At 45.9% G+C, this 72,089-nt stretch overlaps 1 protein-coding gene across 2 annotated transcripts; it reads left to right on the top strand.

Moving 5' to 3' along the window:
- Nucleotides 1–25,937: 25,937 nt before the first annotated feature.
- LOC141171854 (uncharacterized) lies at nucleotides 25,938–53,226 on the top strand. 2 transcript variants are annotated; one of them, XM_073655483.1, is made up of 8 exons: nucleotides 25,946–26,030; nucleotides 38,286–38,349; nucleotides 46,932–47,081; nucleotides 47,211–47,390; nucleotides 47,474–47,597; nucleotides 47,680–47,777; nucleotides 47,976–48,066; nucleotides 50,510–53,226. In XM_073655483.1, the coding sequence occupies exons 3-8, from the start codon at nucleotides 47,004–47,006 to the stop codon at nucleotides 51,952–51,954; spliced, it is 2,016 nt and encodes a 671-aa protein (XP_073511584.1). In that variant the 5' UTR covers nucleotides 25,946–26,030; nucleotides 38,286–38,349; nucleotides 46,932–47,003; the 3' UTR covers nucleotides 51,955–53,226. The 2 variants fall into 2 exon arrangements, with proteins under 2 accessions (XP_073511583.1, XP_073511584.1); XM_073655482.1 differs by lacking the exon at nucleotides 38,286–38,349 and having other exon boundaries at nucleotides 25,938–26,030.
- The last annotated feature ends 18,863 nt before the right edge of the window (nucleotides 53,227–72,089 follow it).

Here is a 72,089-nt window from a genome sequence, read left to right as displayed (position 1 = left end):
CTCCTTCTTCTCCTCTCGCTTCCTCAAATTCAATGTGAACAAAACTGAACTCCTCATCTTTCCTCCATCTCACATATCTTTCCCATCTGATCTATCTATCACAATAAATAACATCTTTCTTTCGCCTGTACCAGAAATCCGCTGCCTCGGTGTAACTCTCGACTCTGCTCTGTCCTTCAAACCACACATCCAAGCTCTCGCCACCTCCTCTCGCCTCCAGCTCAAAAATATTTCCAGAATCCGTCCTTTCCTCAACCCTCAATCCAAACTAAACTGCTTGTGCATGCCCTCATCATCTCCCACCTCGACTACTGCAACATCCACCTCTGTGGCCTACCTGCTAACACTCTCGCACCTCTCCAGTCTGTCCTTAACTCTGCTGCCCGACTAGTTCATCTCTCTCCTCGCTACTTCTCTGCTACCCCTCTCTGCAAATCTCTTCACTGGCTCCCAAATGCCCAGCGTATCCAGTTCAAACTACTAACACTGACGTACAAAGTCATCCATAACCTTTTTCCTCCGTACAGCTCTGAACAAATCTCCTGATATATTCCCTCACGTAATCTCCGGTCCTCTTAAGACCTCCTTCTCTCCTCCACACTTATTCATTCGTTCCTCACCCAATCGCCTCCAAGACTTCTCCCGAATATCCCCCATCCTCTGGAATTCTGTGCCTCAACACGTCCGACTATCTGTCACATTCGGATCCTTCAGACTGAACCTGAAAATCCATCTCTTCAAGAAAGCTTACAACCTGCAATGCCCACGCTGCCACATCACCACCACAAGAGCTGCTGCAACTCCCCACCTACCATCTCCTTCCCCATCCTATAGCATGTAAGCCGGCAAGGGCAGGGTCCTCTTCCCCCTGTACCAGTCTATCATTCTTAGTTTATTTACTGTAAGTGATATCTGTATTTTGTATGTAACCACTTCTTATTTACAGCATCATGGAATCAATGGCGTTATATAAATAATAATAATAATAATAATAAAAGGAACAGAACTATTAAATGTTATATTTATTTCAAAGGGAGACAGTGTTTCTGAAAAATAAACCAAAGATTTTATAAAGGGGACAAAACAATACTGCATACAGTTACATAAAATAAAGTAATAAAACAAAAGAAACTTACCACCCTGATCACAGGTATGATTCAGCCTTAGGAAAAGAAAGCGCTTAGTTTGAAGAAAGTCCAGTGGATGGGAATCATTCAGACACTAAAATGTATCTCTCTGCACGAACATAGATCATAATTCGGCTTGATCTTTTATCAACTCCTGAGTCCCATCCACACACTCCCCCATGATGACCTCACATGGGTCAGGTTGTGGGCTGGTCTCAGCCATTCATGATTTTATGAAATCCCCAACTTATTTCATAACTCCTCTCCAGATGATCGCAAAAGTTCGAGATTGACGCCATATTTTCCATCGGGATTTTATCTTTACTTGGATAGTAAACTTGGCATAGCTGTTGTCAGTTATCTGTTTACTGTGGATTTGTGGCTCGTTGGTAGGGGTTTCAGTTATGAAAAATTATGTGTTTTCTTTCCCTGTTAGCCACAGTGCTGAAAATGTATGTCTCGTTAATATCAGATTTGTACAAATTCTAGTATTCTATATTTTATTTCAGAGGCATACTGTCTGTTACTGAAGCTGTTCTGTTGAAAGGAATGTGTATGCAGGGTGACAATAGCCATTTCTAAAGAGTGTGAGTATCCCTCTCCGAAACTTAAAAAGCCTTTTTTCTGTGGACAAACGGCCCTGCCCTGTTTATGTATCAACACATGTACCTTTTTTGTTGTCCAACTCTTTGAAAAGAGTTCTCCTTTCTACTTTATGGCTGTGTGCCCACAATGCGTTTTTTAAGCGTTTCTGCAGTGGCAATTCCGCTGCGGAAACGCATAAAAAACGCTTGGTAAAAGGTCTGCAATGCTCCCCAATGATAATCCGCATGTGCTGTGCACATGCTGCGGAAATTTCCGTTGTGGATTATCATTGCGAAAAAATATGCAGCACTACCAATTATTTTGCGGAGTCGCGGCGTTTTCGCCGCCATTCACTTGCATTGGATCGCATGACATCCGCATCACTAGATAAGCACATGCGGATTTTCATGCGATTCAATGTGCGGATGGTATTCGGGTTTGGAGAAGAGGAGACTCCTCCATACCTGGGTACCATAGTACCTGTAAAAAAAATAAATAAATAAAATAAAAAATAAATATTATACTTACCTTCTGATGGCCCCCGGTCTCCATAGTGATGCGTCCTGGCTTGCCGGCAGCTCGCGATGGTAAAAGGACCTGCCATTACGTCATTTAGTCATGTGTCGGGTCATGTGATGGGTCACGTGACCACCAACGGCAGCGGTCGTGTGACCCGTCACATGACTAAATGACGTCATGGCAGGTCCTTTTAGACCATCACAAGCTGCCGGCAAGCCAGGACGCATCGCTAAGGACACCGGGGGCCATCAGAAGGTAAGTATAATATTTATTTTTTACCATTCTTTTACGGTCACACTATATAAAGCCATGCCGGCTGCATGTGTGGCGCCCCTGCGGGTTCAGTCGCCGCAGAGGTACTGCATCTCACCCAGAGGTGTGGTATCTCACTCTCAGGTAAGGTTAGAGTGCTGCCCGGGACCCTAACACCTGCACCCAACACGTCCACTTCAGTAGGGCAGGGCGAGATTGCTCCTACGGGAGAGCACAGTACGTGGTCCCTGGCTGGAGTGGAGGGGAACCTAGTGAGGGGGAACCATGTAGTGGGTGTGGGTGGAGGACATAGTTCAGGGGAGCACTTGTGAGGGAGTGATATAAAAGCGGGAACCATCTTAGAAAGACAAGCCAGTCAGAGAAGGAGAAGTGAAAGGAGCAGGGGCTCTGCAGGAGCTCTGCTCGGGAGGTTGCCTAGCCCAAGAGGCCCAGGACTGAGAGAGAGGAGAGGGAGCAGGAGAAAGGCTCCAGGAACAGAAGGGATCCCAGAGGTACGGGAAGTGCTGGAGGCCACCCGTACGCCCGAATCTGCCAGGCGGTGGAGGGATCGAGCCGCAGAGAGGACAGGCCCCTAAACTAGTGGAGAACTACAAGGCCCAGCTAGGAACTGGAGGCTGCTGTGCTTGTAAGTTGCAGCGGCCACATCTGCAATTATATCGCCGAGAAAGTGGCCACAGAGGGTCCAGGGGACTGCAGGTCGCCCGACAAGACCTGAGGCTACCGGATTGGGACACTGATTGCAAGGAAAGGAGGGCGAGAGCCAGCGCAGGAAGACGACTGAGGAAGGCACATAGAAAGGGGTCCTGTCAGGCACTCTTAAATTACCTGAGGGATTGCTGAACCCCTGCCTGGTGAACGCAGCACGACGTGGGAGGTTGTAGTCCGGAACCTGTAACCTGAGGAACTTAAGAACTGTGAGTAAAGACTGCACCCCACTGTCTCTGTGATTATTATCTGCGCCACCACCCCTGCACTACACTGTGTTCCAAATTATTATGCAAATAATATTTTCTCAGATTTTCCCAAATTATCTATATGAATTGCAGTCATTGTAATTTTCCAGTCAAATAACTATTAGAGTACAATTGAAAGGTTTTTGTACAAACTGCCTATGATAACAGTATATTTTTTAAAAAATAAAAAACTCAAACTGCACTCAAAATGCATGTTCCAAATTATTATGCACAGCAGAGCTTTCAACCTTTTCATTTTAATAAAGAACAAAAAAATGGTCATTTTTGAAATTATAAGCATTAGCAGGTTATTACAAACTGAAATCAAACAGTTTTCAACTCAAAACTTTATTCTAGGTGATGTTACATTTGCACATAGGACCGCTTGTTCGAAAGGAGCTTCTGAACTCTCTTGTCCATTGAATTTGTCAGGTTTTGGATAGTTTCTGCTTCAATTGTTTTGCATGAGGACAGAATACCCTCCCAGAGCTGTTGCTTAGATGTGAACTGCCTCCCGCCATCATAGACACTCCTTTTGATGATGCTCCAGAGGTTCTCCATGGGGTTGAGGTCAGGGGAGCATGGGTGCCACACCATAAGTTTGTCCCCTTTTATGCCCATATCAGCCAGAGATGCAGATGTGTTATGTGCAGCATGAGACGGGGCATTATCATGTATGAAATGATCATGCAACGACCGGCCCGGCACAGAGTACCCCACGGCCCAGGGGGCGCGTCACATGGATTTATATAGTGTGACCAAGTTGTCAAGCACTTTCCAAGTGATGCTAAAATCGCTTGGAAAGCGCTTGTCAACCCGCATGTGGAAATGCAAGTGAAGAACGCTTCACATCCGCAAGTCCCTGGCAGGAAAACGCATGTACAATCCGCATTCACAATCCGCACGAACAATCCGCATGCGTTTTTTCTGCCAGGGAGATGCAGAAACGCTCAGGAAAAATCCGGAGCATTTCTGCATCGTGGGCACATAGCCTAAATCTCTTTTCTTTCTCTCAAAAGGCATCTTCTTTCAGTCATCTTCTAAGGCAAAAAAAAAAAGGCATCTTCTAACACTCTCGCACCTCTCCAGTCTGTCCTTAACTCTGCTGCCCGACTAGTTCATCTCTCTCCTCGCTACTTCTCTGCTACCCCTCTCTGCAAATCTCTTCACTGGCTCCCAATTGCCCAGCGTATCCAGTTCAAACTACTAACACTGACGTACAAAGTCATCCATAACCTTTTTCCTCCGTACAGCTCTGAACAAATCTCCTGATATATTCCCTCACGTAATCTCCGGACCTCTTAAGACCTCCTTCTCTCCTCCACACTTATTCATTCGTTCCTCACCCAATCGCCTCCAAGACTTCTCCCGAATATCCCCCATCCTCTGGAATTCTGTGCCTCAACACGTCCGACTATCTGTCACATTCGGATCCTTCAGACTGAACCTGAAAACCCATCTCTTCAAGAAAGCTTACAACCTGCAATGCCCACGCTGCCACATCACCACCACAAGAGCTGCTGCAACTCCCCACCTACCGTCTCCTTCCCCATCCTATAGCATGTAAGCCCGCAAGGGCAGGGTCCTCTTCCCCCCTGTACCAGTCTATCATTTTTAGTCTATTTACTGTAAGTGATATCTGTATTTTGTATGTAACTCCTTCTTATTTACAGCATCATGGAATCAATGGAGTTATATAAATAATAATAATAATAATAATAATAATAAAAGGAACAGAACTATTAAATGTTATATTTATTTCAAAGGGAGACAGTGTTTCTGAAAAATAAACCAAAGATTTTATAAAGGGGACAAAACAATACTGCATACAGTTACATAAAATAAAGTAATAAAACAAAAGAAACTTACCACCCTGATCACAGGTATGATTCAGCCTTAGGAAAAGAAAGCGCTTAGTTTGAAGAAAGTCCAGTGGATGGGAATCATTCAGACACTGAAATGTATCTCTCTGCACGAACATAGTTCATAATTTGGCTTGATCTTTTATCAACTCCTGAGTCCCATCCACACACTCCCCCATGATGACCTCACATGGGTCAGGTTGTGGGCTGGTCTCAGCCATTCATGATTTTATGAAATCCCCAACTTATTTCATAACTCCTCTCCAGATGATCGCAAAAGTTCGAGATTGATGCCATATTTTCCATCGGGATTTTATCTTTACTTGGATAGTAAACTTGGCATAGCTGTTATCAGTTATCTGTTTACTGTGGATTTGTGGCTCGTTGGTAGGGGTTTCAGTTATGAAAAATTATGTGTTTTCTTTCCCTGTTAGCCACAGTGCTGAAAATGTATGTCTCGTTAATATCAGATTTGTACAAATTCTAGTATTCTATATTTTATTTCAGAGGCATACTGTCTGTTACTGAAGCTGTTCTGTTGAAAGGAATGTGTATGCAGGGTGACAATAGCGATTTCTAAAGAGTGTGAGGTATCCCTCTCCGAAACTTAAAAAGCCTTTTTCCTGTGGACAAACGGCCCTGCCCTGTTTATGTATCAACACATGTACCTTTTTTGTTGTCCAACTCTTTGAAAAGAGTTCTCCTTTCTACTTTATGGCTGTGTGCCCACGATGCGTTTTTTAAGCGTTTCCGCAGTGGCAATTCCGCTGCGGAAACGCATAAAAAACGCTTGGTAAAGGGTCTGCAATGCTCCCCAATGATAATCCGCATGTGCTGTGCACATGCTGCGGAAATTTCCGTTGTGGATTATCATTGCGAAAAAATATGCAGCACTACCAATTATTTTGCGGAGTCACAGCGTTTTTGCCGCCATTCACTTGCATTGGATCGCATGACATCCGCATCACTAGATAAGCACATGTGGATTTTCATGCGATTCAATGTGCGGATAGTACTCGGGTTTGGAGAAGAGGAGACTCCTCCATACCTGGGTACCATAGTACCTGTAAAAAAATAAATAAAATAAAATAAAAAATAAATATTATACTTACCTTCTGATGGCCCCCGGTCTCCATAGTGATGCGTCCTGGCTTGCCGGCAGCTCGCGATGGTAAAAGGACCTGCCATTACGTCATTTAGTCATGTAACGGGTCATGTGATGGGTCACGTGACCACCAACGGCAGCGGTCGTGTGACCCGTCACATGACTAAATGACGTCATGGCAGGTCCTTTTAGACCATCACAAGCTGCCGGCAAGCCAGGACGCATCGCTAAGGACACCGGGGGCCATCAGAAGGTAAGTATAATATTTATTTTTTACCATTCTTTTCGGGTTCAGTCGCCACAGAGGTACTGCATCTCACCCAGAGGTGTGGTATCTCACTCTCAGGTAAGGTTAGAGTGCTGCCCGGGACCCTAACACCTGCACCCAACACGTCCACTTCAGTAGGGCAGGGCGAGATTGCTCTTACGGGAGAGCACAGTACGTGGTCCCTGGCTGGAGTGGAGGGGAACCTAGTGAGGGGGAACCATGTAGTGGGTGTGGGTGGAGGACGTAGTTCAGGGGAGCACTTGTGAGGGAGTGATATAAAAGGGGGAACCATCTTAGAAAGACAAGCCAGTCAGAGAAGAAGAAGTGAAAGGAGCAGGGGCTCTGCAGGAGCTCTGCTCGGGAGGTTGCCTAGCCCGAGAGGCCCAGGACTGAGAGAGAGGAGAGGGAGCAGGAGAAAGGCTCCAGGAACAGAAGGGATCCCAGAGGTACGGGAAGTGCTGGAGGCCACCCGTACGCCCGAATCTGCCAGGCGGTGGAGGGATCGAGCCGCAGAGAGGACAGGCCCCTAAACTAGTGGAGAACTACAAGGCCCAGCTAGGAACTGGAGGCTGCTGTGCTTGTAAGTTGCAGCGGCCACATCTGCAATTATATCGCCGAGAAGGTGGCCACAGAGGGTCCAGGGGACTGCAGGTCGCCCGACAAGACCTGAGGCTACCGGATTGGGACACTGATTGCAAGGAAAGGAGGGCGAGAGCCAGCGCAGGAAGACGACTGAGGAAGGCACATAGAAAGGGGTCCTGTCAGGCACTCTTAAATTACCTGAGGGATTGCTGAACCCCTGCCTGGTGAACCCAGCACGACGTGGGAGGTTGTAGTCCGGAACCTGTAACCTGAGGAACTTAAGAACTGTGAGTAAAGACTGCACCCCACTGTCTCTGTGATTATTATCTGCGCCATCACCCCTGCACTACACTGTGTTCCAAATTATTATGCAAATAATATTTTCTCAGATTTTCCCAAATTACCTATATGAATTGCAGTCATTGTAATTTTCCAGTCAAATAACTATTAGAGTACAATTGAAAGGTTTTTGTACAAAGTGCCTATGATAACAGTATATTTTTTAAAAAATAAAAAACTCAAACTGCACTCAAAATGCATGTTCCAAATTATTATGCACAGCAGAGTTTTCAACCTTTTAATTTTAATAAAGAACAAAAAAATGGTCATTTTTGCAATTATAAGCATTAGCAGGTTATTACAAACTGAAATCAAACAGTTTTCAACTCAAAACTTTATTCTAGGTGATGTTACATTTGCACATAGGACCCCTTGTTTGAAAGGAGCTTCTGAACTCTCTGGTCCATTGAATTTGTCAGGTTTTGGATAGTTTCTGCTTCAATTGTTTTGCATGAGGACAGAATACCCTCCCAGAGCTGTTGCTTAGATGTGAACTGCCTCCCACCATCATAGACACTCCTTTTGATGATGCTCTAGAGGTTCTCAATGGGGTTGAGGTCAGGGGAGCATGGCTGCCACACCATAAGTTTGTCCCCTTTTATGCCCATATCAGCCAGAGATGCAGATGTGTTATGTGCAGCATGAGACGGGGCATTATCATGCATGAAATGATCATGCAACGACCGGGCAGGCACAGAGTACCCCACGGCCCAGGGGGCGCGTCACATGGATTTATATAGTGTGACCAAGTTGTCAAGCACTTTCCAAGTGAGGCTAAAATCGCTTGTCAACCCGCACGTGGAAATGCAAGTGAAGAACGCTTCACATCCGCAAGTCCCTGGCAGGAAAACGCATGTACAATCCGCATGCACAATCCGCACGCACACTCCGCACGTACAATCCGCATGTACAATCCGCATGCACAATCCGCATGTACAATCCGCATGCACACTCCGCACGTACAATCCGCATGTACAATCCGCATGCACAATCCGCACGCACACTCCGCACGTACAATCCGCATGCACAATCCGCACGCACACTCCGCACGTACAATCCGCATGTACAATCCGCACGTACAATCCACATGTACAATCCGCATGCGTTTTTTCTGCCAGGGAGATGCAGAAACGCTCAGGAAAAATCCAGAGCATTTCTGCATCGTGGGCACATAGCCTAAATCTCTTTTCTTTCTCACAAAAGACATCTTCTTTCAGTCATCTGGGCATCAAAAGGTCTTCATGCATTTTAACTCCTTACCGACCTTAGACGTACTCAGTAGACTCTGGGAGGCAGAGGGAGGGAGCCCCGCCTGCTCTTGGATCGGTGCCCCCACATGAAATCGCAGGAGCCTGCTTGTTGCCATGGTGACCCGATGTCGTCATGACGATATCCGGGTCAGCAGGCGCTAGCAAGTTAGGTAGATCATGCGCAGTGCATGATCTAACTTGGGTCAGTGCAGAACTGACAGTTATAAGGTATAGCAGTGCTCCTGCATTGTTATGCTTTATAGTTGGGATCAGACTGCTAAAAGTGAAAAAGTATAAAAAAAAAAATTGAAAAAATTATTTTAAAAATAATAAAATATATGTATTGTCCTTTATGTAAAAAAATAAATAAAAAATACACATTTGGTATCGCTGCATCCGAAACGTCTTGCCCCACAAAACTGTCACACTCGTTAACCCCGTCAGTGAACACTGCAAAAAAAAAAAAAAAAAACAGGGCTAAAAACTATGCTTTTTCATCAAACCGCCAAACATAAAGTGGAATAAGACGTGATCAAAATGATAATGTAAATAAAAATGGCATCGCTGAAAACTTCTTGTCCAGCAAAAAAAAAGCCGTCATACAGCTCCGTCAGCTGAAAAATGAAAAAGTTACAGCTCTCAGAATACAGCAATGCAAAAATAATTATTTTTTCTATAAAATTAGTTTTTATTGTGCAAAAGCAGCAAAACATAAAAACCGCTGTAATCGTACTAACCCGAAGAATAAAGTCGCCTTATCAATTTTACCACACGTGGAACGACATAAAAGGAAAAACAATTCCTGAATTGGGTTTTGTTCATTCTGCCTCCCAAAAATCGGAATAGAATCATAGAATCATAGAATCATAGAATGGTAGAGTTGGAAGGGACCTCCTGGGTCATCTGGTCCAACCCCCTGCTCAAAGCAGGTTTCACTAAATCATCTCAGACAGATGTCTGTCCAGCCTCTGTTTGAAGACGTCCATTGAAGGGGAACTCACCACCTCTCGTGGCAGCCTGTTCCACTCATTAATCACCCTAACTGTCAAAAAGTTTTTTCTAATATCTAATCTGTGTCTCCTCCCATTTAGTTTCATCCCATTGCTTCTAGTCTTTCCTTGTGCAAATGAGAATAAAGATGATCCTTCTACAATGTGACAGCCCTTGACATATTTGTAGACAGCTATTAAGTCTCCTCTCAGTCTTCTTTTTTGCAAGCTAAACATTCCCAAATCCTGCAACCGTTCCTCATAGGACATGGTTTGCAGACCAGTCACCATTCTGGTCGCTCTTCTCTGAACTTGCTCCAGTTTGTCTATGTCTTTTTTAAAATGTGGTGCCCAAAACTGTACACAGTATTCCAGATGAGGTCTGACCAAAGAGGAGTAAAGACCGATAATGACTTCACGTGATCTAGACTGTATGCTTCTGCTAATACATCCCAGAATTGTATTTGCCTTTTTTGCTGCTGCATCACACTGTTGACTCATGTTCAGTCTATGATCTATTAGTATACCTAAGTCTTTTTCACATGTACTGTTGCTTAGCTCTATTCCTCCCATTCTGTATATGCTTTTTTCATTTTTATTGCCCAGATGTAGTACTTTGCATTTTTCCCTGTTAAAAACCATTCTGTTGGTTGCTGCCCACTGCTCCAGTTTATTTAGGTCTTTTTGAATCCTCTCTCTCTCTTCTCTAGTATTAGCTATCCCTCCTAGCTTTGTGTCATCAGCAAATTTAATCAGTTTACCCTCAATTCCTTCATCTAAATCATTGATAAAGATGTTGAACAATACAGGTCCCAGGACGGAGCCCTGTGGTACCCCACTTGAGACATTCATCCAGCTGGATGTGAAGCCATTTACAACCACCCTTTGAGTCCGATCACTAAGCCAGTTATGAATCCACCTAACAGTTGCCTGGTCCATTGCATAGAAAGCAATGAAAAAATGTAGTGCGCCCAGAAATGGTACCAATAAAAATGTCAACTCGTCCCGCAAAAAAAAAACAGGCCTTGCATGACTGTCTGCCGAAATATGGAAAAATTACAGCTGTCAGAATCTAGAATGTCAGGGATTATTATCACCATCTGTCCCTGGAATTCTTTAAGTGGCCTTTAAGGAATGAATGATTCTATATGTAACTCTGAAACTGCAATCACTTTTAAGCCTCATCCTTGACGTACACCACATATAATGGCTTTTCTGCTCTAATCAGATCTTGATACCTGACCAGTCTGGGCAGAAGGATGTGTTAGGAGTCCTATTACCTTACTCTCTGACCCATTCCTTTGCTTGGGGGTGGGGTGCCATTGGCATTATCGGCCTTGGTCACCAAAATGCCTTGTCCTGGATGACTGCACTGGTTGCAGGACTGATTCTAACTTTCATGATAACTGAGGTGAACATTAATTTCTTCAGAGGGGAGGGAGGTGGGAAGGGTTATTGGTTTCAACATTAATGGCGTGGTAAAATATATTATGGTCAACATGATTCTCAAGGTCAGTATGATTATGGTGATGTCAAACATTTTATCGATTCTTTTCTTTCTTAATATGTCTACTTATATGAGTATGCAGGTCATAAAACATTGAATAATATGATACCTTGATATATGCAATCTGATGTAAATGATCTCTTCAGAATCTGCCTTCAGAGCTTATTTTTAATGAAAAGGGGTGTTAACTGTCACTCATTACATGTCTCATACTGGTATAATACTTAGAAAAACGAATCTTTTTCTTATTACAAACAAATCTTGTTATGCACGTAACTCACTCATACACTGGTAACGGAAATAGTACAGCCTACAACCCCGAGGAGCCACACCAACACCCTACTGGCCCCTGTACAGACCAAACAATCCCTAGCTGCAGAACTGAAAACATGACCTCCGACCTGATTCCCTAAAAGGCCGTCAAAAGGTTTCTCATACCTCCTAGGGAACCAGAGGAGAGGCCACTTTGCACAGATAACTAGGAGAGGGAAAGTGTGCAGAGGGATACGAGGATATGGGCAGAGGAAACTTACAGCACACGCAAAAAGGGAAAATAAGGAGAATAATAAATTCAACAAGAATAAGTTCCCACAAAACCTAACTGAGGAGACAGGAAAGGAGCTGGGAAGGCAGACAAACAGAAATACAAACTTTGTTTACTTAGCTAGGAAAATCTCTTCACTGAAGGGCTGAAACTCCTTAGCAGTAGTCCACTTGAAAGTATAGCCAGCAAGGAAGTGTAGTGAAGGTATAATAAATATAGCCCGACCTAGAATGTGATCCTGGAAGACCTGAAGCGACATCGTGGGTGACGCGGAAAGGTCCTGTAAAGTTGTGTAAAACACAAGCGGTTATATGAGCGGCGTGCGTTTGCGTTCCACAGAAAGTCATCAGCAGGAAGTGTACATTCCACTGCGGATCAGGTGGGATGGAAGGCTGCAGAGAATATACACTGCTCAAAAAAATAAAGGGAACACTTAAACAGCAGAATATAACTCCAAGTAGATCAAACTTCTGTGAAATCAAACTGTCCACTTAGGAAGCAACACTGATTGACAATCAATTTTACATGCTGTTGTGCAAATGGAATAGACAATAGATGGAAATTATTGGCAATTATCAAGACACCCTCAATAAAGGAGTGGTTCTGCAGGTGGGGACCACGGACCACATTTCAGTACCAATGCTTTCTGGCTGATGTTTTGGTCACTTTTGAATGTTGGTTGTGCTTTCACACTCGTGGTAGCATGAGACAGACTCTACAACCCACAGAAGTTGCTCAGATAGTGCAGCTCATCCAGGATGGCACATCAATGCGAGCTGTGGCAAGAAGGTTTGCTGTGTCTGTCAGCGTAGTGTCCAGAGGCTGGAGGCGCTACCAGGAGACAGGCCAGTACACCAGGAGACATGGAGGGGGCTGTAGGAGGGCAACAACCCAGCAGCAAGACCGCTACCTCCGCCTTTGTGCAAGGAGGAACAGGAGGAGCACTACCAGAGCCCTGCAAAATGACCTCCAGCAGGCCACAAATGTGCATGTGTCTGCACAAACGGTTAGAAACCGACTCCTTGAGGGTGGTATGAGGGCCCGACGACCACAGATGGGGGTTGTGCTCACAGTCCACCGTGCAGGACGCTTGGCATTTGCCACAGAACACCAGGATTGGCAAAGTCGCCACTGGCGCCCTATGCTCTTCACAGATGAAAGCAGGTTCACACTGAGCACATGTGACAGACGTGACAGAGCCTGGAGACGCCGTGGAGAGTGATCTGCTGCCTGCAGCATCCTTCAGCATGGCCGGTTTGGCAGTGAGTTAGTAATGGTGTGGGGTGGCATTTCTTTGGAGGGCCGCACAGCGATTGGCCCTGGGTTCCTCCTAATGCAGGACAATGCCAGACCTCATGTGGCTGGAGTGTGTCAGCAGTTCCTGCAAGATGAAGGCATTGAAGCTATGGACTGGCCCGCCCGTTCCCCAGACCTGAATCCGATTGAGCACATCTGGGACATCATGGCTCGCTCCATCCACGTGGAGGTCATACAGGCACGTGGAGGCCACATACAATACTCAGCCTCATTTTGACTTGTGTTAAGGACATTACATCAAAGTTGGATCAGCCTGTAGTGAGTTTTTCCACTTTAATTTTGGGGGTGACTCCAAATCCAGGCCTCCATTGGTTAATAGATTTCCATTGATGATTTTTGTGTGATTTTGTTGTCAGCACATTATGCTTTGTACAGAACAAAGTATTCAATGAGAATATTTCATTCATTCAGATCTAGGATGTGTTATTTCAGTGTTCCCTTTATTTTTTTGGGCAGTGTATTAAACGGAGCAAGGTATGGAGGATTTGGGAACTGGGAAGGAGAACACGAGGAGATCGAAAAGTGAGGGAGAACTTGATTTTATATATGGCTCTGGAAAGAAAAAGAAAATTTGGCCTACTCCAACAATCCTCGGAAGCCACTTCATCCATCTGTTATTCCATTATAATCACGTGTCAGTTAAATATCGCTATTTTTCCCTTTTATCATGTAAATTGACTGCAAGCAATGATTTCATACTTAACTATAAAAACACACTCCCTGTTGAGCATCACCTCTAACGTACCCCACTTTACTTTTGCTGCTATTTTTTGGTGAAACAGGTAACAATTCTAGTGGAATTTGTTGTCGGACCATCACGAGTCATCAGAGGGGGAGGTGCGTTAGGGGTCCTGTTATCTTAGTCTCTGACCTAATAATAATCTTTTTATTTATATAGCGCCAACATATTCTGCAGCGCTTTACAATACAGACATTATTGGCACTGTCCCCATTGGGGCTTACAATCTACATTCCCTATCAGTCTTTGGAGTGTGGGAGGAAACTGGAGAACCAGGAGGAAACCCACGTAAACATGGGTAGAACATACAAACTCCTTGCAGATGTTGTCTTTGGTGGGATTTGAACCCAGGACCCCAGCGCTGCAAGGCTGCGGTGCTAACCACTGAGCCACTGTGCTGACCTATTCCTTTACATGGGGGTTGAGGGTTCATGTGGGTTGGAAGGGGGGTGCATTTGGCTTCAGGGCACTAAAGTACCTTGTCCCGACCCTAGGTACATTAGGGTCATCATACTGTACATGTAGAGGGTACTGTGTGGGTATCTTAAGTGTTTTGGGGGTTTTTTAGTTGGCACAGGGCTGCCACCAAGAATTTCAAGGCTCCATACTGGTAAAATGTTGGGGCCTGCCTGAGACTCCGCCCAGGCTAGAAATGCCCCCTCACAGGGCCAGATATAGCCCCCTCACAGGGCCAGATATAGCCCCCTCACAGGGCCAGAAATACCCCCATCACAGAGCCACGAATGCCCTCACAGGGCCACAAATGCCCCCCTCACAAGGACAGAAATAGCCCCCTCACAAGGATAGAAATAGCCCCCTCACAGGGCCACAAATGCCCCCTCACAGGGCCAGATATAGCCCCCTCACAGGGCCCGATATAGCCTCCTCACAGGGCCAGATATAGCCTCCTCACAGGGCCAGATATAGCCCCATCACAGGGTCAGAAATGCCCCCTCGCAGGGTCAGAAATGCCCCCTCACAGGGCCACAAATGCCCCCCTCACAAGGACAGAAATAGCCCCCTCACAAGGACTGAAATAGCCCCTTCACAGGGCCAGAAATACCCCCTCACAGGGCCAGAAATGCCCCCCCTCACAGGGCCAGAAATTCCCCCAGCAGCATCTCCCAGTGCTCATACACTGCCCGCTGCTGCCACTGTTGCCTCCTTACTGAAACACACACACAGACACTGACACACACACAGTCAGCCTACCTCCTCCTTCCGCCACTGCTGAAGTCTGCCTGCCTGTCCCAGGTCCCAATGCACATATGGCACGCTGCTGCTCGGCTCCAAAATGAAAGTGAGCGTGTAGCATGTCACATGACCTGTGTCAGGACCATGATGCACCCAGTGGCGGTTTAAAGGTATAGCACTCTTTTCCGGCCGCCGGGCACATTAAGGTCTGAACTGTTGCCCCTGACTCCCCGAGGCACGGTGAGTAGAGGCAAAGAGAGGAGGGGCACGGGTGCCCCGACCCCCCCTTTTTGCTTCTGTTCACCAGGCCCCATACAGTAGTAAGGGCAGCAATGCCCCAATGGTGGCCCTGAGTTGGCATCATACTTTATAGGAGCAATGAAAGGGGAATCTAGGGCTTAAAGGGGTTTTTCCACAAACAAAAGTTCTTGGAATGATAATAAGTTCCACAAATGAAATGTGTAATTAAAATGTCCCTGCGCTACGATGATCTTATAAATGTGCCCCTGTGGTGTACTGTGTAATGGCAGTGTCTGACCGTGCTCGAACATGGTTTGATCATACCACATCTCCTGGGCAGGGGAGGAAGGAAAAGATTCTACAGACATTACAGCAGGGGATCACAGCTGATTCTTTCTTTGAAGTAAAACATACCACGCATTTTTAACCGCATTGTCTAATTTCTCAGAAAGTACAGTGATTGCAGGGGGAAGACTTCAACTTTACCATGAACCCAAAAGTAGATACCTCTTCGGGTAAGGGAACAGTCTCGATTAGACAGCTTCGATCTCTCAAAAGGGCCCTTCACGCTCTTCGACTGACCGATGTATGACGGATAATGAACCCTCAGGGTAAGGATTATACATATTTTTCGCATATACATAACTCATATAGTCGCATAGTCCTCTTTCTTTTGAGCCATCATGCTTTGTCTTGGCAACCCGAGACCACAATCGGAGATATTTTGTGGTCGGACTACCCTCCGTTTTTTCTGACAATATCTCTTCCATCCCTAGCCCAACACTCCTGGACTTGGAGATTAAATGATAACCTTATTAAAGATATTCTGTGTGAATCAGAGTTAAGGGAGTCTATCGAGTCTTTCATTTAGATTCACGCTTCTGATCAAACCTCAATTTCTTTACAGTGGGAGACTTTGAAATGTGTCATGAGAGGGATCCTGGTAAAGCATGGCTCAAGGCTAAAGGAAGAGAGGGCTCGGAAAATAGGAGAATCATTAAATCAAATTCACTCCCTTGAAATTTTCCATAAACAAAACCTCTCTGTCTCCACTCTTGTTGATTTGACAAAGAAAAGAGACGAATGAAAAAAAATTCTAGATAAAAAATATTTGCAATCCAGGGAAAAATCAAAACGTTTCTTCTACGATTTTTCAGATAAATGCGGGAGACCATTGGCCAGAATGCTCCACCTTACATTTATCCCAAATGTTAAAGGGAAAGAGAGCAGGGATGAACATAATCCCCCAAAAATTGTAGATCTTTTTCGGTCTTACTATGATAACTTCTATAATATTAAGAATCAATTTGCAGACATGTCCCTCTTAGACCGATCCAATAAGATTGCAGAATATGTCCAGGAAACACCTCTACCCAAGTTGAGCAATTCAATGGTGGAAGCTTTGGAAGAGGTGATATCCATAGATGAAATTGACTCTGCGATATAGGCCTCCCCATCAGGTAAATATCCGGGAGCAGATGGCTTTACGTCGGCATTTTACAAACAGTTTAGAGACAACTCTCTCCAATAATGGCTAAAACATTTAATACAATTGATGGAAACACTGGATTTGTCCCCCAATCTCTAGAGGCACACATCAGTGTACTTCCAAAACCAGGAAAAGACCCTTCAATAATTGCTAATTTTAGACCAATCTCTTTATTAAATATAGATATTAAACTATTTTCAAAAATACTGCTGACAGGTTAGCCCCTTCACTCCCCTCTAAAGTCAACAATGATCAGATAGGCTTCATCAAAGGACGAGAGGCTAGAGACAATACCTTTAAGACGCTACTCATTATCTCCAAAGCAAGAAGTGGCTCCACTCCATTAGGTCTTCGATCTATAGATGCAGAGAAAGCTTTCGTTAGAGTCCAGATTTATAGAGGAAGCCTTGAAATAGATAGGCTTTGGCTCTTGTTACCTACAGAAAATAATGGCCTTGCATAAAAATCCATCGGCACGGGTAGAGTAAACAATTCTCTTTCTGCCCCATTTGCAATTAACAATGGAACCAGACAAGGGTGCCCCCTGTCTCCATTGCTATATGTGGTGGTAAAGGAGCATCTGGCCAATGCCCTCAGAAGCAATAGTAATATTCATGGATACAAAGTGGGAGCTACATCTTATAAAGCAGCCCTGTATGCAGACGATTTGCTTCTTTACATATCCTAACCTCAAATATCATTTCCTAAAAGAATTTGATAGGTTTGGAGCAGTTAGCAATTTCAAAGTCAATTACTCTAAAACCGAGGCCTTGAATATATCTATTCCACAGACTGAAATCTCACAAGTTATGACTAAATTTCCATTTAAATGGCTGAAAAAATCATTGAAATATTTAGGGGTTCATATTCCTTCCGCCCCTAATAAATTATTTGAGCTCAATCATCAAGCTTTATTACACAGAACATATGGAGACCTATTGAAATATGGCAAACTGAAGATATCTTGGTTTGGACTCTGAACAATGGGTATGTCCCTTCAGGAAAGTGGTCAGACTCATGCTATCTCTGCTATATGAGGGATTGGGCAGAGAGGAGGGAAAGGAGAAACTGGCATTTCAGTGAGCATGGGAGAGGGATTTGGGGGTTCGTTTATCCCCTCGTGAGTGGGCAAAAGGGTTCCTCTTCACACATAAGCTTTCTAATGCAGGGACTGCACAAGAAAAGAACTATAAAACACTCAGACGATGGTATCACTTCCCATCTAAACTACATGCAATGTTCCTTACAGTTTCGGAAACATGTTGGAGATGTGAAAGTGAAATGGGTTCTATGATTCATATATGATGGGAGTGTTCTAAAATTAAACCATTTTGGGAGAAGGTATTTGACAATTACCAACGTATCACAGGAAACAGAGTATTGGGGTCTCCTCAAATAGCCCTCCTGTCAATCCCCCGGAATCAGGAATGTATTAAGTCCTATAGAAACTGCTGAGAAATAATCATCTCAAATTCTGTGTTTCCAGGATTATTCTTGTGGGAATTGGCTGCGATATCCCCTGTGCAAAATATATCTAGTATTAATGGGGAATCTCCACATACCTCCACCTGCAGAACCGCCGCCACCATATACAAGTGCTTCTCACTAAGTTAGAATATCACTAAAAAGTAATTTATTTCAGTTCTTCAATACAAAAAGTGAAACTCATATATTATATAGAGTCATTACACACAGAGTGATCTATTTCACGTGTTTATTTCTGTTAATGTTGATGATAATGGCTTACAACCAATGAAAACACAAAAGTCATTATCTCAGTAAATTAGAATAATTAACAAAAACACCTGCAAAGGCTTCCGATGCGTTTAAAAAGGTCCCTTAGTCTGTTTCAGTAGGCTCCACAATCATGGGGAAGACTGCTGACTTGACAGATGTCCAGAAGGCAGTCACTGACACACTCCACAAGGAGGGTAAGCCACAAAAGGTCATTGCTAAAGAAGCTGGCTGTTCACAGAGTGCTGTATCCAAGCATATTAACCCCTTAAGCCCCGGAGCATTTTCCGTTTTTGCATTTTCTTTTTTTGCTCCCCTTGTTCCCAGAGCCATAGCGTTTTTATTTTTTGGTCTATATGGGCATGTGAGGGCTTATTTTTTGAGGGACGAGTTGTACTTTTCAACGAAATTAGTAGTTTTACCATATTGTGTACGGGAAAACTGTAAAAAAATTCCAAGTGTGGTAAAATTGCAAAAAAAGTGCAATACCACAGTTGTTTTTTATTTATATTTTTTACCACGTTCACTGAATGCTAAAACTGACCTGCCCTTCTTATTCTACAGGTCATTATGAGTTCATAGACACCAAACATGTAGAGGTTCTTTTATATTTAAGTGGTGAAAAAAAATTCCAAAATGTGGTAAAAAAATAAATAAAATAGCGCCATTTTCTGAGACCTGTAGCGTCTTCATTTTTCGTGATCTAGGGCTGGTTGAGGGCTTATTTTTTGTGCGCCGAGCTGACGTTTTTATTGATAACATTTTGGGGTAGATCCGATGTTTTGATCGCCCGTTATTGCATTTTATTGCAATTTTGCGGTGACCAAAAAACGTAATTCTGGCGTTTAGAATTTTTTTCTCGTTACGCCGTTTACCGATCAGATTAATTCTTTTTTTATATTGATAGATTGGGCGATTCTGAACGCGGTGATACGAAATATGTCTATTTAGGTTTTTTTTTATATATATTTTATTTTGAATGGGGCGAAAGGGGGGTGATTTAAACTTTTATATATTTTTTTTTTATATATATTTTTAAATACCTTTTTTTTTTTTTTTTTTTTTTTTTTTGACTTTTTGCATGCTTCTATAGTCTCCATAGGAGACTAGAAGCAGCAACTGTCCGATCGGCTCTGCTACATACATGAGACGAGCAGATCCCCAGCATGCAGCAGAAATGGTCCTTTGCTATGAGCGCCGACCACTAGGGGGCTTATCACGCGCTACCCGGAAGCGCACATTAAATGCCGCTGTCGGAGATTGACAACGGCATTTAACATGTTAACAGCCCCGGGTGGATCGCGATTCCACCTGGGGCTGTTGCGGGCACATGTCAGCTGTAACATAGTTTTTTTTTTTTTTAGTAACATAGTTTTTAAGGTTGAAGGAAGACTAAGTCCATCTAGTTCAACCCATAGCCTAACTTGTTGATCCAGAGGAAGGCAAAAAAAACCCATGTGGCAAACACTAAGCTCCACATTGGGGAAAAAAATTCCTTCCCGACTCCATACGACAATCAGACTAGTTCCCTGGATCAACGCCCTATCAAGGAATCTAGTATTTATAACCTGTAATATTATACTTTTCAAGAAAGGCGTCCAGGCCCTTCTTAAATTTTAGTAGTGAATCACTCATTACAACATCATGCGGAATGGAGCTTCATAGTCTCACTGCTCTTACAGTAAAGAATCCGCGTCTGTGATTATGATTAAACCTTCTTTCCTCCAGACGTAGAAGATGCCCCCTTGTCCCCGTTTCAGGCCTCAGAGTATAAAGATCAGTAGAAGGGTCTTTGTACTGTCCCCTCATATACTTGTATATAGTAATAGGATCACCCCTAAGCCTTAGTTTTTCCAAACTAAAGTGTAATAACCTGTCTTGGTATTGCAGGCCCCCTCAGTCCTCTAATAACCTGTCTTGGTATTGCAGACCCCCCAGTCCTCTAATAACCTTGGTCGCTCTTCTCTTCACCCGCTCTAGTTCAGCTATGTCTTTCTTATACACCGGAGACCAGAACTGTACACAGTATTTTAAGTGTGGTCGCACTAATGACTTGTGTAGAGGTAAAATTATGTTCTCCTCATGAGCATCTACGCCTCTTTTAATGCATCCCATTATTTTATTTGCCTTTGCAGCAGCTGCCTGACACTGGCCACTAAACGTGAGCTTGTCGTCCACCAATACACCCAGGTCTTTTTCAGTTACAGTTTTGCCCAGTGTTTTACAATTAAGCATATAATTATACATTTTATTTCCTCTGCCCAAGTGCATTACCTTACATTTATCCCCATTAAAGCTCATTTGCCATTTATCAGCCCAAGCTTCTAGTTTACATAGATCCTCCTGTAATATAAAATTGTCCTCCTCTGTATTGATTACCCTGCAGAGTTTAGTGTCATCTGCAAATATTGAAATATTACTCTGTATGCCCCCTACAAGGTCATTAATAAATATGTTAAAAAGAAGGGGGCCCAATACTGACCTCTGTGGTACCCCACTGTTAACTGAGACCCAGTCTGAGTGTTTTCCATTAATAACCACCCTTTGTTTCCTATCACTGAGCCAATTCTTAACCCACATACATATATTTTCCCCTATCCCCATTGTTCTCATTTTATGTATCAACCTTTTGTGTGGAACCGTATCAAAAGCTTTTGAAAAGTCCATATACACAACATCCACTGCATTTCCTTGGTCCAGTCCCGAACTTACCTCCTCATAAAAACTGATCAGATTAGTTTGACAGGAACGGTCCCTCGTAAACCCATGTTGATATTGGGTCATGAGGTTATTCTTCTTCAGATACTCTATTATAGCATCTCTTAGGAAACCCTCCAGGATTTTACCCACAGTAGAGGTTAAGCTTACCGGCCTATAATTTCCAAGTTCAGTTTTGGTCCCCTTTTTGAATATTGGCACCACATTTGCTATACGCCAGTCCTGTGCTACAGACCCTGTTATTATGGAATCTTTAAAGATTAAAAATAATGGTCTATCTATGACATTACTTAATTCCTGCAGTACTCGCGGGTGTATCCCATCCGGGCCCGGGGATTTGTCAACTTTAGTGATTTTTAGACGCCGCCGTACTTCCTGCTGGGTTAAGCAAGTGACATTTACTGGAGAATTTTTGTTATCACTAATCATGTTTTCTGTCATGCGATTTTCTTGTGTAAATACGGTTGAAAAAAAATCATTTAGCATATTGGCTTTTTCCTCATCCTCATCCACCATTTCACCCAGACTATTTTTAAGGGGGTCAACACTATCATTTTTTAGTTTTTTACTATTTATGTAGTTAAAGAATATTTTGGGATTATTTTTACTTTCTCTGGCAATGATTCTCTCTGCCTCAATCTTTGCTGCCTTGATTTGTTTTTTACATAATTTATTTAATTTTCTATATTTATTTAATGCCTCATCACTACCTACTTGCTTTAGTTCTCTAAATGCTTTCTTTTTGTCACTTATTGTGCCCCTTACAGCTCTATTTAGCCATAGTGGTTTCCTCCTATTTCTAGCATGTTTATTCCCATAGGGTATATATTGTGCACAGGTCCTATTCAGGATGTTAATAAATGTCTCCCATTTGCTTTGTGTAGCTTTATGTCTCAGGATATCGTCCCAGTTTATTGTACTAAGATCATCTCTTAACCGTTGGAAATTTGCCTTCCTGAAGTTTAGTGTCCTTGTAACCCTTCTACTACACATCTTATTAAAGGTCACATGAAAACGTATTATTTTGTGATCACTATTACCCAAGTGACCCCCAACTCGTATATTTGATATGCGGTCTGGCCTATTGGTTAATATTAGGTCTAGCAGTGCCCCCCTTCTTGTTGGGTCCTGAACCAGTTGTGAAAGGTAATTGTCTCTCATAGTAGTTAAAAACCTATTTCCTTTGCTTGAACTACATGTTTCTGTCCCCCAATGTATTTCAGGGTAGTTGAAGTCTCCCATAATAATGACTTCTCCTTGAGTCGCTGCTTCATCTATTTGCTTTACGAGGATATTCTCCGCTACTTCCATTATTTTTGGAGACTTATAACAAACCCCTATCAGTAATTTATTATTTTTTCCCCCTCCCCTTATCTCCACCCACAGGGACTCTACATTTTCATTAGATTCACATATATCCTCCCGCAAGACAGGTTTTAAGGATGATTTTACATATAAACACCCCCCCCCACCCTCGCTTGTTTGTACGGTCATTTCTGAACAGACTATACCCCTGTAAATTAACTGCCCAGTCATGGCTCTCGTCCAGCCACGTCTCAGATATCCCTACCATGTCATAATTATTTTCCAACAAAATTAATTCTAATTCCTCCATTTTGTTGGTGAGGCTTCTGGCATTAGTGTACATGCATTTTATGTATCTCTCTGTACCTCTATTCCTTCTTACTTTATTGACTATTCTAACCCCACCCCCAATTTCTTTATTTGTGCCCAGGTCACTATCTGCACTATCTTCTCTACCTATAAAATGAATACCCTCCCCCCCAATCCCTAGTTTAAACACTCCTCCAACCTTCTAGCCATTTTCTCCCCCAGCACAGCTGCACCCTCCCCATTAAGGTGCAGCCGGTCCCTAGCGTAGAGTCTGTAGCCAACTGAGAAGTCGGCCCAGTTCTCCAGGAACCCAAATCCCTCCTTCCTACACCAGTTCTTGAGCCACTTATTTATCTCCCTAATCTCCCATTGCCTCTCTGGCGTGGCACGTGGTACCGGTAGTATTTCAGAGAATACCACCTTGGAGGTCCTTGCTTTCAGCTTGCAGCCTAATTCCCTGAAATCATCTTTAAGGACCTTCCACCTACCTCTAACTTTGTCATTTGTGCCAATGTGCACCATGACCGCTGGTTCCTCACCAGCCTCTCCCAGTAATCTGTGAACCCGATCAGCGATGTGCCGGACTCGAGCGCCAGGTAGGCAGCACACTGTTCGACGATCCCTGTCTTTGTGACAGATTGCCCTATCTGTTCCCCTAATAATTGAGTGCCCCACTACCAGCACCTGCCTGGCCTGCCCTACTCTCCTATTTCCCTCTTTACTGGAGCTGACACTCCTCCGGCTTTCAGGGGACATGCCTTGCTGCAGTAGTGCTACCCCTGTACCGTCACTCCCCTCATCTGCCAACTTTGCAAACTTATTGGGGTGTGCCAGATCAGGACTAGCCTCCCTGGCACTCTTCCCTCTACCACCCCTTCTAACTGTCACCCAACTAGCGACCTCACTGTCCTGCAGCTCCCGACTACCACCCTCCCCCACATCTACCCCAGTGAGCTACTGCTCAGTGAGCTGCAGACTCCTTTCCATGTTGTCAATGGATCTCAGTGTTGCCAGCTGCTCATTTAGATCCAGTATCTGGGCTTCCAAACGCACAACGTGCACACATCTCGCGCAGCAGTAAGCAACCCCGACCGGCTGTTCAAGGATTGCATACATGTGGCAAGATGTACACTGGATAGCATTGTCAATAATGGAGCTCATTTCCTAATGGGGATTGCAATAGACAGAATGTTAAGTAAAAAGAAAAGTAAAGAATTAATGAAATACAGTCAGCAATTCAGTCCAAAGTCCTCCCTTCCAAACTCCCTGAATACAAAGTCACTGAAAAACAAGTCACACACTTACTTTCGTTCACACTTACGCTCCGGACACACGCAGCTCGTTCACACTCACAAACTAAGAGATTTAAAGAGTTTTTTTTTTTTTTTTCTGTTTTCCAGCAATGCACCCTTCACCTCAATGCACTTCCAAAGGACTGGATGCCCAACCAGCTGCCCCTTATAAACCCTTAATTATGACCCCTTCCCCTTGTGAGTAAAGCTACACCTCAGGATTTTAGTGCAATGTAGTTAACCCTTAAATACACAGGTAGTAAACTAAGAAACTAAAACTGTAGTGAGAAAATAGGTTTTAAAAAGCCCAATAAATCTAAACAGGTAGAAAAGCACTCAGCAGGTCACAATGCAGCACTTACCGCAATTCACACAGGTATTTTCTGCAGGATTCCCAATACCTCTTCACTGAAAAACAAGTCACACACTTACTTTCGTTCGCACTTACGCTCCGGACACACGCAGCTCATTCACACTCGCAAACTAAATCAGCTGACATGTGCTCGGTTCAGTGAGCAAATGTGCGTACTAATACGGCAGGGGTTGTTAAGGGGTTAATGGAAAGTTGAGTGGAAGGAAAAAGTGTGGTAGAAAAAGGTGCGCAAGCAACCGGGATAACCGCAGCCTTGAAAGGATTGTTAAGTGTTGTTAAATTAAGACCATTCAAAAATTTTGGGGAGATTCACAAGGAGTGGACTGCTGCTGGAGTTACTGCTTCAAGATCCACCACACACAGACATATCCAGGACATGGGCTACAAGTGTCGCATTCCTTGTGTCAAGCCACTCATGACCGATAGACAACGCCAGAAGCGTCTTACCTGAGCCAAGGAGAAAAAGACCTGGACTGTGGCTCAGTGGTCCAAGGTGTTGTTTTCAGATGAAAGTAAATTTTGCATTTCATTTGGAAATCAAGGACCCAGAGTCTGGAGGAAGAGTGGAGAGGCCACAATCCAAGCTGCTGGAGGTCTAGTGTGAAGTTTCCAAAATCAGTGATGGTTTGGGGAGCCATGTCATCTTCTGGTGTAGGTCCACTGTGTTTTATCAAGACCAAAGTCAGCGCAGCCGTCTACCAGGACATTTTACAGCACTTCATGCTTCCCTCTGCCGACAAACTTTATGGAGATGGAAATGTCATTCTCCAGCAGGACTTGGCACCTGTCCACACGGCCAAAAGTACCAATACCTGGTTTACACACAACAGTATCACTGTGCTTGATTGGCAGCAAACTCGCCTGACCTTAACCCCATAGAGAATCTATTATAGAGAATCTATGGGGTATTGTCAAGAGGAAGATGAGAGACACCAGACCCAACAATGCAGACGAGCTGAAGGCTGCTATCAAAGCCACCTGGGCTTCCATAACCCCTCAGCAGTGCCACAGGCTGATCGCCTCCATGCCACATTGCCGCATTGATGCAGTAATTGATGCAAAAGGAGCCCCGACCAAGTATTGAGGGCATTTACTGAGATAATGGCTTTTGTGTTTTCATTGGTTGTAAGCCATAATCATTAACATTAACAGAAATAAACACTTGGAATAGATCCCTCTGTGTGTAATGACTCTATATAATATAGGAGTTTCACTTTTTGTATTGAAGAACTGAAATAAATTAACTTTTTGATGATATTCTAATTTAGTGAGATGCACCACATATATGGCTGTTGTGTGCGCACAGGACCTGTGATGAGGTCACAGGAGGGGAGGAGTCAGGGGTCACATGATCAGGGGCCTCAGTGGACGCAGGACTCTGCTGTGCTGGTATGTGGTGGCAGCTCTGCAGGTGGAGGTATGTGGAGACCCCCATTACTGGAGCAGGGGGCATTAACCCCTTCAGCACGGAGACTCTTTGGGGTCTTGTATTCCCCCTTTATAAGAATCATAAGGTTTCTGTTCTGTTTCCTGTAATAGATACATACGACCCAACTATGGAGACAGGAAGGGAGGAAACGTCTTGTTCTCATTAGTGATGAGGGCGCGTGGATTGTTAACCCTTCGGTGAGCGCGCTCGGGTGCTCGGCATCTATGTTGGTGCCGCCGCGGCTCATGTGTCATGGCGGTTGGGCTGCTGTGACACATGCAGGGATTGCTTAACAAACAGGCTGTTCATCAGACATGGTTCCATTAACAGACGCCTTCACCGAGGGGATTGAATAAAGGGCTCTAATGGTGTGAATAATAGGACCCACAAACCCAAACCTATTTAACAGCGAGAAGACGAATGACCAATTGACTGGGTCAGACGCCTTCTCAGCATCAATTAAGTGACATTTTATTGAATGAAATAAGTATTTGATCACCGACCAACCCGCGAGAATTCTGGCTCCCTCAGACCTGTTAGTCTTCCTTTAAGAAGCCCCCCTACTCTGCACTCATTACCTGTATTAATTGCACCTTATTATATGTATAAAAGACACCTGTCCACACACTCAATCAATCACATTCTAACCTCTCCACCATGGGCAAGTCCAAAGAGCTGTGTAAGGACACCAGGGACAAAATTGTAAACCTGCACAAGGCTGGAATGGTGTCACGGGTGTGTCAGATGTGACAGACCTCTGCCGGGGGAGCGGTCTGGAGATGAACCAGTACTGGGGGAGGTAGCAGAACCCATGCAGTTAGGGGGTGCCTTTACATCATACATTTCCCCGGAGATTCGCAAGAAAAAAAGGCATTTTTTTTTTTCTGGGAAAAAGGGACATTTTATTAGGACTTGTCCTTCAATTCCTAAACAAAAGGACAACTCACAGCAGAGAGGATTCTCTTATAACATAACCTTCACTTATACTTATAAAACTTTATATCCTATATATCCATTACTGAATCAACATAACCCCTATTAACCTAAGGACACAAAAAGACTCATTACAGATATTTACAGGATACGGTTCCCGGATGAATATATCCAGTCCTGACTGTTAAATAACATTAATCATAATCTAAAGTGCTATTGTGCAATATAGAAAGAAAATGTGTGGTTCCCACCCATTTTGCATCTAGGCACCATCCATGATTTTCTGTCTGTCTGTTGATTTTTTTCTGAGGACTGATGCTACCCTGTCGTGCCCCTGGGTTTAGCTCCCGCCCCGACACGGGCAGTACCCAAGTGTACCTTCTAACATATCCCACAAAAACCCTTCTGAAGCGTTTCTTTCTCCTTACGGAGAATTCATCAGGGGAGTATGTTTAGCATTTTGGGGAAGGCACAAATAATGCAAAGAGAGACGTTGACTCTGTGCCAATATAGTGTCAAAGTGAGTAAAACAAGAAAATTCAATGAGGCTCACAATGGTGAGTGTTCATTACAGTCGTGCAGAGTGCTACCACCACTATTTTTCCAAAAAATGTATGGGGAGATAATCCCACACACTCACTTCCTGTATGTAAACAGGTTTACTTTCCCTCCTTTCCAGGGAGTCCTATGTCACTTCCCGGGAGGGGCTTATATCTCTCTTATATTTTGGTTGCTATAATTCCAGGGTTTATCTCTATCAAACCCATTCCTTTTTCAAATACATTATCCCATAATAGTGCTCTCATCAGACTCATTCCATTTTGACCACCTTATATGTATTCCCACTCTTTCAAAACATGTCATTTCCTGCAGCGCGGAGTCTCACAATCACATGACACGGCTGGGTCTCATCCGATCACACCGCGACCACGTGACACTGCCGACCGCATCATTTCTGGACGCCCGGCAGGTCACAAACACGTGTCATAACCGATCACATAATTTCTGGCCGCCCGTAATGCCGCGATCACGCAATGCAGCCCCATTTTTACAGCCACCTACACTCAGCCATATGTTGCAACATGTGACCGTGGACTCCACAACGCTTCCGGTCACGTGGCACCCGAAACGCCTCAGTCACACGACCGACCACATATGGTCACATGTCCCCTTATATATCGTATTATTTCTGAATGATTACCACTGCCATAGTGACCATCAATCCAAATCGCACATGATGCTCCTTCCTACTTGGGGTAGGCTGGCAGCTTTAAATACAAACTTCATCAGGCGGACATAATTTAAATATATGTATTTCATTCTGAAGGCACTCTTTAAGCAACCTGTTGCCCACAATGTCATATATTATATATCTATCCATAAATTTCCCTTCTTCCTAAGGGTATATAATCCTTAAGGATATAAATATTACCTTCTTTTAAAGGCACTCAAGATTTTAAAGGCTCAAAAATCTGATTTTGACAGGCACATGTAATGGGACGCTTCACGTAAGCATGATCAAACGGGGGGAAAGGAGGGGGAGGATTTTGTAAGGTGGGGATCAGGAGATACTCCTTTCAGATAAAACAACTATAGCCAAGTTGCTCATTGAGCCACTTAGGGGTCATGGTGTTCAACCAGAAAATCCATCTTGCTTCTTTTTGCTGTAGGATTCTGTCCATGTCCCCCCCCACTATTCATTTTCATGCAACCAATTCCCGTCAATGATATTACTTTCGGATCCCCCCGTGCACTAAATTTACATGTTTAGCAATGGGCGTGTCATTATTGTTTGCAATATTACTTAGATGCTCTCCTATTCTTCTTCTCATTTCTCGTATGGTCTTCCCTATTTACTCCTTTTTGCAAATACATGTTGCTTTATATATCACAAATTTTGTTCTGCAATTAATAAAACTTCTAATATCAAAGGACAGTCCTGTAACGTTACTCATAAAGGTTTTTGTAGTCTTAACATTCGGACAGGCCACACATCCGCTGCAATTGTAGCAGCCATTCAGTCTCCCTGATAACCAAGACTTGTCCTTTTTAGATTGCACAAAATGACTTTTGACAACCCTGTCTCCAATTGTTTTGTTTCTATGAAACGTGATTTGTGGTTTTGTACCAACAACTTTTTTCAAATCCTCGTCTATGGCTAGAATTCCCGAATATTTTTCTACGGTGGCCCTTGCTTGTGGGGCACCATTATCGTATGTCGCAATCAACCTAATAAGTTCTTTTCCTTTTTCATTATTGTCTTTTGTTCTTGGAGAGAGCAGATTTTCTCTATTTTGTTTTAAAGCAAACTGGTACGCCCTTCTCAAAACCCAATCAGGGTATCCCCTTCGTTTAAACCTCTCTCTCATTTCCTTAGCCTGCTGTATAAATTCACCATCAGTCGAACAATTCCTTCTCAATCTGATGTATTGGCCTTTTGGTATTCCCTTCTTCAGAGGGGGGAGGATGGTGGCTCTCCCACCAAAGAAGGGAATTTGTAGCTGTTGGTTGTAACGGGTCCTGGTGGTGGAACCTCTGTGCCTAGGAACAAGGAGGGAGCCAGAGGGGCAGGTGCTACTCTGGGGACGACCTTGTAAAAGAGCAGGTGGCTCCCACGGGTCAGATAGCTGGGACTGACCAGTATAGCGGGTGGACACAACAGGCAGGCAGCAGTCTCTGGGTTAGCTGACGGGTGGTCACGGCAAGTGACAGCAGAGCAGGTAGAAGTCTCTTGGCTAGCAGGCAGGTGGTCACAGCATGTGACGGCAGAACAGGTAGAAGTCTCTTGGCTAGCAGGCAGGTGGTCACGGCATGTGACAGCAGAGCCTCCAGGTAGGCCAGCAGGTGGGTAGCAGACGTGCGCTGCCAGGTGAGCGGGCTAGCAGGTACGGCAGGTAGCAGGCAGGTAACTGGCAGGTGCTTCCTGGTATGCCGGTGGACTCGCCCATAGACAGACTGGCGGAAGATTGGAGACAGACTGTCGGGCTGGAGAGAAGACAAGCTGGCAGACAGGACTGGTAGTCAGGCTGGCAACGGGACCTGAGGGCTGAAGCAGAGGTGAGTATGCTTTGCAACAACTTTGCTCGGGCACCTCCATTTTGGAGGAGGTGCCTTATATATGGGAGGTGCCAGGAGCGGGAAGGTGAGAGGGACGGCGTCTCTGCCTAGCAGGGGGCAGAGACGCCGATGCTACAGTATCCCCCCCTTTAGGCCCCCCCTTTTTTAGGCCAGAGAGAAATTTCTCAAGGAGAAGCGGGGCGTTGATGTTCTCCCTGGGTTCCCAAGTTCTTTCCTCAGGACCAAACCCCTTCCAATCCACCAGAAAAAAGGTTTTCCCTCTTACCCTCTTGGTGGCCAGAATACTCTCTACCTCAAAGACGTCCTCAGCAGAAACCAGAGCAGGAGGAGTACCTGGATTGTTGGAAAAAGTGTTAAGGACAATGGGTTTGAGGAGGGATACGTGGAAGGAGTTGGGAATACTTAGGGTGGCCGGGAGCTTTAATTTATAGGCTACAGGATTAATTTGCCTGAGAACTTCAAAAGGACCGATGAATCGAGGGCCCAACTTGTAGGATGGTACTTTGAGCCGCACATGTTTGGAGGAGAGCCAAACCTTGTCTCCTGGACGGAATTGAGGCGGATCCAGACATCTCTTATCAGCATATCTCTTCATCCGCTCGGAAGACTGAAGAAGAGCGTACCTGGTACTCTCCCAAATGGTAGAAAATTCGCTGACAAGAGACTCCGCGGCAGGGTTGTCCACAGAAGCGGAGACGGGAACCGGAATCCGGGGATGTTGGCCACAGACTATAAAGAACTGGGATTTGGAAGAGGATTCACTCTCATGATTATTATAAGAGAACTCGGCCCATGGTAGGAGCTCCACCCAATCGGAATGGTGGGCATTAACGAAGTGCCGGAGGTAGCTGGTAAGGATCTGATTGATCCGCTCCACTTGACCATTGGACTGTGGGTGGTAAGCGGAGACAAAATCCAGGGTGACATCCAGCAGCTTGCATGTGGCTCTCCAGAAGCGAGAGGTGAACTGAACCCCTCGATCCGACACAATGTGGAGAGGTAGGCCATGGAGATGGAAGATGTGGGGGATAAAGTCTTTAGCCAGCTCGGGTGCAGATGGGAGACCAGGTAGGGGAATGAAGTGGGCCATTTTAGAAAAGCGGTCGGCGACCACCCAAATGACTGTACACTCTGCAGAAACAGGAAGATCGGTGATAAAGTCCATAGCAATGTGCTGCCATGGAGCAGCGGGTACGGGAAGGGGCAGGAGATGACTGGCTGGTAGATGTCTGGGAACTTTGTTGCGGGCACAAGATGAACAGGCCGTGACGAAGTCTACAACATCCTTACACAGGGTAGGCCACCAGTAATGTCGGGTAATGAGCAGGAAGGTCTTCTTTTGGCCAGCATGGCCAGCTAGTTTAGAAGAATGACCCCAGCGAAGAACCTTCTCCCGATCTGGTACTGCTACAAACGTCTTACCGGGTGGAAGACGAGTCAGATCCAAGGGGGCTACATTCATTACTTTGGAGGGGTCAATGATGTGCGTAGGCTCCTCCTCTTGATCGGAGGACAGGAAGGATCGGGACAAGGCATCAGCTTTGACATTCTTGTCTGCCGGGCGGAAATGAAGGATGAAGTCGAAGCGGGCAAAAAACAAAGACCACCGGGCCTGGCGAGGATTAAGTCTCTGGGCATTTTGGAGATAAGCCAGATTTTTGTGATCCGTGTAGATGATCACCGGGTATAGAGCCCCTTCAAGCAGATAGCGCCACTCCTCCAGTGCCAATTTAACGGCTAGCAATTCACGGTTTCCTATGGAGTAGTTGCGCTCAGACGAGAAGATTTTGGAGAAGAAGCCGCAGGTTACCATTCTCCCAGTAGAAGATTTTTGGGTGAATACCACTCCGGCTCCGGAGGAGGAGGCATCAACCTCCAGGTAGAATTGTTTATTGCAGTCCGGACGGTGCAGGACGGGGGCAGAGGCGAAGGCTTTCTTTAAGGAAAGAAAGGCCTCCTCGGCTTCGGGCGACCATACCTTGGGATTTGCCCCCTTACGGGTAAGCGCAGATATGGGAGCAGTCCGGGATGAGAAGTGTGGGATGAAGAGACGATAGTAATTGGCGAAGCCCAGGAATCGCTGGACTGGGCCACTATAGGACGGCGGAGAGCTTCTCGGGATCCATTCGCAAGCCTGTCTGGAAGATAACATAGCCCAAGAATGGAAGGGAGGTCTGGTCGAAGAGGCACTTCTCGTATTTGGCATAGAGGTGGTTCTGCCTGAGCCTAAGCAGGACCTGACGAACATCCCTCCGGTGTGTTGGGAGATCCGGAGAGAAGACCAAGATATCGTCCAGGTATACCACCAGGCAGGAGTACAGGAGGTCATGGAAGATGTCGTTAACAAGTTCTTGAAAGACAGCGGGAGCATTGCAGAGACCGAAGGGCATCACACGATACTCATAGTGACCGTCCCGGGTATTGAATGCTGTCTTCCACTCGTCTCCTTGATGGATACGGACCAGGTTATATGCTTCCCGTAGATCCAGCTTGGAGAAGATCCTGGCGCCTTTGAGGCGATCAAACAACTCGGAGATGAGCGGCAGGGGGTATTTGTTTTTTACCGTGATTTTATTGAGTCCTCTATAGTCAATACAGGGACGTAGTGAGCCGTCTTTCTTTTTGACAAAGAAGAATCCGGCTCCAGCCGGGGAGGTAGATTTTCGGATAAATCCCCTAGCCAGATTTTCTTCAATGTATTCAGACATGGCCCGGGTTTCGGCCGCAGACAACGGGTAGATACGCCCACGGGGTGGAGTGGCGCCAGGTACCAGGTCGATCGGGCAATCATATGGCCTATGGGGTGGCAATGTCTCTGCTTCCTTTTTACCGAAGACGTCCGCATAGGGCCAGTATGGAGCCGGGAGACCGGGTAGATTAGCTGGAGTAGGCAGAGGGCGAGCTGGGCGGACCGGAACCAGGCAGGTCTTATGGCAGTCTGGACCCCACCGGAGTACTTCACCGGATCGCCAGTTCAATACGGGTTCATGTGTCTGGAGCCAGGGTAGACCTAGCAACAGGGAGTGAGAGAGTCCGGACAGCACATGGAATGAGATTTTCTCAGAGTGCAGCATTCCCACCTGCAGGTTTAAGGGTTCAGTGACGAGCAGGATGGTCACTGGAAGGAGTCTTCCATCCACGGAGGCAACTGACAAAGGTTCAGCCAGAGGCTTGGTGGGAATACGGTATCTCTCTGCCAGGGACTGGGAGATGAGGTTTCCAGCAGCTCCAGAGTCCAGGTGGGCGATTTCAAAGTGCCGATTCTCTCCCCAGGAGATAGAGACAGACAAGGTTAGAGATGGAGAGGGTTTACTTTTGTCTAGGACGACCTCTCCGAGCGGTTCTAGACACTGGAGTTTCCCGGCTTCTCCGGGCAGAAACGGATCAGGTGCTCCCCTCAGCTCGGCGTGACTCTTGGCGAGATTTGACCATTTTGGTCTGGTCGATCTGCATGGGCTCGGGTGAGTGCGCCCGGGGAGTGACAGATGAAGAGACAGGTCTCTGAAAAGAAGGAGCAAGGCGGGGAACCCTCCTCTCACGGGTGGTCTCTTTGGTGCGTTCCTGGAACCGGATGTCAATCCGGGTAGCTAGTGACACCAGGTCATCCAGGGTGGTAGGAATGTCCCGACTGGCAAGTTCGTCTTTAATCCGACCGGAAATACCCTCCCAGAAGACGGAGACCAGAGCCTCGTTATCCCAGGCAAGCTCAGAAGCGAGGGTACGGAACCGGATGGCATATTGGCCCACCTTGAGACTCCCTTGGCGGAGACGTAGCAGAGAGGAGGCTGAAGAGGTCTTTCGTCCCGGTTCATCGAAGACTCTCCGGAAAGCAGTGAGGAAAGATGACAGGTCGGACACCAGGGGGTCCCCTCTCTCCCACAGGGGATTTAGCCAGGCCAGTGCTTCCCCGGTGAGATGGGACATGATGAATCCCACTTTGGCCCTGTCGGAGATGAACTGATATGCCAAGAGTTCAAAGTGCAGGGTGCACTGGTTTATGAAACCCCGGGCTAAAGCGGGGTCACCAGAAAAACGTGGAAGTGCTGAAAGTCGAGGTCCATAGCCGGGTGCCATAATGGAACCGGATTGCGGTGCCGCAGGAACAGACGCCACTGGGCCAGAGAAAGACACAGACGAGTTAGTCATAGCGGCTAGGCGAGAGTTAACGGACCGTAGAAAGTACAGAATCGAATCCTGTTGAGCTTTCTGTCGTTAGACTTCCTGGTGCAGATCGGAGATCTGGGAACCACCGGGTTCCATGGCCCGAGCAAACTGTAACGGGTCCGGTTGGTGGAACCTCTGCGCCTAGGAACAAGGAGGGAGCCAGAGGGGCAGGTGCTACTCTGGAGACGACCTTGTAAAAGAGCAGGTGGCTCCCACGGGTCAGATAGCTGGGACTGACCGGTATAGTGGGTGGACACAACAGGTAGGCGGCAGTCTCTGGGTTAGCTGACGGGTGGTCACGGCAAGTGACAGCAGAGCAGGTAGAAGTCTCTTGGCTAGCAGGCAGGTGGTCACAGCATGTGACGGCAGAACAGGTAGAAGTCTCTTGGCTAGCAGGCAGGTGGTTACAGCATGTGACGGCAGAACAGGTAGAAGTCTCTTGGCTAGCAGGCAGGTGGTCACAGCAAGTGACAGCAGAGCAGGTAGAAGTCTCTTGGCTAGCAGGCAGGTGGTCACAGCATGTGACGGCAGAACAGGTAGAAGTCTCTTGGCTAGCAGGCAGGTGGTCACAGCATGTGACGGCAGAACAGGTAGAAGTCTCTTGGCTAGCAGGCAGGTGGTCACAGCATGTGATGGCGGAGCCTCCAGGTAGGCCAGCAGGCGGGTAGCAGACGTGCGCTCCCAGGTGAGCGGGCTAGCAGGTACGGCAGGTAGCAGGCAGGTAACTGGCAGGTGCTTCCTGGTATGCCGGTGGACTCGCCCATAGACAGACTGGCGGAAGATTGGAGACAGACTGTCGGGCTGGAGAGAAGACAAGCTGGCAGACAGGACTTGTAGTCAGGCTGGCAACAGGACCTGAGGGCTGAAGCAGAGGTGAGTATGCTTTGCAACAACTTTGTTCGGGCACCTCCATTTTGGAGGAGGTGCCTTATATATGGGAGGTCCTCCGGCTATTGGCCGGGGACTCCTTAGGACGGCGCGCGCGGTCCCTTTAAGAGAGGGGGAACGCGCGTGCCCCCTAAGCACAGTGCCGGGGAAGGAGCGCGCGCCGGCAGCAGCGAGGAGGGGAGCGCTGGAGGACGCCACGCCAGGAGCGGGAAGGTGAGGGGGGACGGCGTCTCTGCCTAGCAGGGGGCAGAGACGCCGATGCTACATTGGTTTCCGAAAAATTGTGGTATGTATATCCCCCTCCTCTTGTTTTGCAATCTGGTACTCTTCTTCCACTACCTATCTCTAGTAGGCCATGGACACACACGTCCATGGATTTTATTACTGACCTCCCGGTTTCTGCAGGTAAAACAGTGGTCTTGGTGGTTGTAGATAGGTTCAGTAAAATGGTTCACTTCCTTGCATTACCTGCACTTCCAAATGCTAAGACAGTTGGTCGGGTGTTTATAAATGAGATCGTGAAGCTTCATGGGGTTCCCTCCGATGTGGTATCAGATCGGGGGACCCAGTTTGTTTCCAAGTTCTGGAAAGCATTCTGTTCTCGACTGGGGGTGCAGCTCTTTTTTTCCTCTGCCTTCCACCCTAAGACCGAGCGCGTCAATCAGAGTTTGGAGACCTACCTCAGGTGTTTCGTCTCCAAAAATCAGGAGAATTGGGCATCCTACTTACTGCTGTCAGAATTTGCAATTAATAATCATCTTCAAGTACCCACTGGCAGGTCATTGTTCTTTGGTGCATGCGGTTACCATCCACAGTTTGGTACCTTTAGTGGGGGAGGAGCTTCGGGAGTTCCTGAGGAGGAACGTTTTGCTTCGTCGCTCTCCTTTGTGTGGCGGGGGGTGCTGAGTAGTTTGAAGATCATGGGAGACCGGTATAAACTCATGGCTGACAGAAAACGCTTGCCAGGTCCGAACCTGAATGTGAATGACTTTGTGTGGTTGTCTACCAGGAATCTTAAGTTGAAAGTCCCTTCCTGGAAGCCGGGACCTACAGTGGTGGCCAAAAGTATTGGCACCCCTGCAATTCTGTCAGATAATACTCAGTTTCTTCCTGAAAATTATTGCAATCTCAAATTCTTTGGTATTATTATCTTCATTTAATTTTCTTGCAAGGAAAAAACACAAAAAGAATTGTCCTAAAGCCAAATTGGATATAATTCCACACCAAACCTAAAAAGGGGGTGGACAAAAGTATTGGCACTGTTTGAAAAATCATGTGATGCTTCTCTAATTCGTGTAATTAACAGCACCTGTAACTTATCTGTGGGACCTAACAGGTGTTGGCAATAACTAAATCACACTTGCAGCCAGTTAACATGGATTAAAGTTGACTCAACCTCTGTCCTGTGTCCTTGTGTGTACCACATTGAGCATGGAGAAAAGAAAGAAGACCAAAGAACTGTCTGAGGACTTGAGAAACCAAATTGAGTGGAAGCATGAGCAATCTCAAGACTACAAGTCCATCTCCAAAGACCTGAATGTTCCTGTGTCTTCCGTGTGCAGTGTCATCAAGAAGTTTAAAGCCCATGGCACTGTGGCTAACCTCCCTAGATATGGACGAAAAAGAAAAATTGACGAGAGATTTCAACGCAAGATTGTGCGGATGGTGGATAAAGAACCTCGACTAACATGCAAACAAGTTCAAGCTGCCCTGCAGTCCGAGGGTACAACAGTGTCAACCCGTACTATCTGTCGGCGTCTGAATGAAAAGGAACTGTATGGTAGGATACCCAGGAAGAGCCCACTTCTTACCCCGAGACATAAAAAAGCCAGGCTGGAGTTTGCCAAAACTTACCTGAGAAAGCCTAAAACGTTTTGGAAGAATGTTCTCTCGTCAGATGAGACAAAAGTCGAGTTTTTTTGGAAAAAGCATCAACATAGAGTGTACAGGAAAAAAAAAGAGGCATTCAAAGAAAAGAACACGGTCCCTACAGTCAAACGTGGCGGAGGTTCCCTGATGTTTTGGGGTTGCTTTGCTGCCTCTGGCACTGGACTGCTTGACCGTGTGCATGGCATTATGAAGTCTGAAGACTACCAACAAATTTTGCAGCATAATGTAGGGCCCAGTGTGAGAAAGCTGGGTCTCCCTCAGAGGTCATGGGTCTTTCAGCAGGACAATGACCCAAAACACACTTCCAAAAGCACTATAAAATGGTTTGAGAGAAAGCACTGGAGACTTCTAAGGTGGCCAGCAATGAGTCCAGACCTGAATCCCATAGAACACCTGTGGAGAGATCTCAAAATGGCAGTTTGGAGAAGGCACTCTTCAAATATCAGGGACCTGGAGCAGTTTGCCAAAGAAGAATGGTCTACAATTCCAGCAGAGCATTGTAAGAAACTCATTGATGGTTACCGAAAGCGGTTGTTCGCAGTTATTTTGGCTAAAGGTTGTGCAACCAAGTATTAGGCTGAGGGTGCCAATACTTTTGTCTGGCCCATTTTTGGAGTTTTGTGTGAAATGATCAATGATTTGATTTTTGCTTCATTCTCTTTTGTGTTTTTTCCTTGCAAGCAAATTAAATGAAGATAATAAAACCAAAGAATTTGTGATTGCAATAATTTTCAGGAAGAAACTGAGTATTATCTGACAGAATTGCAGGGGTGCCAATACTTTTGGCCACCACTGTAGGTTTATTGGTCCCTATAAAATAACTGCCGTCATTAACCCAGTATTGAGCTTCCTCAGTAAGACTATTGAAGATTGGTCGTGGCTGGGACTTCCAGCATGACAATGACCCTAAACACACAACCAGGGTAACTAAGGACTGGCTCCGTAAGAAGCATTTCAAGGTCCTGGTGTGGCCTAGCCAGTCTCCAGACCTGAACCCAATAGAAAATCTTTGAAGGAAGCTGAAACTCAATGTTGCCCAGCCACTGCCCCGAAACCTGAAAGATCTGGAGAAGATCTGTATGGAGGAGGGGGCCAAAATCCCTGCTGCAGTGTGTGCAAACCTGGTCAAGAACTACAGGAAACGTCTGACCTCTGTAATTGTAAACAAAGTTTTCTGTACCAAATATTAAGTTCTGTTTTTCTATTGTATCAAATACTTATTTCATGCAATAAAATGCAAATTAATTATGGACAAATCATACAATGTGATTGTCTGGATTTTTTTTCCAGATACTGCCTCTCACAGTTGAAGTGAACATGCAAGAAAAATTACAGACCTCGCCATTCTTTGTAGGTGGGAAAATTTTCAAAATCGGCAGCGTATCAAATACTTATTTTCCCTACTGTATGTGTGTGTCTGTGTATATATATATATATATATATATATGAGTACCATACCCTTTCCTTTATACCTTGATACATATCTGGTCCTATTTAATGTATCAGTGTATTTTTTATATATATTTCTATATATAAGGACAAACTAGGGCTTGTGAGAGACACTCACTGCGGAGCAGGGGCGCCATTGTCGTTCCTTAGGATGTAAACCTCCGTGGCTAGGCAGTATCCGCTTTGTTTAGGTGCGGGATAGGGTAAGGTAGTGACTATCAGTTATTCAGCAGCATCATTGTTTACATATCTTTATATACATCCACAACAAACCATTCAGCTTGTAATTTTGCTACTTATATAATATATTGTTAGTCCAGTTTTTACTGCATATATTTAATAAAGGTTTAAGATTTTATTTTAGGGGGGGGTTTCCCACTGCCCACACACAATATGGTACCATCGTCCCTACCGACTACCCCACTGCTAATGAATAAGTACTCACTTAGCCCCATTCTTGGGGCAGATTCTAATGAACCCGGGACCAATGAGATATTTACCTCTCAATAGTTGGATAGGCAGGGGCGAATCATCCATAGTGGCAACCCACGTGACCGCTATGGTGCCCTTGAATTGATGGTGATGGCATTGAATAGAATAGTGAATCAGTGAGTCGAAAGCTCCCCGATCCACCATTCAGCCTTCGCCTGTGAGTCTAAGACTCCATGCACTGCAGGCACAATGGCGTCACTACATCCCACCTGTAGTATGGAGCCTCAGTACTATAGGCTTCATATTACAGTTGGTTGAGTAGTTTGTGTTTTTTTTTTTTTAAATGTCAGGAATTGTGGGGGCATCATATTAAGTGAAGGGCTCTGGGGGCCATCATACAGTGTGGGTCTGTGGGGGCCATCATACTGTGTGGGAGCCCTCATACTGAGCTACATGGGCGCACAGGAGAACAATTTCCTAGTGATGAGTGAGATAGGAATAAGTAAGTGAGAAATACAGACCTTTGGTCTATGTGGTTGCAGACTTGAATTGATATGGTGTAGTGTGCCAGGAGGGAGTCATTAGGAGTCATAATACGTTCTGCCGTGCTTGGACGTCCATCTGTAGTGGTCTCCGCCCGGTACTAGACATCCGCCTCCCATTCAATTGAATAAGAGGCGGATGTGTAGTACACCGCGGCGGCCACTACAACTTGACGGCCAAGCACCGCAGGTAAGGGATTCCAGCCGGCGACTGCCGCTGCCGGCACCGATAACAGCTGATCGGCGGTGGTGCCGCGTGCGGGACCCCGACCTATCATACATTGATGCCCTATCCTTTTTATAGGGCATCAATGTAAAAGTAGTGGACAACCCCTTTAAGGAACGATACCTTATCTTAGACAAACAGGATTTAAGAAAACAATTTTCTATACTAGAGAGAAAGCTACAGTGTTGCCTAATGGGGACACACGTTCTCCTATGAAGAAGTGAAGATGCAGTGCCACAGCAAGGAGTGTGTGGCCCTCATCTAATGGACTTTGAGAGTACTAGTGAGGAGTCGTACCGATGCACCTCAGTCAGTGAGGTCCTCACACATCAACTGGGAGCTGAGAGTAGCTCTGAATAGCCGTAGAGACACATCTTGACCCATATGGTCCCCACAGGGGATGATGGGCCTTTCTATAGTAGTTTGCTGGACTGTTGTAGCTTGTAACAAAAGTTATGTACCACTACAAAGTGTTGTGCCTGCTATCTGATGTATATACTTCTCATCAACTTCTTGTTAAGAAAAGAGTTTATTTTCTGTCTTCGGTCTCCCACATTCATCTCCAAACCATCTAGTCCAGTTTGCCAAGTCCAATGGCAGCATGTGGTCTGCAGAGTCGGGAGATATGACTCCGCCAAATAAATAAATAATATATATATATATATATATATATATATATATATATATATATATATATATATATATACCGTATTTTTCAGACTATAAGACGCACTTTTTTCCTTCAAAGTTTTGGAGGAGAGTGGGGGTGCGTCTTATAGTCCGAATACTATATTACTGTATGGCCATGCATGGTGGTGGGTGTGGAGGAGCGGCAGCGGGGGATCAACGTGGCACAGGAGGCAGCAGCCGCCTGCTGCAGCCTACACTGTGCCCACTACTAAAGAAAATGAATATTCCCTGCTGCCCACGGGCGTGAAGAGCAATGAATATTAATTTTCCTTAATAGCCGACACACTGTAACCGCAGCGCGTCTCCTGCTGCCGCTCTGCAGTCTATGTGTCCGCTATTAAAGCTCATGAATATTCCCTACAACCCACTGCCATGGGTTGTAGTGAATATTCATGGTCATTAATAGCGGGCTGATTGACTGCAGATCGGCAGCAAGAGCCACACTGCGGTACAGTTCGCCGGCTATTGAAGAGACTGAATGGTCACTGCTCCCCACGCACAGACTCCCGGCATGGGGAGCAGTGACTATTCCAGCACAGCGTCTCACACTGTGTGAGGGCGCATGGCAGGGATGCCATGCGCGGCTCACACAGTGAGAGTCTTGGCAGCAGAGCGGGACAGCGCTGGAGGAGAGAGGAAGTGAGTATCACTGTTTATTTTTTTTTTGTGGGCAGCGTGATGGGGGCTCAGAGGGTGCCATACATACCAGGATGGGGTCTCGAGGGGTGCCATGCATACCAGGATGGGTTCTCAAGGGGTGCCATACATACCAGGATAGGGTCTCAAGGGATGCCATGCATACCAGAATGGGGAATCAAGGGGTGCCATACATACCAGGATGGGTGATCAAGGGGTGCCATACATACCAGGATGGGGGATCATGGGGTGCCATGCATACCAGGATGGGGGATCAAGGGGTACTATGAATTCCAGGATGGGGGATAAAGGGGTACCATGCATACCAGGATGGGGGATCAAGGGATGCCATGAATACTAGGATGTGGGATCAAGGGGTACCATGCATACCAGGATGGGGGATCATGGGGTGCCATGCATACCAGGATGGGGGATCAAGGGGTGCCATGAATACCAGGATGGGGGATAAAGGGGTACCATGCATACCAGGATGGGGGATCAAGGGATGCCATGAATACTAGGATGTGGGATCAAGGGGTACCATGCATACCAGGATGGGGGATCAAGGGGTGCCATGAATACTAGGAGGGGGATCAAGGGGTGCCATGCATACCAGGATGGTAGATCAAAGGGGTGCCATGAATACCAGGATGGTAGATCAAAGGGGTGCCATGAATACCAGGATGGGGGATCAAGGGGTGCCATGAATACCAGGATGGTAGATCAAAGGGGTGCCATAAATACCAGGATGGGGGATCAAGGGGTACCATGCATTCCAGGATGGGGATGAAGGCCACGTATGCCAGGATGGGATGGGGGCCACGTATACCAGGAAAGAGTGGCCATACATACCAGGATGGAGGATATTAACTAGTGTTGAGCGAGTATGTTCTATTAACCCTTTCGCCGAGTATGCTCGGGCCGAGCTCCGAGTATTTATAGCTGCTCGGTGATATGGTTGAATCGCTCCCGTGTCCATGATTTGCTACTGTTTGACAGTTTTATTACATGTGTGGAATGTCTATTTCTTACACATTCCTCACATGTAATAAAACTGTCAAACAGTTGCAAATCATGCACACGGGAGCGATTCAACCATATCACCGAGCAGCTATAAATACTCAGAGCTCGGCCCGAGCATACTCGGACAGAACATACTCGCTCAACACTAATATTAACCCCTTTAAAGCCCATGACGTACTAATATGCGTCTGTGCCATGGGACTTAAGAGCCTGACCCGTATTAGTACGTCATCACGATCTCGCGCGCACACAGGCTGTACGGGCGCGATCGCCGCCGGGTGTCAGCTGATTGTCACAGCTGACACCCGGTACTATGTGAAAGGAGCGGTCCCGCACCGCTCCCGGCACATTAACCCCCGCAATGCTGCGATCGAAGTCGATCGTAACATTGCGGTGGCTAAGGGGAGGTGATCGCAATACTCACCTCCTCTTCCGGCCTCCAGCGCTGTCTGCCGCGGCTTCCCAGGTGTTGCCATGACGACCTGATGTCGTCATGACAACATCCGGGTCACCAGACAGCAGGAAGATTGTTTGGTCATGCGCAGTGCATGACCGAACAATCTTCTCACTGTGCAGCGCTGACTGCCTGCATGGCACAGGGATGGTGCTCCATCCCTATGCTATGCAGGCGATCAGAATAAAAAAAGTGAAAGTCCCACAGTGGGACAAAGTAAAAAAGTGTAAAAACTCGCAGAAAGTGAAAAAAAAAAAAAAAATTGTAAAAATATAAAAAAAAATAAATAAAAAAAATAATCCACCAAAAATAAAAATATAATGTACCCATCAATAAATATTATTATGAAAAAAAATAAAATAAAAGTACACATATTTGGTATCGCCACGTCCGGAACGACCTGACCTATAGAACTGCCCCACTAGTTAACCCTTTCAGTGAACACGGTAAAAAAAAAAAAAACGAAGCAAAAAACAATGCTTTATAATCATACCGCCAAACAAAAAATGGAATAACACGCGATCAAAAAGATGAATATAAATAAAAATGGTACCGCTGAAAATGTCATCTTGACCCGCAAAAACAAGCCACCATACAGCTCCATCATCCGAAAAATCAAAAAGTTATAGCTCTCAGAATAAAGCGATGCAAAAAAATAATTTTTTCTATAAAATAGCTTTTATTGTGTAAAAGCGCCAAAACATAGAAAAACGATATAAATGTGGTACACCTGTAAACATACTGACCCGAAGAATAAAGCTCCCTTATCAATTTTACCACACGCGGAGTAGAACAAAAAAAAAAAAAAACAATTCCTGAATTGTTGTTTTTTGTTTATTCTGCCTCCCAAAAGCTGGAATAGAAAGCGATCAAAATATTTCACGTGCCTGAAAATGGCACCAATAAAAACGTCAACTTGTCCCGCAAAAAACAAGCCATCACATGACTCTGTAGGCCAAAATATGGAAAAATTATAGCTCTCAAAATATGGCGATGCAAAAACTGGATTTTACAAAATATGTGTCTTTTAGTGTGTGACAGCTGTCAATCATAAAAACCCGATATCATTCTGGTATCTCTGTAGTCGCACCGACCCAAAGAATAAGGTCGTCTAATCACTTATACCGCACTAGGAACGGCGTAAAAAATAAACGCTAGGGTTGGGGTTAGGGTTGTGCTAATGTTAGGGTTGGGGGTAGGGTTGTTTTTTTTTTCAAAAGTAAAAAAAAAAAGAAAAAGATGACGATATGGCAACTAGTGTTGAACGCAAGTGCTCGCTACTTGAGTTTGCATCGGGTGCTCGAGTATGCACTGAGTATCGCGGGTGCTTGAGTCTCCGCTCCATATGCTTCGCGGCCAAAAAAAACTCACGAGGATTGCCTGCCATGCACGAGTGATCCCTGCATGTTTTTTTGGGGGTGTCTAATAACCGTGAAACATGCGGGCAGGGACTCGAGCATTTCACTTGAGCACCCGAGATACATGGTGCATACCTGAGTACCCAATGCAAACTCAAGTAGCGAGCACTAGCGCTCAAGACTAGTGACAACTTATTCAATATGATGACCTAATGTCATCAAATTCTGTGTCATACCTCTGGGTTCAAAATGTTCACTATACCCCTTGATAAAATCCTTGAGGGGTGTAGTTTCCAAAATGGGGTCACTTGTGGGGGGTTTCAACTATTTGGCACATCAGGGGCTCTTCAAACGCGACATGGTGTCCGCTCTCGATTCCAGACAATTTTGCGTTCAAAAAGTCACACAGTGCTCCTTCCCTTCTGAATTCTGCTGTGCGCCCAAACACTGTATTTTCCCCACATATGGGGTATTGGAGTACTCAGGAAAAATTGCACAAAAGTTTTTGGGGTCCATTTTCTCCTCTTACCCTTGTGAAAATAAAAAAATTGGGGCTAAAACATCATTGTTGTGGAAAAAGTTAGATTTTTTTATTTTCACGGCTCCATGTTATAAACTTCTGTAAAGGGTTCAAGGTGCTCACCACACATCTAGATAAGTTCCCTGAGGGGTCTAGTTTCAAAAATGGTGTCACTTGTGGGGGTTTCCACTGTTTAGGCACATCAGAGGCACATACATTAATTATTCAAGCAAATTTTACAATCAAAAAGTCAAATGGCGCTCCTTCCCTTCCGAACCCTGCCGCGCGCCCAAGCAGTGGTTTTCCCCCACATATGGGGTATCTGCTAACTCAGGAGAAATTGCACAACAAACTGCATAGTGCAATTTCTCCTGTTACCCTTATGAAAATGCAAAATTGGGGGCTGAAAAACATTTTTGTGGGAAAAATGTGAAAATTTTATTTTTGCGGCTCAATGTTATAAACTTCTGTGAAGCACCTGGGGGTTCAAGGTGCTCACCACACATCTAGATAAGTTCCCTGAGGGGTCTAGTTTCTAAAATGGTGTCACTTGTGGGGGGTTTCCACTGTTTAGGCACATCAGGGGTCCCCAAATGCAATATGGCGTCTGCTAATTATTCAAGCAAATTTTACATTTAAAAAGTCAAATGGCGCTCCTTCCCTTCCGAACCCTGCTATGCGCCCAAACAGTGGTTTTCCCCCACATATGGGGTATCTGCTTACTCAGGAGAAATTGCACAACAAATTTTGGGGTCCATTTTTTCCTGTTACCCCTGCAAAAATAAAAAAAATTGGGTCTAAAGTAACATTTTTGTGAAAAAAGTTAAATGTTAATTTTTTTCTTCCACATTCCAAAAATTCCTGTGAAGCACCTGAAGGGTTAATAAAGTTCTTGAATGTGGTTTTGAGCACCTTGAGGGGTGCAGTTTTTAGAATGGTGTCACTTTTGGGTATTTTCTGTCATAAAGACCCCTCAAAGTGACTTCAAATGTGATGTGATCCCTAAAACAATGGTTTTGTAAATTTTGTTGGAAAAATGAGAAATCGCTGGTCAACTTTTAACCCTTATAGCTCCCTAACAAAAAAAAAAATTTGATTCCAAAATTGTGCTGATGTAAAGTAGACATGTGGGAAATGTTATTTATTAACTATTTTGTGTGACATATCTCTCTGATTTAAGGGCATAAAAATTCAAATTTTGAAAATTGCAAAATTTTCAACATTTTCGCCAAATTTCTGTTTTTTTCACAAATAAACGCAAGTGATATAGAAGAAATTTTACCACTATCATGAAGTACAATATGTCATGAAAAAACAGTCTCAGAATCAGGGGGATCCGTTGAAGTGTTCCAGAGTAATCACCTCATAAACTGACAGTGGTCAGAATTGTAAAAATTGGCCTGGTCATTAACGTGCAAACCACCTTGGGTTTTAAAGGGGTTAACGGAATTGTGGGACAGTACCCCAATACCAGTTTCAGCAGCAGACCCCCTCCCCCATAACAGGGCATCATGACCACATTTTTTGCTTAAATTTTTTTTCCTATTTTCCTCCTCTATTATTTCATGAAATAGTTTAAAAAAAATTGACGTGGGGCTTCGCACTATATTTGTGTCCAGCCAGGTACAGCAGGCAGGAACGGGCTGCCCCCAACCACCAGCTGCCTATTTGTACCTGGTTGAACACAACAATATAGGGAAGCCCTTTTTTTCTTTATTATTTCATGAATTTCATGAAATAATTTTTAAAAAAAAATACGTGGGGCTTCGCCCTATTTTTGTGTCCAGCCAGGTACAACTTGGCAGCTGGGGGCTGGAATCCGCAGCGCAGGGAGGCCCAAGCTGATCGGCATCACCTGATACCTCAGCTGTTCATTTGAAATAACCGGCGGGAGAGCGCAGCACAGAACGGGAAAGCCGGCGGTGAAGTCTTTTCACTGCCGGCTTCCCCGCCCGGGTCCTTCTCTCCCTGCTCCTTGGTGCTGCGCTCCCCGCCCGGTCCTAACTTACGATCGGGATGGGAGGTGGCGAGGGGAGCGGAGGATCGGGGTGGTAGGCTGCGGGGAAGCAGTATGGGGCTGTGTGATTGTTTAAAAGCCGGCGGCTTTTTACCGCCCGCCGGCTTTTAAACAATCAGGAGAATTCTGGGATGGCATTCTGATGACAGGCTGGATCGCAGCTGAGCGCTGCCATCCAGCTTGTCATCCTTCAGAGACACTGCAGAGCGCAGGCATTATGGGAACTTCCGATTCCGGTATTCAATATTGTAAAAATATCGGAACTCAGTATCGGAACTCCGATACCGCGAATGTCGGCCGATACCCGATATTACAGTATCGGAATGCTCAACACTAGTCACGTGTAATGAATATCTCCTGCCGTATTGCTAATGCTGATTCCAGTGTTGGTAAAGGAGACGAGAATTAGCGTCATGGAAGATGAGTCTATGAGAAACGTATTCAGCTGCAGACTCCGAGGAAGAAAGAAGAAAACTAAACACTGTAAAATAATAAATCTCCTCATATGTTTCCCCTTATTATCTCTAGTAATTCTATTATTACACAGGATTTTTATGATGTTACACCTGCTCATCTTCTTCTCATTCAGATCCCTACAATATCAGATCATCTCAGTGAAGATCTTCTATATAAGAGAATTTTCCTTATTGATCCATAAAAGATGGATCTGGACAGAGACAAGATGGCGGAGAGGTTATTACACCTCACCCTAGAGATCCTCTTCCGGCTTACTGGAGAGGTGAGAGATTCTGATGACGTCACATTACATCATTCTTATCTATGGGAATAACAGATGGACAGAACTGGAGAGGTGAGGACTCTGGAAATGTCTGTAGTGAGATTTATTAATGTGTCTCTCCATAACCAGGATTACACAGTAGTGAAGAAGACCTCTAGTGAGCGCTGTCAGGACCCTGTGTCTGAGGGATGGGGAAGACCCCTGAGCCCAATCACAGGACCTCCACCTCACCCCCTGATACATGAGGACATCAATGACCAGAAGATCCTAGAACTCACCTACAAGATGATTGAGCTGCTGACTGGAGAGGTGACTCTGCTGCGAATGCTGGGACATTATACAGTAACGCTATGGAGGGATCGGGGGGATGACTGTATCATTGTATGTGTCAGGTGCCTATAAGGTGTCAGGATGTCACCGTCTATTTCTCCATGGAGGAGTGGGAGTATTTAGAAGGACACAAAGATCTGTACAAGGACATCATGATGGAGGTTCCCCAGCATCTCACATCACCAGGTAATAGACAGGACTAAATACACACGGCCTATAATTATCTGTATGTAAAGAATGAATTCAGCCCTGTATGTGTTTCCTCCAGATCTATCCAGTAAGAGGACAACACCAGAGAGATGTCCCCGTCCTCTTCTTCCACAGGACTGTAAACAAGAAGATCCCAATGTTCCTCAGGATCATCAGGTAGATGGAGAGAAGGTGTCATGAGATCTCCCCTATGATGTGTAGACGGCTGTGAAGGTCTTGTGCTCAGTCTTGTTTTATCCACCAGTATTATATGTTTTATACTTGTGTAATGAGAACGGTGGAGATGGCAGGATTAGAGCTGATCATAGATGTGACTTCTCCATCTGTCTGTGACTTTTATAATATTTGTTTCAGGGTGAAGATCTGACCAATATTAATACTACAGAGACATATGTGAGGGGTGATGAGTGGTGTAAGGAGGAGATTCCTACATATGACTACCCAGGTGAGTAGTGACCACTAAATGCAGAGAAGTCACAGATTATTCTCAGTCACCGGTTGTGGCTGCTTTATCGGTGGTGTAGTCCGGCCGTATCACAATCGTGTGATCACCATTTTGCCTCTAGATCACAAAACTCTTCTCCACCCAAAACTGTGCAAATGAATTTGGGCATTGAAAACCCTTTTCTATAGAACTTACAACCTGGGGATCCACCTACCCCCTGGGATTAGTAGACGCTGACCGTTACCTGCCCAGATCTAGAAATTACAAAGCTAAATGACAGCGTACGTAGAAAGTGCTGAAAAGTTATAAAATTACTTGAAGAAAAACATTCTGATGGGCCTGTAAGAGAAAGCGGAGGGTAATGATGCTGTTGGTTTCCCAGGACCCTGATATCTTATTGGATGAATCTACCTTCTCTCCTATCTGTGCTGCTGAATGTGCTCGTATGGTCCCTACAAGACCAGGTCCAGTCTTTGTGGCCAAACTTCACTTTTATGATCGACAATATTAAATGTGCAGTGAGGGCCAAGTGTGAATTTCTGTACAATAACAACGGAGTTTCCCTTTATTCTGACTTTTCAAACTATCTTCAAACAGGATAGTGATAAACTACATAAATAACATTACACCTGTGCCATGATATGTCTCTAAGCTGTGCGTGGCTGATGGCTGTAATATACATCTATTCCCGCCTGCAGGAGATGTGGTGGCATGGCTCGAGCCCTGGTTTCATGGATTCACTCCACGTCATGCATTCCATTATTTTTTTGATACTAAGGAGTTCAGATTACTGCACAATCTCTCCTGAAATGGGGGCACTAATACTTTCTCTACTCTTCTGGTCAGGACTCATCATATCTCCAATGGTCCACCATAAATGAGTGCGACTCCGGTTTAGTGTTGGATTTCTCCATTCATACATACGTTGGTGTTGGGGATGTAACATATATTTTTATTGTTATATTTTTTTTACATGTTCATTCTGTATGATAGTTTATTTGGGGTTGGATCGGCCTGCCTCACCTATGTGAGTCTTTAACTACCTAGTAGTTACAGTTACAGACTGAAGGTTTTTTTTACTGAAGAAGACTGTTCAGCTTGATCATTTCTGTCGGTGTTATTATCTGTAGTCACAGTTTTGCTCATCACCCTTTAATCCTTCCTTATGGATCTGGACTTACACAGATACTCCTTGGCTTGGGCCATAGTGTTACTTGCTGTTCTGCGGAGTGAGATGGGAAGAACAATAGTCCGGTAGCCAGAACCAGGAGGGCAGAGAAAGTACAAAATCAGAATACGCAAAAATAGTCAGTAAACGGGCCGCGGTCACAACAGGAATCAAATACACAAGCCGGGAGCTGAGCACAGAGGACTGAACCAGAGGAGAACAAGGCTGGATCTGGCAGCTTCCGGCAATATGCTTCCAGCTTTAGTAGGGTGCGGTGCTTTCCAAATGGCTGAAGCAGGGAGCAGATTACTCCAGCTGGACAGCACACACACCCATACCGCCAGACTGGATGGTACTACTGGTTCCATGCAAACTAATCTAAGTGGCTGGACAGAGTCTGTGCCGCCCAGAACTTTTGGTCCCGACGTCTTCTCAATCACCAGCGCCGCCTGCAGAATAAATAGGACAGCACCTGGTGACAGAAGCAGACGTCGCCGGAGCAGGTCCCAGAGGATATGGGACACACCACACCATACAAAATGTCAGAAAATCAGAGCAGTAGAAATTCCCATATATTTACTCCATTTTGAAAATTATGACCCTCAATGAATTAATCTTTAGAAGTTGTCACTACTTTGACTCCACAGGCACTTTCCGAAAATTAGCACACAGTAGATGTTTCAAACTGAAAATTACAAATATGCCATTTTATTCCCCAACACATAGTGTCCAGATTGTGCTCCGGGAGACACACACTGTAAATTAAGTGGGTTCTTTTCACTATAGTAATGCCAAATACATGGATGATAAATGTGTTTTGGGCACCCTGCAAGGCTCAGAAGAGAGGAGGAGATCTGACTTTGGGAGAGCGGATATTGCTGGATTGGTTTATAGAAGCCATGTTGCTTTTCAAGAGCCTTTGAGCCACTAATAATGTGAAAATCTCTGTTTTTCCATTGACAAATGATGGACCTGAGTGGGGACTTGTTTTTTGTGAGATGAGTAGAAGTTTTTATTGGTATTATTTTTGCCTATATAACATTGTTTGGCTTTTTATTCCATATTTGGGAGACTGAATGAACAAACAGTTGAACATCACGCTCTACTGGTTCATCCTATGAGGTTTTCTATTAGACTGTGAAATGTAATTTTCTTGGTGAATAATTCAATATTTTTTACATGAGTTGCTATTTTACAGTTTAAGTAGAAATGTTAAAAAATATATAATTCAAGGATATTTTATTCAAAAATAATAATTGGTTTTATTCTTGGCAGATGACTGTACCAGGAGATCAGAGGGACAGCTGACATCTTCAATTTTTAAATCAGATGATCTTGAGATCCCACAGGACACAATTGAAGTGATTGCCATTACTCCAGATCTACCATCATCCCTTCACAGCAAAGATCTGTCATCTGATCTTGTGAAACAGGTCCTGTCTTCTGATTCATTACCGACTACTAAGGAAAATCAAAGTCACAAAATAAGCATTAAAAAACGAACTACTCCTAATTCAAAGAAGCCATTTTCATGTTCAGAATATAGAAATAGTTTTCTTAAACATCAAAACATTCACACAGCGGAGAAAAGATTTTTTTGTTTCAAGTGTGGGAAATGTTTTAATCAGAAATCAAATCTTGTTAATCACCAGAGAAGTCACACAAAGAAGAAGCCATTTTCTTGTTCAGAATGTGGAAAATGTTTTACAGAGAAATCAAGGTTTATCAGACATCAGAAAACCCACATAGGGCAGAATCCTTTTTCATGCTCAGAATGTGGGAAATGTTTTAACCAGAAAGTGCATCTTGATAACCACCAGAAAACCCACACAGGAGAGAAGCCATTTTCTTGTTCAGAATGTGGAAAATGTTTTACATTGAAATCAAGTTTTATCAGACATCAGAGAACTCACACAGGGGAGAAGCCTTTTTCCTGTTCAGAATGTGGGAAATGTTTTAACCGTAAAGCGATTCTTGATAACCACCAGAGAACTCACACAGGGGAGAGGCCTTTTTCCTGTTCAGAATGTGGGAAATGTTTTAACCAGAAATCAGATTTGCTTAAGCACCAGAGAACTCACACAGGGGAGAGGCCTTTTTCCTGTTCAGAATGTGGAAAATGTTTTAAACAGAAATTTGATTTGGTCAATCACCAGAGAACTCACACAGGGGAGAGGCCTTTTTCCTGTTCAGAATGTGGAAAATGTTTTAACTATAAATCAAATTTGCTTAAGCACCAGAGAACTCATACAGGGGAGAAGCCTTTTTCCTGTTCAGAATGTGGAAAATGTTTTAAACAGAAATTTGATTTGGTCAATCACCAGAGAACTCACACAGGGGAGAAGCCTTTTTCCTGTTCAGAATGTGGAAAATGTTTTAACCAGAAATCAGGTTTGGTTAAGCACCAGAGAACTCACACAGGGGAGAAACCTTTTTCCTGCTCAGAATGTGGGAAATGTTTTAACCGTAAAGAGATTCTTGATAACCACCAGAGAACTCACACAGGGGAGAAACCTTTTTCCTGTTATGAATGTGGGAAATGTTTTAACCGTAAAGAGAATCTTCATAGCCACCAGAGAACTCACACAGGGGAGAAGCCTTTTTCCTGTTCAGAATGTGGAAAATGTTTTAAACAGAAATCAGATTTGGGTAAGCACCAGAGAACTCACACAGGGGAGAAACCTTTTTCCTGTTCAGAATGTGGAAAATGTTTTAACTAGAAATCAAATCTGGTTAAGCACCAGAGAACTCACACAGGGTAGAAACCTTTTTCCTGTTCAGAATGTGGGAAATGTTTTAACCAGAAATCAGATGTTGTTATACACCAGAGAACCCACACAGGGGAGAAGCCTTTTTCCTGTTCAGAATGTGGAAAATGTTTTGTGAAGAAATCCTCACTTCTTAGTCACCAAAGTACTCACACAGGCGAGAAGCCATTTTCATGTTCTTAATGTGGGAAATGTTTTACACAGAAATCAACTCTTAATAAACTTCAGAGAAGCCACACAGGGGAGAAGCCTATTTAAATTCTAATCGAAAATTGTATCTTCTTAAAGGGGTTTTCCACTTCTCTTGGTACAACGACTTCTCATTCCTCATGTTTGGCCTTGTTAAAATAAAAACACTCATACGCACCTCCCGTTGTGGCGCCGTTCCATTGGTGTCACAACTCGCGTTTCTGGGGCTCACATAAGGTTATTACATCACACAGTCCTGCTCCCAATCAACGCCGCCTTCGGACGTATTGAAAATCAACAGGAAAGACATGGCCTGGACATAGCAATGAGAGCACTCTCTTCAGACCGTGTTCCTGGGGGAATTATGAGCAATTTCCGGCCTTAAACATAACGTCCGATATGGGAAAGAAAGACCAGATCGGAGGTTAATCTGAGGTCCCCCACCTCCGTCAGCATATCTGGTATGCAGTGTTTCTTATTGAAAGTCTTATTATCCTGCTCTGGAGCCATTACTGCCTCATCTCAGTTTGGAAAAATAATCAGTATTAACCCTCATGATGCCAGACAGCTCAAGCCTGTAAGTCCTGCACCAACTTCTCTCTTAATGTAGGCCTCACAAGAAAACATCTCCACAAATCTCCCTGTATTCTCACCAAAGCCCACATACTGAGCAGTGCTTGCTGCACAGGAAAATATACTCCCCCAGCCACAGGGATTTTAATATGGGGAAAGCCATAATTGATTTGTATTTCATATTGCGTCTATCCCTACTAAACAAGAGATAGAGCAATATATATGACGCGCCCCCTGGGCCATGTTTGGGGAATACCCGGAGCCGGATCTGTTGGGGGTGGTAGTCCTCGTGGCGGTGACCCGGTCCGTGCCCAGGGTGTCAAACTAAGTGGCGATGTTTTTAGTGGCAGATGTGATATTGTTCGACTACGCCACCCGTTGAATGCGGTTACGAAACCGCCGCTGCAGGGCAGACCGCTGAGGCCGGTGGTACAGTTGTGCAGCGTGGGTAGTATAACCCCCAACGGGAGGGGTATGGCCTCAGGGCAGCGGACGTGGATGATGGGGATGGTAGAATTGCACGCAGGCACCAGGAACCACTCAGAGACGGTGCGGTGTAGTTCAGGGTCTTTACTGGTGACAAAGATAGACCCTCCCGGGAGTACTGGCTAGCGGTCGGGGTCTGGTCAGTCCGTGAGCAGACAGGATCTCCCCTGGCCAGGCGGAGTTGTAGGCCTCCCCAACTAACTGTACTCTTCTTGGCTACCTTGCTAGAAGCGGGTAAAAGTAGCCCACGTCCCTGAGTGTACCGTGTGGTGCTCACCCGTATGGCCGGTGACTAGGGGCCTTCTGGTAGCCTCCGCTCCACGACGGCGGTGCTGGTCCCTTGCGTGTGACCGTGCCTTCGGGTTTCTTGGCCGGAGGACCTGAAATCCCCTGCCGGTCGGTTTCTGCTGCTGGGTATGGAACAATCCCCACAGCCTCGGACTCCGTGTCCGGTGAGATCTCTTCAGTCCGGACGAGCTCTACAGCTTCCAGTCCCGGACTCCTTTTATCACTGCTCCCACAGAGCTCCTGTTCTTATTTTCCCTGTAACTGATCCACACCAGACCAGACTGTGTCTCTGTCTCTGTCTGTGTTCTCTTTTTCTAACCCCACCTCAGCCCCAGTTTATATAGGGGAAGTTCTTCCCCTCCCAGGACTGGGCAGGAGGTGTGGCATGCTTAGGATTCCTGACCAGGAGACCTCCCACCTGCTCACAGACGTAATATTGCTATTACTGTGGTAACCAGACCCCTGGGGTTCCACATTCCCCCCTAGTAAAATTTAGTACTCCGGGACTAAACATATTTTTTGAAAACATAACAGGGTATAAACAGGAACAATACAATAAGGAAAAACATGTTAAAGTGGTCACGGCGTGTCCGCAACCGGGTGCAATTTTTGAAACAAAAAGGGTGTCCATTTCACCAAAGAACAGGGAGCCGTAACCAGGTAGGGGTCTGTCCTGCCCCGAGTCTTTAACAGTCTTTAGTCCGTTCCTGGGTTACGCTCCAAACATATATACAACAGAGTTCTGGTTAATCCACAAAAACACCTATAACATAACTGGAAAAACATAATTATTTACAAGCAACAGTAAACAGGTAAATATCAATAAAACAGTCTGAACACTTTAGATCCTCCAACGTACGGGCAACTGGCCTCTAGTGGCTCTAGTGGACCTATGGAGCTCACTAACTGGTCCTGCACTACAGGGTGTAGGAGCTGTTAAAGGTAAGCTGGGCAGCTGTCTACGGACTCTTTGGCTCACTAGGGGCACGGCAGGCTCACTATAAGCAGAGGGTCGATTCCCTGGTCTGCTTGTGTGGGATCTTCTGCCTCCTGGACCGGTTGCTCTTCCAGCTCTACCTGTTTTTCCGTAGGCACTTGGGATGCTGGCTGGAGGAAGGTGAGGACGGGTACTACAACAGCGCCATTTACTTGTGTCCAAGATCGAGGGAAGTCTCCGAGTACAGTACTGACCATCTCTTCCCTTTCCTCTGCGGGTCGAGGGTTTTCTTGATCTTCAGGGTTTCGCAGCTGCTCAGGACACTTCTTCAGGTGATCTCGGGAGACAATGGCTGTGGTTTCTCCTCCATCCTTACTGATTGTGCAGACTTTCGGGTTTTCATGACTTGATGGCAGTACGGTGTACGGGTCCTTCTCCCACTGGTCGTCCAACTTGTGGAGCCGCCTTTTCCTCTTCAAGACCCGCTCTCCAGGTACCAGGGGAACAGCGGGAGCATGCTGGTTATAAGTCTTCTCCTGTCTTTCTCTTGCTTGACGGAGACTTCGCTCAACGCTCTCCTGTACTTTCCGGTACTGCTGCTGCCTCTCTGTGTCCCAGTCTGCTTCTGGTGAAGTGTCCTCGGGTGTCAGGACTCCCATATCCAGATCAACAGGCAGCTTACCAGGTCTTGCTCTCATTAGGTAAGCCGGGGTACAGTTGGTAGAACCTACAGGGATGTGGTTGTATAGGTCCACCAGATCAGGCAGTTTCTCAGGCCACAGACTGTGTTCTTCCAGGGGCAATGTTTTCAGAAGGTCTATCACCACCTGGTTCATCTTCTCGCAGAGTCCATTGGTTTGCGGATGATAGGGTGTTGTTCTTATCCTCCGGCAGCCATACAGGGTGCAGAACTCCCGGAAGACTTCCGCTTCAAAGGCAGGTCCTTGGTCCGTCAGCACCTGCTCTGGGTATCCGTGTGGACGGCAGAAGTGCTGCTGGAAGGCTCTAGCTGCTGTTTGAGCCGTTAAGTCCTTGACGGGGACTACAACCAAGAACCGGGAGTAGTGATCCACGATGGTTAACGCATAGACGTAGCCACTTCTGCTGGGGGTCAGTTTTACATGGTCCAAGGCTACCAGTTCCAACGGCTGCCTGGTGACGATGGACTGCAGGGGAGTCTTCTGGCTGGCACGGTCCTTCCTTCTTAGGTTGCATGGGCCACAGTCTCTGCACCACCTCTCGATGGTTCCTCTCATGCCTACCCAGTGGAACCGCCCGTGCAGCAGGAACTCCAGCTTCTTCCATCCGAAGTGCCCAGCTCCGTCATGGTATGCCTCCAGTACCATTGCCGCGTCTCTTCTTGGCACCACTACTTGCCAGACCAGTTCATGCATCCGGGAGTTAACCATTCTGCGGCACAACTTCCCCTTGTAAAGGAACAGTCGACTCTTCTCAGCCCACAGTTGCTTGGTCTCCTCCGGAGCGTCTGGGTCAAGGCGGGCATCTGGCTGAGTCAGCATCTCCTTCACCAGTCGGACGGCGGGGTCACTGTCTTGCGTTTCTGCCCAGTTGTAATGAGGTAAGGGGTTGAACGTAGTGGATTGCTTACCCCTTACACGGTGGGAATACTGGGTAGTCCCATGACGGTGGAATGCGGGGAGTTCAACCTCTTCCAGTTCCTCTGGATCTTCCCCTACGTCCGGTAGGTTTGGCATTCTGGACAAGGCATCCGCGTTGGTATTGGAGCGTCCTGCCCGGTATTTAATCGTGAACTCATAGTTGGACAGGCGGGCCATCCATCTCTGCTCCAGGGCACCGAGTCTTGCAGTGTCCAGGTGTGTCAACGGGTTGTTATCCGTGTACACGGTGAACCGGGAAGAGGCGAGGTAGTGCTTAAAGCGTTCGGTGACTGCCCACACCACTGCCAGGAACTCTAGCTTGAATGAGCTGTAATTCTCAGGGTTTCTTTCGGTGGGTCGCAGTTTTCGGCTGGCGTAAGCAATTACCCGTTCTCTCCCCTGCTGGATCTGGGACAGTACGGCTCCTAGCCCGATGTTACTTGCGTCGGTGTAGAGGATAAAGGGCTGGCTGTAATCCGGGTACGCCAGGATTTCATCCCCCGTGAGGGCCATCTTCAGCTGGCGGAAGGACTCTTCTTCCAGCTTCTCCCATCTGAAGGGCGGCTTCTGGTTCTTGGCCTTCCTGGACTGGCCTATCAGGAGGTCCTGCATAGGAGCTGCCTTTTTGGTGAAGCCGGGAATGAATCTTCGGTAGTAGCCTACCAACCCGAGGAACTGCCGCACTTCCTTTACGCTGGAGGGTCTTGGCCATTCCTTAATCGCGGTGATCTTATCAGGGTCGGGAGCCACTCCGTCAGCACTCACCACGTGTCCCAGGTACTGCACTTTTGGTTTTAGCAGGTGACACTTCGACGGTTTCACCTTCAGACCGTAGTTTGCCAGGGCTTCAAACACCTCCGCCAGGTGTTTCAGGTGGTCCTCGTAGGTTTTGGAATAAACTATAACATCGTCCAGGTACAGCAGGACCGTCTCAAAGTTCCGGTGTCCCAGACAGCATTCCATCAATCGTTGGAAGGTTCCTGGTGCGTTGCAGAGTCCGAACGGCATGCAGGTAAACTCGCTAAGTCCCATCGGGGTGGTGAATGCGGTCTTCTCCCGATCCGCCTCTGCTACAGGAACCTGCCAGTACCCGCTAGTGAGATCCAAAGTGGAGAAGAAGTTAGCAGATTTTAAAGCAGCCAAAGACTCCTCTATCCTTGGTAAGGGGTACGCATCTTTGTGTGTGATACGGTTGATTTTCCGGTAATCTACACACATTCTCATAGTGTTGTCTTTCTTTTTAACCAAGACTAGTGGAGCTGCCCAGGGGCTACAGCTATCCCTGATTACCCCAGCCTCCTTCATGTCTCTAAGCATCCCCTTGGCGTGTTGGTAGTGTGCAGGGGGTACGGGTCGGTATCTCTCCTTTATGGGAGGATGGTCTCCCGTGGGGATGTGGTGTTCTACCCCCTTTACTCGCCCGAAGTCCAGCGGGTGTTTACTAAACACTCTCTCGTACTCTCGAACCACCCGATAGACTCCCTGTTTCTGGTGTGAGGGAGTGGAGTCAGTACCCAAATGCAGTTGCTGACACCAGTCCTCCATTTGTTGCTTAGAGCCGTTACCTTCCTCTGGATGAGATGGAGGCAAGGGTTCCACGGACTGTACAGAATTTTGGTTGATGGTATACAATTTGGCTAGCGTAGCATACCGGGGCAGGTACACTTCCCTCTTCCCGATATTTATTATGCGAACGGGCACCCTCCCATGGCGTACATCAACCACCCCCCGTGCTGTCAAAATGGTGGGCCTACTGTCTGAGTAGACGGGTTCTACCATTGCTTTGTAGTCTCTACCTCTGAGACCAATAGCTGCCCGGCACCAAATCATCATCTCACTTTTCGGGGGCATGGCAATAGGGAAAGGGTCACACATTCTCACGCTACCAATCTCACCACCGGAGAGTTCCACCTGTTGCCGTCGCATCAGTGCCCGGATCTCTTTTTGGAGCACTCGCTGCTGGCCGGAGCTGGCGTTCTTGGCAACCTGCTGTAAAATAAGAATCACCTCTGCAAGACAATTTTCAATCACATTAGTTCCTAGAGTTATCTTTGGGTGACTCTCGCGCTTGTCAATGTCCACAATGATCAGTCCCTGTGCTGCCAGTTCGACTTTACCGATTTTAATGGTCATCTCTTTAAATCCAATCTGTGGCACGGGCTGACCATTGCTGGCGATGATACTCAAGTCGTCGTTTGGGTAGCGGGTTATATCCGAGTCATTCCAGTACTGCTTGAAGAGCACGTACGGGATGGTGGTGACCTGTGACCCGGTGTCAAGTAGGGCACTCATAGGAATGCCATCCAGTACTACAGGCAAGACTGGACGTCCTCCCACGTATTTGTCACGCCAGTTCGATGGGCCTGGTGATCTTATTCCTAGGGGTTGGCCCTCTACCCCAGGTTGTGCCAGTTTAAAGGACAGTACCTTGCCATATGTCCGGGTTGATTGCAGCGGCGGCAGATGGGTTGTCCGTCCTCGTTGTATCGGTCACTGGGTCTTCCTCTGGCCGGTGGGGTCCTCCTTGGTCGGCGCCACGGGATATCCTCCGGTCCGGATGCCAGCTGGATCTTCCCTGGAGTAGAAACCTGTAAAGACTGCACAGTTCGGGTTAGCGCGGCAACGCTTTTAGTTAGCTCTTGGACCTGATGGTGCAGGTCTGTAGCCGGGTCATTGTTTAAAGCCTGCGCATCAGCTCCCACAGGCCCTGCCGACAAGGGCGCCGTCTCCTGGTGGTAAGTGGTAGCAGGGCGTTTGTGGGTCACAGCGCCACCTGGTGCCTGTTCTCGGAGCACCCGGATGGCTCTGTCCTTGAACTGTGCAAAGTCCAGATGAGGGTCCTGTAAGGCCATTGCCCGCAACTGGGTTCGGTGGGCATTGCAATGTAGACCCTCTATAAATTGTTCAGTCAACAGCTTGTCTTCGTTTCCCACGCCGTCAGGGTCGGCCTGCTTAACGGCTCTCAGGGCCTCTTGTAGGTTTAGTGCATAGTCCCTTATATTCTCATGTGCTCGCTGCTTGCACCCGTAGAATCTAAGCTTGATCTCGGCTGAGGTACGGGTATCAAAGGTGTCCTTCAGCCGGGCTAGTATCTCTGCGACAGTCCTCCTCCTCCCAAGTGGCCAGGACTTTACCTCCCTTTGGGCTGCCCCTGTTAATTGAGCCACCAGGATGCTCACTTTTTGCTCTTCTGTGAGGGGGTACACCTGGAAGAGGCTATCCAGCCTTTCTCTGAAGTCATTTAGGGTATGTGACTCCCCTGAGTACTGGGGTAGCCAGGCTGCCCCCGGGATGTAGGGCATGGTGAAAGGCATGACCGCAGCAGCGGTGGCGCTGGCGGTGGCTGTGGCAGTGAAGCTCTCCTCCGTATCCGACATCCTTCTCCCCCCTAGTGGACCGTGGCCTACCTTGCGATGATCCTCTTCCGTAGGCCGTGGCTCCGCAGTGGATCGTCAGGGTTGAGGACCTTCCGTCGCGCTCCTGTGACGTCGGCATCTGCTGGGCTCCTTCCAGGACCTTACGCAATGTCCGGACGTGAGGCGGGGCTTCAGTTCTCACGCGCTTTCGGAGTCCACGCCCCTCTTCTTCCCGCGCGGCGTCCTCAAGATGGCATCCAATGGCGGGAAGACTCCACGGATGGCGGGAAGAAGGCAAAAGATGGCGTCGGATGGCGGGAATCTTCACCACAGGTAAGTTTAACAGTCTTTTTCAGGCACGCAGTACCCGGTGGTTGCGGGTACGAGATCCTGCCGACTACGCCAAAAGTTGACGCGCCCCCTGGGCCATGTTTGGGGAATACCCGGAGCCGGATCTGTTGGGGGTGGTAGTCCTCGTGGCGGTGACCCGGTCCGTGCCCAGGGTGTCAAACTAAGTGGCGATGTTTTTAGTGGCAGATGTGATATTGTTCGACTACGCCACCCGTTGAATGCGGTTACGAAACCGCCGCTGCAGGGCAGACCGCTGAGGCCGGTGGTACAGTTGTGCAGCGTGGGTAGTATAACCCCCAACGGGAGGGGTATGGCCTCAGGGCAGCGGACGTGGATGATGGGGATGGTAGAATTGCACGCAGGCACCAGGAACCACTCAGAGACGGTGCGGTGTAGTTCAGGGTCTTTACTGGTGACAAAGATAGACCCTCCCGGGAGTACTGGCTAGCGGTCGGGGTCTGGTCAGTCCGTGAGCAGACAGGATCTCCCCTGGCCAGGCGGAGTTGTAGGCCTCCCCAACTAACTGTACTCTTCTTGGCTACCTTGCTAGAAGCGGGTAAAAGTAGCCCACATCCCTGAGTGTACCGTGTGGTGCTCACCCGTATGGGCGGTGACTCGGGGCCTTCTGGTAGCCTCCGCTCCACGACGGCGGTGCTGGTCCCTTGCGTGTGACCGTACCTTCGGGTTTCTTGGCCGGAGGACCTGAAATCCCCTGCCGGTCGGTTTCTGCTGCTGGGTATGGAACAGTCCCCACAGCCTCGGACTCCGTGTCCGGTGAGATCTCTTCAGTCCGGACGAGCTCTACAGCTTCCAGTCCCGGACTCCTTTTATCACTGCTCCCACAGAGCTCCTGTTCTTATTTTCCCTGTAACTGATCCACACCAGACCAGACTGTGTCTCTGTCTCTGTCTGTGTTCTCTTTTTCTAACCCCACCTCAGCCCCAGTTTATATAGGGGAAGTTCTTCCCCTCCCAGGACTGGGCAGGAGGTGTGGCATGCTTAGGATTCCTGACCAGGAGACCTCCCACCTGCTCACAGACGTAATATTGCTATTACTGTGGTAACCAGACCCCTGGGGTTCCACATATACAAAGGCTGAAGACCACGTACAAAACTGAAATACGTCCCCTCACTTCTAGCCTATCACAGCTTACTGACAAGGTACAGAAATAAGAGGATGATGTCGTACAAGTTGTGGCCATCAAAATGCTCAGAAACAAACACTGGATCTTCACAGCCAGCAAATAAACAGTCTCTTTAATATCATTGATGACCAAGAAAATCACAATAATATCCTGAAATCATCAATGCACAAGCGATTATGCCAACACTGTGGACATTGTTCAATTATATTCTTGGTGACCCTATTGATAAGGAGCTGGAGATCGACAAGGCGCACCGTACATTAGGCAATCATGGCCAGATCCTGAGCGTCCAAGGGACATTATTGGTCACATACATTTTTTCAATGTAAAAGAGGCCGTTGTGAGGAAAGCAGGGAGATGGGTCCTGGTGATTTCAATGGAAAACGCATACAATTGCTCCCAGATCTATCCTGAATGGCACTTGCTCAAAGAAGGGTATTGACACCACTACTTGATGCTCTCTAGGAAAATGACATGATGTACTCCTGTGGTACCCTTTCCAGCTGTAAGTCCGAAGAAAATGGAACATTGTATACTTTGAAAGATCAAAGCGACATGAGACCATTCTGTGATGTCCTGGACATTCCCAGAATCCATATATCTGACTGGCCACCTTCTCCACCATTGCCACAGAGTTTCGGCACCTCACAGAAGGCTTTCAATGGATCAGGAATTTGATGGTGATGCACCCAGACGGAAAAGGAACCTGCCAATCATATGAGCTCCTGAAATGAATCTTCTTTTCCCTGATGAGAGAGACAGTTTGCAGATGCGTACTTATTTCTTTCAGAATATAATAAGATATATCTAAATAGAGTTTTAGGTGCCACTCTTCCACTGAGTATAGGCCGACACAGATCACTGCCGCATACTATTGTAGAAACACTGTCTGACACTGAGAGGATGTATGTGTTTAAGATCTCGATCTACTCCAAAATTTTGACTTTGGCAAACTTCTATCTCCCTAATTGTGACCTAATTAAGACATGATGTCAATACTTAAACAAACTAAAACATTTTCTGTAGGACCTTATCATCATTGAAGGTGACTTTCATTTTGCCTTGGATCCTTCTTTAGAGGGTTCCTGGGCTGGAGTCACCAATCTAAATCACCGAAAAGCTTTGCTAAACGTGCTCCGGTCTTTCCAACTGGTCGATGTATGGAAGATACAACATCCAGATGTAAAGGATTATACGTATTATTCTCCTATACTCAATATGCATAGCCGTAGAGAATTTTCATTAAATTGCCATCACTTGCTTACATGGCAGCCTACATCTCTGATAGGGACTGCTGTATGGTCAGATCATGCTCCTGTATCTTGTAATCTGACTATACCTGACTCCACCAAGGCTTCAACCGTGGGAACTTAATGATAATCTGCTGAAAGACTCACTCTGTGTCTCAGACCTTCTTGAGACTATAGACTCCTTCACAAGTATGAGCATAATGAAACTGCCTTACCATTTCAATGGGAAGCTCTCAAATGCATCCTCAGAGGGATACTAATAAAACATGGATGCCGGCTAAAAAGAGAAAAGCAGCTAAAGTCTCCCATTTGCTTGAGCGGATTGATCTCCTTGACAAACAACATAAATGATCTACTTCCCTCCAGACATACGCAGACCTGCTTAACGCTAGAAAGCAGCTAAGGTAGTTTCATGGATGGGTTACTCCCAAATATTGTGGAATTTCCGGGCACCTACTTATGGAAGGAACCAAGCTGAAGCTTCCATTCTCGATACTAGATATGGGGCCTCCTCGAGAAAATGACCTAAAATGTCCTAAACTAAAGTTAATATATAAGGTGTGAGATAGGGGTAAAAATATTCTGGGGATTGAAAAGTCCAAAACTATACTCCTTTATGGCACAACTATAACTTAACAGAGCTACAGAAACTAAATAATGTTAGTGAGTGGGAGGATAGGGGTATATGTTTGGTATCAGAACTCTTAAGGAATGGATTATTCAAGGGCTTTGAACCAATAAAGGCAGATTTTAGCCTTTCACATAGGGTGCTTTATCAGTATCTGCAAATACGTCATGCATATAACACACAACTAGAATAAACGCCATACTGATTGATAGACATCACCCGATAGATACCATTGCTACAGCGGTGGATACTAAATGTCTAATATCCCTTATTTATAGGCAGTTACTTGCCCTACATTTGGGTAAATATCCTTTGATAGTTAAAGACAAAATGGGAGGAGGATGTGGGTCCTTTATCTGAGGAAACTTGGATTTGACAGCGAATCTTTCATTGTCAGAGTCACAAAGATTGTCCCAAATTCTTCTCATTCATAGGGTATATAGATCCCCAAGTATTTTATTTAAAATTTTAATATAAACGGATGACACATGCCCTAGATGTGGTCAAAATGACGGCCACCTGATACATATGATGTAGGAATATTGGCGACTACTGTAATGTGGTGATCGCTCTTGTACTATCTGTATTTGGGATACAACTTCAGTTGGAACCTAAAATCTATATCCTGAGACTCCTGGGAGAGGACGTAGACCAGACTCCCATATGGCAATAGCTAGCTCCAGAATATTATTCTAGCCAGATAGTTGCTGGCACTACATTGGATAGACAATTCTCCCCCAACGATAACAGAACTAAAATCCAGGATAAATGACACTATGCTTGGAAAGGAAGCTTATATATGAAGAAACGCTCTCAAGAAATCCATACACATATGGAACAATGGTTAATTACCCCCGGTATGGCTTCAGAAAACCTTCTCAGAAATACTATACTGGACCGTTTGTCCATTTCCTTACAGTAAACCAGGAATTTATATCCTGATACCCAAGGTGTCAGCGAATAATAATTGTCTCAGTCCATATAATTGTCCCTTCTTAGATATATTCTTTTTCTTTTGATGTCCCAATAGGGAAAAAAATAAGCAGTCAGGAATATTTCAGATATTTATGTACAAATGTAAAATTACTATTCCAAAACCTTGTACTATAGAGCGATATTGGGATTTGTATCATTGTACACCGGTTGTTGTGTTGTTACTGGTTTTTCTTTCTTTTTATTGTTTTTCTCACAATGTTTCTATAAGAAAAACAAAATGTTGGTAATTCTTTGTTTTGTTCAATAAAAACGGTCTGATTGGAAAAAGAAAGGAGCGAAGGTCATTAATAGATGAAACGTGTATAAAATACCAAGATCGCATGTGAAGATACTCGTATGAATTCACAGATAAATGTGGCCGCTCATTGACAAGGAGGTTACATCCACACAAGCAAAGGACATATGTATCCAGAATAAAAGGGGCACCCGTCTATAGATTCATAACCCCACTGACATAGAGGAAGCATTTCATTGCTGTTATAGATCACTATATAATATTCATGCACAATACCACGACGTGTCGCCTAATAGTCTTGAAACAAAAATTGACAAATATATTCTGGACACTGCCCTACTTTCCTTACAGACCCCCGAGCAGAAGGTACTAGACAAAGCTTTCACTGAGCAACAGATATGAGAGGCCATTAAATCATTCCCTACTGGGAAGAGCCCTGGGCCAGATAGATTCAATAATAGATTTTATTATAAGATGTTTGCACCTCTGTTATTACCATTTTTAGCAAAAGTGTTTAATAATATCTCATAAGACCCCTTTGCCCCCCAATCACTCGATGCTCATATAACGGTTATATCAAAGCCTGGAAAATAACAAAATACCTGCCCTTATATTTATCCAATATCAATAATGTACACGTCAAAATATTCTCTAAAATAATTGCAACACGGCTCTCCCACTATCTACCCTCAATTGTTAGCAACGATCAGGTTGGCTTTGTTAAGGTTAGAGAAGCTCATGATAATACAAATAAAACATTGTTGTTAATTTCCCATGCAAAAAGCCAGGGGATCCCAATGTGCCATGTTTCTTTTGACGAAATAAAAGCATTCAACACAGTGCATTGGACTTTCTTGAAGAGCGCCCTACCACAAACTGGGTTGGGTTATTTCTTGTTATCTAAACTTCTATCCTTATACACTGACCCTAAAGTGATAGTTGGGGTAAACGGCCTTCTATCTTTCTATCGGACACATTTTCTATTAAAAATGGGACGAGGCAAGGTTGTCCCTTATGTTCCTCTGATGGAACATTTAGTGGTAGCATTACATACAAATCCAGATATTAGTGGCGTTACTATAGGCTCACATCACTATAAACTAGCTCTATATTCAGATGACCTGTTGCTCTATGTTTCAAACCCAATGATCTCATTTTCCTCTATGATAAAGGATGGCTGGCTGTAGAGGACATCATTTTACATTAGGGACTGTGGGGGACATTATACTGGGAGCTGTGGGGGACATTATACTGGGAGCTGTGGGGGACATTATACTGGGAGCTGTGGGATACAGTTTGGAGAGAGCAGTATGAGGGCATAGTGTGAAAAGAGACACAGAATGGATATTGAGAGAGGGCAGTGTGAAATGGCACAATATGGAGAGAGGTTAGCATGGTGGGGGGCAGTGTGGAGATATAGAGAGTGTAAGGGAAAACTAGAGAGGAGACAGCCATGGTATAGGCAATGGTTGATAAGGGCGGATGGTGTAGCGGTTATAGCTGATAATGGCAGACAATGTGGTGGGTATAGCTCATTAAGGCGGACAGTGTGGAGGCCTTATAGTATAGGAGGATTATTTAGGTCATAGGGAAAACTAGAGAGGAGACAGCCATGGTGTAGGCCATGGTTCATAAGGGCGTATGGTGTGGCGGTTATGGCCGATAATGGCAGACAGTCGGATCAGACTCCTAATTCCATGTTTGACAACTTAAGGAAACTTAAAAAAAAATCATGATTTATGAAATGAAAACATGGTGGGACAAAACAACATTACGGAATTATATTGATAAAGATATGGTCGCTAGAGGACTACGGATCAAAAAACTTCCGACAACCATTTATTCCCAGCAATTTGTGGAGCAATGGAACCATTTACTTACTACATGTTCTCTAAATCTCATGTGTCTTATTGTTAAGAATGAAGAGCAAAAATGAATTGCTGTTCAATCATAAATGAATGATATTAAACTAACATTGGAGCCATATAAATCTAACAGAACATGGAGCATTTATAAGTAAAACGCAACAAACGATCACCAAATTGGAAGACAGCATTATGTCTATGAAGAAAAATAAATTCCAACGTGATAATAATGACTATACACTTAACCAGGTGTATGAATGGGGTAGATGGAGTGGAACACTACACACCCCCAAATCAATATTAATACCCCATTCATACCACAAATCTGCCTCCAAATCTCATGTTCCAGCTCCTCTGAATTTGATTCCTCTGACAATACTTTCCAGGACTCTGACTCCAACGATTCCTATCATAACCCTTCTTAGGCCGCAGTCACACTCGCGTCTTATTTTAATGCAGGAGTCGGATGAGTGTCAGGCTATTTTTCTTTCTATTGCTCTGCGAGTGTAGTGTGATTGTGCGGTCTTTTTCACATATGAGCGTATGTGATGCGAATGGCATCCGTCTGCCTTGTAATTTTCATCATGTATTTTCACTAAGATGCCTAAGAAATCCTTGTGTAGAACCCTATAAAAAGCCTCGTTTCCATGTCCCACACTGTGAGCACATATATCATCTTGGGATATTCCCCCATAATACCGCTGTAGCCTGGTTTTGAAGTATTTTTTGGCAACAACATCCCCCCGCTATTCCCCGGCCTCTCCCCTCTGTCAATCCCTTCACTGGCTCCCCATTGCCCAGAGACTCCAGTTCAAAACCCCAACCATGGCATACAAAGCCATCCAGAAACTGTCTCCTCCATACATCTGTGATCTAGTCTCCCAGTACTATACCAGCATGCAACCTCCGATCCTCATAAGATCTCCTTCTCTACTCCCCTCTTATCTCCTCTTCCCACAATCGCATACAAGATTTCTCCCGTGCATCCCCCCTACTCTGGAACTCTCTACCCCAACACATCAGACTCTCGCCTACCATGGAAGCCTTCAAAAGAAACCTGAAGACCTACCTCTTCCGACAAGCCTACTACCTGCAATAACCACCGCTCCACCACGTTACTGCATGACCTCCTCTACCCTCACCTACTGTATCCTCAGCCATTCCTTGTAGACTGTGAGCCCTCGCGGACAGGGTCCTCGCTTCTCCTGTACCAGTCGCTGACTCGTTTTGTTAAGATTATGTAAATGTTTTTGCTATGTATATCCCTATCACATGTAAAGCGCCATGGAATAAATGGCACTATAATAATAAATAATAATAATAATTCAACCTGATACAGAGCGTACCCTTTTCCACTGGGTCTTATCTTGGCGCTATGGCGAGCCCTACCCAACTGTAGCTGATCCGAGGAGGCCGCATCCAAACTGGATCCATCCACTTCTGACAAAAAGGGCCGCAAAAGGTAAGTTTAGTAGACTGTATTATGAGCTACGCTTGCATCCTCAAAAGTTTTATGACTATTGTCGGATGAGCGTATCTACATTTGACCATCTTTTGGAGCTGCTGAGGTCAGGAATATCATACCAGAATACCTCCATGCAGAGAAGTATTTATTCTTATGACACTAAGGTATTTTTGTTGTAATTTTTTTTAAATAAGAATTTGATCTCCAGGCCTATTACATGTTCACTGCCAATTTTTTAAGGTTTAAAAACGAATTAGTCTGTTGGTTTCACTATTAATTAACATTATTACAAGTCCAAATATCTATGTGTCCCGCAAGGTGTGGGAAAGACTAGTGTAACATGAAGGGATGTGGAAAGGGAGCCCTGACACTAGGGAAAGGTGGAGTGGAGACCTCCTTCCTTACCAATTGCTGCACGCGAATCTAAACCCTAAGCTCAATATAATGTTTCTTTCCTATTCGCACACTACTATAACTATAATTCCCAGCAACACTCGGCTGCCAACTCCTTTCTCTGACGCGGACAAATCAGTGAAACTGCAAATGCCACTTTGTTGATGCATATGGCAGAGGATTATCTTCTGTCAGAGCTGCAGGCACCGCAGAGCTATGATAGAAGAAACCAGCTGAGAGACCCTGCACTCTGCATGATTGACCAGAGCAGGAGAACTACAGAAGCACAGATCAAAATGCAATACAGCCTGGAAGCACCGCAGAGCTATGATAGAAGAAACCAGCTGAGAGACCCTGCACTCTGCATGATGGACCAGAGCAGGAGAACTGCAGAAGCTCAGATCTAAAGGCAATACAGCCTGGAGTCACCGCAGAGCTATGATAGAAGAAACCAGCTGAGAGACCCTGCACTCTGCATGATGGACCAGAGCAGGAGAACTACAGAAGCACAGATCTAAATGCAATACAGCCTGGAGGCACCGCAGAGCTATGATAGAAGAAAGCAGCTGAGAGACCCTGCACTCTGCATGATGGACCAGAGCAGGAGAACTACAGAAGCACAGATCTAAATGCAATACAGCCTGGAGGCACCGCAGAGCTATGATAGAAGAAACCAGCTGAGAGACCCTGCACTCTGCATGATGGACCAGAGCAGGAAAACTACAGAAGCACAGATCTAAATGCAATACAGCCTGGAGGCACCGCAGAGCTATGATAGAAGAAACCGGCTGAGAGACACTGCACTCTGCATGATGGACCAGAGCAGGAGAACTACAGAAGCTCAGATCTAAAGGCAATACAGCCTGGAGGCACCGCAGAGCTATGATAGAAGAAAACCAGCTGAGAGACCCTGCACTCTGCATGATGGACCAAAGCAGGAGAACTACAGAAGCACAGATCTAAAGGCAATACAGCCTGGAGGCACCGCAGAGCTATGATAGAAGAAACCAGCTGAGAGACCCTGCACTCTGCATGATGGACCAGAGCAGGAGAACTACAGAAGCACAGATCTAAATGCAATACAGCCTGGAGGCACCGCAAAGCTATGATAGAAGAAACCAGCTGAGAGTCCCTGCACTCTGCATGATGGACCAGAGCAGGAGGACTACAGAAGCACAGATCTAAAGGCAATACAGCCTGGAGGCACCGCAGAGCTATGATAGAAGAAACCAGCTGAGAGACCCTGCACTCTGCATGATTGACCAGAGCAGGAGAACTATAGAAGCACAGATCTAAATGCAATACAGCCTGGAGGCACCGCAGAGCTATGATAGAAGAAACCAGCTGAGAGACCCTGCACTCTGCATGATGGACCAGAGCAGGAGAACTACAGAAGCACAGATCTAAATGCAATACAGCCTGGAGGCACCGCAGAGCTATGATAGAAGGAAACCAGCTGAGAGACACTGCACTCTGCATGATGGACCAGAGCAGGAGAACTACAGAAGCACAGATCTAAAGGCAATACAGCCTGGAGGCACCGCAGAGCTATGATAGAAGAAACCAGCTGAGAGACCCTCCACTCTGCATGATGGACCAGAGCAGGAGAACTACAGAAGCTCAGATCTAAAGGCAATACAGCCTGGAGGCACCGCAGAGCTATGATAGAAGAAAACCAGCTGTGAGACCCTGCACTCTGCATGATGGACCAGAGCAGGAGAACTACAGAAGCACAGATCTAAATGCAATACAGCCTGGAGGCCCCGCTGAGCTATGATAGAAGAAACCAGCTGAGAGACCCTGCACTCTGCATGATGGACCAGAGCAGGAGAACTACAGAAGCACAGATCTAAAGGCAATACAGCCTGGAGGCACCGCAGAGCTATGATAGAAGAAACCAGCTGAGAGACCCTGCACTCTGCATGATGGACCAGAGCAGGAGAACTGCAGAAGCACAGATCTAAAGGCAATACAGCCTGGAGGCACCGCAGAGCTATGATAGAAGAAAACCAGCTGAGAGACCCTGCACTCTGCATGATGGACCAGAGCAGGAGAACTACAGAAGCTCAGATCTAAAGGCAATACAGCCTGGAGGCACCGCAGAGCTATGATAGAAGAAACCAGCTGAGGGACCCTGCACTCTGCATGATGGACCAGAGCAGGAGAACTGCAGAAGCACAGATCTAAAGGCAATACAGCCTGGAGGCACCGCAGAGCTATGATAGAAGGAACCAGCTGGGAGACCCTGCACTCTGCATGATGGACCAGAGCAGGAGAACTACAGAAGCTCAGATCTAAAGGCAATACAGCCTGGAGGCACCGCAGAGCTATGATAGAAGAAACCAGCTGAGAGACCCTGCACTCTGCATGATGGACCAGAGCAGGAGAACTACAGAAGCTCAGATCTAAAGGCAATACAGCCTGGAGGCACCGCAGAGCTATGATAGAAGAAACCAGCTGTGAGACCCTGCACTCTGCCTGATGGACCAGAGCAGGAGAACTACAGAAGCACAGATCTAAATGCAATACAGCCTGGAGGCACCGCAGAGCTATGATAGAAGGAAACCAGCTGAGAGACCCTGCACTCTGCATGATTGACCAGAGCAGGAGAACTACAGAAGCACAGATCTAAAGGCTATACAGCCTGGAGGCACCGCAGAGCTATGATAGAAGAAAACCAGCTGAGAGACCCTGCACTCTGCATGATGGACCAGAGCAGGAGAACTACAGAAGCACAGATCTAAATGCAATACAGCCTGGAGGCACCTCAGAGCTATGATAGAAGAAAACCAGCTGAGAGACCCTGCACTCTGCATGATGCACCAGAGCAGGAGAACTACAGAAGCACAGATCTAAATGCAATACAGCCTGGAGGCACCTCAGAGCTATGATAGAATAAAACCAGCTGAGAGACCCTGCACTCTGCATGATGAACCACAGCAGGAGAACTACAGAAGCACAGATCTAAAGGCAATACAGCCTGGAGGCAACGCAGAGCTATGATAGAAGAAACCGGCTGAGAGACACTGCACTCTGCATGATGGACCAGAGCAGGAGAACTACAGAAGCTCAGATCTAAATGCAATACAGCCTGGAGACACCGCAGAGCTATGATAGAAGAAAACCAGCTGAGAGACCCTGCACTCTGCATGATTGACCAGAGCAGGAGGACTACAGAAGCTCAGATCTAAATGCAATACAGCCTGGAGGCACCGCAGAGCTATGATAGAAGAAACCAGCTGAGAGACCCTGCACTCTGCATGATTGACCAGAGCAGGAGAACTACAGAAGCACAGATCTAAAGGCAATACAGCCTGGAGGCACCGCAGAGCTATGATAGAAGAAACCAGCTGAGAGACCCTACACTCTGCATGATGGACCAGAGCAGGAGAACTAAAGAAGCACAGATCTAAAGGCAATACAGCCTGGAGGCACCGCAGAGCTATGATAGAAGAAACCAGCTGAGAGACCCTGCACTCTGCATGATGGACCAGAGCAGGAGAACTACAGAAGCTCAGATCTAAAGGCAATACAGCCTGGAGGCACTGCAGAGCTATGATAGAAGAAACCAGCTGAGAGACCCTGCACTCTGCATGATTGACCACAGCAGGAGAACTACAGAAGCACAGATCTAAATGCAATACAGCCTGCAGGCACCGCAGAGCTATGATAGAAGAAACCAGCTGAGAGACCCTGCACTCTGCATGATTGACCAGAGTAGGAGAACTACAGAAGCACAGATCTAAATGCAATACAGCCTGGAGGCACCGCAGAGCTATGATAGAAGAAACCCAGCTGAGAGACCCTGCACTCTGCATGATGGACCAGAGCAGCAGAACTACAGAAGCACAGATCTAAATGCAATACAGCCTGGAGGCACCGCAGAGCTATGATAGAAGAAACCAGCTGAGAGACCCTGCACTCTGCATGATGGACCAGAGCAGGAGAACTACAGAAGCACAGATCTAAAGGCAATACAGCCTGGAGGCACCGCAGAGCTATGATAGAAGAAACCAGCTGAGAGACCCTGCACTCTGCATGATGGACCAGAGCAGGAGAACTACAGAAGCACAGATCTAAAGGCAATACAGCCTGGAGGCACCGCAGAGCTATGATAGAAGAAACCAGCTGAGAGACCCTGCACTCTGCATGATGGACCAGAGCAGGAGAACTACAGAAGCACAGATCTAAAGGCAATACAGCCAGGAGGCACCGCAGAGCTATGATAGAAGAAACCAGCTGAGGGACCCTGCACTCTGCATGATGGACCAGAGCAGCAGAACTACAGAAGCACAGATCTAAAGGCAATAC

Source organism: Phyllobates terribilis, unplaced genomic scaffold (assembly GCF_046119375.1).
Source record: "Phyllobates terribilis strain yellow unplaced genomic scaffold, ASM4611937v1 Scaffold_12__6_contigs__length_324123572, whole genome shotgun sequence".
Taxonomy (NCBI): domain Eukaryota; kingdom Metazoa; phylum Chordata; class Amphibia; order Anura; family Dendrobatidae; genus Phyllobates; species Phyllobates terribilis.
The sequence above is the reverse complement of the archived record's forward strand: the minus strand, read 5'-3'. Positions and strand labels throughout refer to the sequence as shown.

What these genes read in the sequence shown, in the direction of transcription:
- LOC141171854 (XM_073655482.1), top strand. Translation starts at nt 47,004, where the DNA reads ATGGATCTGGACAGAGACAAGATGGCGGAGAGGTTATTACACCTCACC. An exon ending in TCTTCCGGCTTACTGGAGAG is followed by an intron (nt 47,082 to 47,210) that starts GTGAGAGATTCT and finishes CTCCATAACCAG; the next exon opens with GATTACACAGTAGTGAAGAA. An exon ending in TCCTACATATGACTACCCAG is followed by an intron (nt 48,067 to 50,509) that starts GTGAGTAGTGAC and finishes TATTCTTGGCAG; the next exon opens with ATGACTGTACCAGGAGATCA.